The sequence below is a fragment of the Solanum lycopersicum genome, chromosome 9 (genome assembly GCF_036512215.1).
Source record: "Solanum lycopersicum chromosome 9, SLM_r2.1".
NCBI lineage: Eukaryota > Viridiplantae > Streptophyta > Magnoliopsida > Solanales > Solanaceae > Solanum > Solanum lycopersicum.
The window spans coordinates 43,967,423-44,039,511 of NC_090808.1; the positions used below are offsets into that span (position 1 = coordinate 43,967,423).

At 34.0% G+C, this 72,089-nt stretch overlaps 2 protein-coding genes and 1 long non-coding RNA gene across 4 annotated transcripts; 2 read left to right on the forward strand and 1 right to left on the reverse strand.

Annotated features, from left to right (window-relative positions):
* The first annotated feature begins 8,882 nt into the window (after positions 1 to 8,882).
* Positions 8,883 to 9,892, forward strand: LOC138338523 (uncharacterized). The gene is made up of 3 exons (XM_069289492.1): positions 8,883 to 9,155; positions 9,349 to 9,480; positions 9,575 to 9,892. The coding sequence occupies exons 1-3, from the start codon at positions 8,883 to 8,885 to the stop codon at positions 9,890 to 9,892; spliced, it is 723 nt and encodes a 240-aa protein (XP_069145593.1).
* Positions 9,893 to 26,275: 16,383 nt separating this feature from the next.
* On the forward strand, positions 26,276 to 34,856 carry LOC101257507 (fimbrin-2). The gene is made up of 14 exons (XM_004246982.5): positions 26,276 to 26,629; positions 26,709 to 26,879; positions 27,556 to 27,797; positions 27,886 to 28,057; positions 28,653 to 28,691; positions 28,903 to 28,971; positions 29,066 to 29,182; positions 29,978 to 30,189; positions 30,761 to 30,916; positions 31,133 to 31,332; positions 31,419 to 31,576; positions 32,187 to 32,283; positions 34,004 to 34,095; positions 34,353 to 34,856. Exons 1-14 carry the CDS (start codon positions 26,543 to 26,545, stop codon positions 34,533 to 34,535), a joined length of 1,995 nt encoding a protein of 664 aa, XP_004247030.1. The 5' UTR covers positions 26,276 to 26,542; the 3' UTR covers positions 34,536 to 34,856.
* LOC104649210 (uncharacterized) lies at positions 31,883 to 34,515 on the reverse strand. Of its 2 annotated transcripts, XR_011211534.1 has the most exons (3): positions 34,376 to 34,515; positions 32,506 to 32,617; positions 31,883 to 32,020 (listed from the first exon to the last, which is right to left on the reverse strand). It is a non-coding gene; the product is annotated as an uncharacterized lncRNA (long non-coding RNA). The 2 variants fall into 2 exon arrangements; XR_743171.4 differs by lacking the exon at positions 31,883 to 32,020 and having other exon boundaries at positions 32,317 to 32,617.
* Positions 34,857 to 72,089: the final 37,233 nt, after the last annotated feature.

The window sequence follows — 72,089 nt, forward strand, 5'->3', positions numbered from 1 at the left end:
TGTTGAGAAGGACAGACTTTACATCTGTCTCATGCAATTATAGATCCAAACTATCAATAATAGTCAAAATTAGACAAGGGTGATTAAAAATAATAAGTGAGAAAGTCTCGTCATATGTAAAAAAAATGATTAAAAAATCTATTATATACATTTCTTAGGAGAAAAGGATAAAATCATCCTTTTATGTTTGAGTTAAGAATCGAAATAGTCCTTATCTTTTAATATGGAGTATTAATAGTTTTTCATGTTTCAAGAATTGGTACACTTTTGATATTGTTCAAAACATATGTTTATTTTTTAATAGAGCCTTTCTTTTGCACATGAGAAAGCATATACATGATAATTTTGTTTTCACCATTGCAAATCAAATTTATCCGTCTTCTTCGATAACTCTGTATTCGCTTGGTGGAAATAAGATTTTTCCCTTCTTCTCCGTAGTATTCATCCCTTATTTTACAACTTTGGTTTTCCTATTATACAAATAAATAGGGGTATACAAAATTAAACCGCAAATCGAGAGAAAAAATTCGACTAGTGGTTTGGTTTGACTTGGTTTGGTATTGGAAAAAAAATCGACTATAGTTGGGTTAGTTTGGTTTCAACTAAAAAAAACCAATCCGACATTTTATATATATATATATATATATATAATTTTTTTATACGTAAAAATACTTACTTTGATATAATTTTTAAATATCTCTTATACTTTTCATAGTTTTTATCTTTTCATATACTTATTTCATATTTGGAAGTTAGAATTCTTAATGATCTAATGAAAATTATAGTCCATACTTGTTGGTAATTATAATAAAGTTTAAATAAAAATCAAATTAATACTAATGCAAAAAGAAATCAATTCAACACTAAGAATGACAATAATATTGAATATTTATTTTTTTGTTTTACATAGATTTAGACAATTAAAATATATGATCTAATTTTACTTTCTTTTAATATTTAGTCATGTAATTAATACCTTTAGCATAATTTAGTACTTTAAATTATGATCAATTTCATTATGACTTATTAATTTGTAATATTTGTTTTATGCGATTTTATTATTTATTTTTTTGTTGGATATTAGTATCATTAATTATATCATATTTTGTGTTATTTTCTTGAGAAATAACTTAGTTGCATTTTGGTAGAAGTAAAAAAGTATTTGAAGTACAAGTAAATTATATGTTTATATAACACTTTACCCAAAAAATCCAAAAATTCAAAAAAAAATCCAAAGTTGAAAAACTCGAGTTTTATTGGTTTGGTTTGATTTGTGAATTCAAAAATCCAACACAAATAGTTTGGTTTGATATTTGAAAAACCCGAACCAACCCAGTCATGTACACCACTACAAACAAAAATCACAATTTGAATATTTGAAGTAGATTTTCAGCAACTTAAAAGAAATTTCCTCCGAGAATCACTATAAATATACATATAGTTTTTTTAAGGGATAATTGTATGTAATAGCAAACTATTAATTCAAATTAAATGTTATAAATATACTTTGATTTAATTGTACCCTATAGCAAAGTATAACTATTTTCGCCACTCTCCTTGGTGGGATCTCGCTCGCCACTCTCTTTTAGTGGCAGTCTCGCTCGCCTCTCTCGCTCTTTGTACAAACACAAATGTATAAAATGTGTTTGTGTTTGTATAAAGCGAGAGAAAATTGTATAAATACATATATTTTCGTTCCTATCTCTCCCTTCTCCCAGATCTCGTTCGTCACTCTCCCTAATCTCGCTCGCCACCCTCGCCTCTCTCTCTTATACAAACAGAAACAAAATGTATAAATTGTATTTCTGTTTGTATAAAGAGAGAGAAAATTGTATATACACATACAAACACATATATTATCGTCCGATACACTTATAATTATACAATAAATACACTCCCCTACCCAGATTCTTTTGTCTTTCTCTCTTTCTCGTTTTATACAAATTTAAATTGGATATAATTTCTCTCTTTCTCGTTTTATACAATTCGATCAATTGTATATTCCTTGCCAAGTCTCTTTTGTCTTTCTCTCTTTCTCATTTTATATAAATTCAAATTGTATATAATCGTCTTATATACTCATGATTAAACAATACAAATATTTCCCTCCCCAAGTCTCTTTTACCTTTTTCTCTTTCTCGTTTTATACAAATTCAAATTGTATATCCTTTCTCTTTCTCGTTTTATACAATTCGCTTCAATTGTATATGTATAGCGAATTATATATATATATATATATATATATATATATGTTTGTTATGAAGCGCGATTATGCAAACTTTGCTATAACATACAAATATAAATTTTGTGTTTACTATATGTAAAAGTTGCCCTTTTTTAAGTATTTACAAAAACAAGTGAGCAAATGAGAGTATTATTTTACAAAAGTTCATCCTACAGATACTGTTCACCTCTAGATATATAATCTTTATTAGTTGTAATCAACCTTAGTTGAATTAACTAGACTTGTCATAGTAGGATACTTATTTTTGAATTTTGCCGAGGATAACAAGTCTTTTCATCCTAGATTGTCACTCTCCTTTTTCCTGTACTTTTCTTCTCTCATTCTTCTTCTCTAGTAAGTTAATTAAAAGCTTAGTCGATTCTTGGAAGAAACTACTTGTTATTGTTGCGCAATAACAACATAGTTATTTTCAAGAATTGACTAAGATTTTAATGGAATTCAGAAATATCTAGGGTTTGAGTCAAGAAGAAAGGGAAGAGAAAACAGAAGTCTGATTTGTTAAGCAGTTCAAAAGGACAAAACAAATTGAATTTTTTTTAGTGGGGGTGGGGGGACTTTTTCACGTGTAAAAAAAGGTTGGTCTAAAAAATAGACAAATGTTCGGAAGAATACTAAAAGTTTATCAATCTCATGAAATAGGGAGGACTATTAGTGTTTCATGTTAAAACAGAAGGACTATTTTGATTCTTAACTCAAATATAAAGGAAGATTTTGATCATTTTCTCTATTTCTTAGCAACAAGTCTAGCCTTGCATTTCTCAAATAGTGTCACAAGCCATGTGCGTAACTTTGAGATCAACTAGTTCTTATACTTGAATGATTCTTTTAGAATCCATTTATTTTTTTATTTTGTTTCTTTTATTCATTTTAACTTTTAAAGGACATAAAAGAGATTATGAAAATTGTTGATTCATTAATTTCATCTTGTAGGGTAACTATATCTTGGATCAACTATGCTTGAACTAGAACTATTATCTCACTATTTAATACAAGTTAGCAAAAGGAGAACTAATCGATAACTAATCGCTGATGTGACAAATTCTGTCCAGAAGTTAGTTAGAACAGTTAGCACTGTTAGATGGTTAAATTATGTTATTACTTTAGCTGTTGATTTTAACTGTTTTAGCAATCTCTAAGAGCCTGTAAAATGATTATTTTAGATCATTGACATTCATTGATTGATTGATAATAAGATTATTTTCTTCTCTCCATAATTTTCTTTTAAGCTGAATTCTCGGGTTTGATTCCTGAACTAGTTGTTCATGTTCCTCGAGATTACTCTTGGGATTTGTTTCTTCTATGTAATTCTCTGTAATTGTATCAGTCACTTGAAACAAGATTTGTCTCTTACTTTTAGAACAAGAAGATTATTTTCACTACCGTTAATAGTAAGTGTTGAAAAAGAAGCAAACTGATGATTGGAACATGTCAAAGGAACAGGTCCAACTCAGTTGACTGACTTGTCTACAACAAGTATTGATAAAGACGGAAGCTGAGGATTGGAACATGTCAAAGGAACATGTCCAATGAAGCTGACCGGCGAGTTATAACACTGCTAAAGAATTAGAGTCCACTAGGATTAGACTACCTATGTTAATTAGGATTATATTTCGTCTAGATTTATTTTAGACATAATTTTACATGGTATCAGATCTTAAATATCTTTGCTCTCTGAGTATTGATTAAAAAAACAAAAATAATAAATAAATAAAACTTAAAAAACAAAAATAATAAATAAATAAAACCCAAAAACACACGTTGCAATGACCCCTTCTACCAAAAACCATGTCAACCTCCTTACTTCACCAAATAATTGTCGGTTGCTTCATTAAATCTAAGCCAGCAAAACTACCTCATAAAAAGGATACACATATCCCAATTGATTCATATCACAAAGAATGAACCAACTAAAAATAGTTGTTCCACTGGACAAACTGTTGGGAAAGTTGTAGCGGCTAAGGAGGATGCAAAAGATAGTAACACCATTGATAATTTGAAGGAGAAAGATGTGTTACTAAGGAATGGATCTCAAGCACCTTGACCAAAGAAATCATGCAACTAATTGTTGGCTACTCAACTGCCAAGGAGATGTGGGAATACTATAAAAAAAACTTATTTTTTAAAAAAAAAAGAGCAACTAATTTTGCTAGAAGCTTAAGTAAGGCACCATATCCCACCCTTAATAAATTTTTTAATGCTCTCAAGGCTTTGATATAAGGGAAGAGGAAGAAAAAAAATGTCATAACATGGTGTTATCTGCCTAAAAAGGCAGGGGAAGAGGAAAAGACAACATCAACATACTGACGCATTGACAAAACAAGTTTTTGTTGGGTATTCAAAGTTTTTTTTGTTGGATATTTGCAAAAAAAAATACAACATTAATATACCGAAGCATTGATAAAAACAAGTTTTTTTGCTGGGAATTTAAAGTTTTTTCTAGCTGGATACTCAAAGCAAGCTAGAAGTAACCGTTCCTCTTCTTACTAACTTGAGAGGAAGTGTTGAAAAAGAAGGAAACTGATGATTCGAACATGTCAAAGAAACAGGTACAACGCAATTGACTGACTTGTCTACAACAAGTGTTGATAAAAAAGGAAGCTGAGGATTGAAACATGTCGAAGGAATATGTCCAACGAAGCTGACTGGCGAGTTACAACACTGCTGAAGAATTAGAGTACACTAGAATTAGACTACCTATGTTAATTAGGATTCTAGTTCGTCTAGAATTATTTTTATGATAAGATTATATTACAACTAGTATTAGATTATTTATAGTTGAATTATTATTATTATAGTAGTAATAGATATTGTAGTAGGACTCTAAGTATAGTTAACTTAGGACTCTACAATTCTCTCCTATATAAGGAGTGTGTTGTTAACATTGTTGTTTATCAATAACATCATTATTGATCAATAAATTAATACTACGAATATTGATCAACATATCAATATTGATCAATACTATTAATACATCAATTATCAATACAATCTTTGATTTCTCTAAGTCCTAGAAGTGAGATTTCTACATGAATTTCTAAGTAAGATCACGTTTATTTGCATTTGATTATGAAAGTGAATCACAATGAGAAAGTAATTTGTCATCTCTTACAATTCTCCCTCTCAAATGAAGAAATCACATTTCTATAGGTCCTTAATGGCCACAAATATATAGTTGGTTTATTTTCCCGTCTTATTATGGTCATACAAAATCTTCAAGGCAGTGATGAATAGAAATATATGGATGGTAGATTTTTTTGAGTTTTGAAAGTTTTTTTTCAAAAAGGCCTTGTTATCTGATATAAACTTAGTACAACATTTTATCCTCAAATTGATGATCAAACCGAGTTCCTCAAATTGATGGGCAAACCGAGCATACTAGTTAGATGTTGAAAGATATGTTAAGAGCTTGTGTGATTGACTTCAAGGTTAATTGGGATGATTGAGTTTAATCATAACATAGTAACCATTAGAAAATTGACATGTCTCTGTTTCAGGCTCTTTATGGTAGAAGATACAGATCACCTATTGATTGGTTTGAAGTTGGTGAGCTCACTTTGATAGCTACAAAGCTAGTGCATGAGACAACGGAAAAGGTTCGACTTATTCGAGAAATATTTAAAACGACTCAAGTAAGAGAAAAACTAATATTGATGTTAGAAAAAGACAGCTTGAATTCGATGTTGATGACTAAGGTTACTTGAAAATATCACTCATGAAGGTTGTGATGAGGTTTGGATAAAAAAGAAATCTTAGTCCCCGATATATGAGCATATATCGATTTTTGAGGTGTATTGATAAGGTAGCTTATGAGTTGGATTTTCCTTCTGATTTTGTATTGATGCATTCAGTGTTCTATGTATCGTTGTTGAAGAAGTGTGTTGGTGATCCTATTTCCATTGTGCCTTTGAAAAGTGTTGGTATTAAGGAGAGTATTTCTTATGAAGAGGTTCCAATTAAAATTTTGAATTGTCAAATTCAGAAATTGAGAATAACAAAGTTGCATAGTGAAAGCTCTTTGGAGGAATCATTTAGTTGAGAGTGCTACTTGAGAGGTCAAAGTCAATGCGATGTCCCATTATCCTCATATATTTCCCTCCGCTCCTATTCAAGGTTTAGGTATTAAGTTCCTCATGGTCCATTCTTTTAGATTCATGAGTTTTGGTCATTTAGTCGTACTTTTTATATGCATACATTGTTTCATGAAAGTTGTTTCAAAATATGTTTTAGCTTGAGGTGATTATTCCTGGATTATGTGCATTTTTGCATAAATTGTATTCATATTGGGTTGTTTGAATTGTGTCTACTTTATTCATGCTTGCATCAGTCCTATTCGAGGACGAACGTTTTTAAGGGGAAGATATTGTGACATCTCAAAAATTTAAAGTTGAGTTTGGAAAGAAAAATTGTTTTTTGGCACCAGTGTAGTGGTCTACGAGTCCCTCTACGTAACTAGAAGGTTCACCAACTTGACGTAAATAGTGCATTTTTGCAAGGTAACTTACAGGAGAAACAAGTATTCATAGCTCAATAAAAGGGCTACGTTAACTATGATTTTGCAATCATATATGTCGTCTAAAAATGCTATTTATGACCTAAACACAAGTTCCACATGCCTAGTATAAGGCTGTCAAGTCTCATTTGATAATATCGAATTTGCTAAGTCTGAACCAAATGCTCTCTTTTTATCTTCAGATCTGAGGCGGTTACTATTGGTGTATGTTGAAAATATTTTCATTACTTGGAATCACCAAAATCTTGTCAAAGACATGCCATCAACTTATTAGCTGACAGGTTCTCCCTAAATAATTTTGGTGAACTTCGTCATTTTTTACGATCAAAGTTAATCATGGTCCCAATGAGATTTTTTATCACTATCCTAACACATTCTTAAGATTCTCTCCGATGTGGATATGTCAACACATGTGTGCTCAAGTCACCACTTAGAGCAGGTGATGGTTCACCTCCTGTCGAAACAACTCTGTATCGATACACTCTAGGTAATATAAAATACTTATTATTTACGCATTCTAATATTGTATTTACAATAAACAAATTATCTTAGTCTACACAATCCTCAAGTTTGGAGCACTGAAAGGCAGTAAAAAGACTTTTTTGATAGCTCAATCCATCAACAACATCTCATTTGCAAAATTTTTTGTCATTCTGATAGGAATTTGTATATGTATGCCGATGCTGATTAGGTGGGCGATTCGTGTAATAAAATCATATAATTTTCTGAGGACCAAATCTTATCTAATGGTCCTCTAGGAAGAAACAATCAATTGCTCGATCTTCTATTCAAACATAATACAAATCAATAGACAAAACACACTCTAAGATTACTTGGGTCCACAACCTGTTGAATGAACTATGATACCAAGTCTCACAAACGCTAAACATTTTTTATGATAACATTGGTGTTTCGTATCTCAGAAAAAACCTAGTCTTCTACACTATGATGAAGCACATTGCAATGCACTTTTATTATCTCCGCAACAATGTACAATCAGGCAGAGTGATTGTCAAATATCTTTCCTACGTGGATCAAGTTGCAAACACTCTCACTAAGTCGTTGTCCAATCCTCCCTTTTTTTTATGTTTATCCAAGTTAGATGTTGTTCCACCACACCTAACTTGAGGGAGTGTGTTAGGATATTATTGTAATTATCATGAGTAAATTTAGCTATCAATAGTTATCAGTTTGTTAGAAGTATATTTAGTTTAACTATTTGAATCTAAGCTTATTTATAAGTTGCCAAGAGTAGTTCCTTAGAATCAATAAGTTATTAAAGTATTTCTGTATAATTAATTAAGTTAGTTACAATTACTTGTATTTAAGTTGATGTTATGATTGAATAAAGCTCATCCAAATTTGCTTTAATTCTCAATTTCTTTACTCCAACTCACCTCTATTTTACTCTTCATTCTCTATATTTAGAGAGTAAACTAGAGATGAGCTCTCCAACCACACTTCAATTCACTTTCTATTCTCCATTTTATAAAGGGATAGTGGAGAGTATAATGAATAGTAGAGAGCAAAATAGAAAGTGGCTGAAAAGATCATTCTTTATTTTAATTAAAATATAGAGAATAAATAGTGAAATAGAGATGAGTTGAAGATGATCTTAAGCATAGCAAGCAAATGGCATCGTGCTCCCTTTTTTTACATTTTTTAAAATCATATTTGTATTTGAAACTCATTAAGTAGGCATTTGGACATGCAATTTTATATCGCGATATGAAATCATAAGATGAAATAAATGTTCAGAAATGCAATTTCAAATTGATTTTATCTCACGATTTCATATCATAAGATGAAATTCTAATTTCTCCAAAAAAAATGTTTGTTATAAAGTATTTGTATTATAGTGAATGTCTATCATGTTGAGTCCTTTTAGGATATGGTTAAGAGTTTTACTTGGAGACCAAGTTAGATTTCCCCTATAAATAGAGGGCTCATCTTCATTGTAAAATCATTCATCAAGAGAAATAGTAAGTCTTATCTTCTCTCTAGTTTTTTCTTCTTATTCTATAGTTTCATAACACGTTTTCAGCAGGAGACCCTACTTTCTCAAAAAGTGAAGGTTAGGTTTGAAGAATTAATAAGGTATTATTTATTCTTTTATTTTTAATTTTAATGGTCAATCTTATGAAACTAGAGTTCGTTGCCCTTCAAAGTTTGGACAGGAACTACCTCTCATGGGTGTTGGATGCTGAAATCCACCTTGATACAATGGGTAATGGAGACTCCATTAAAGAAGAAAATAAAGCATCAAAGCAAAAATGTGCACGAGCAATGATATTCTTGAATCATCATCTTGACGAGATTCTAAAAATTGAATATCTAACAGTTAAGGATCCACTTGTTTTGTGGAAAAACCTAAAAGAAAGATATGACCACTTGAAGATGGTCATACATCCAAAAAAAGGCACGATATGATTGGATGCATCTAAGGCTACAAGACTTTAAGTCTATACATGAGTATAAATCTGTCATGTTCAGAATCACTTCTCAGTTGAAATTATGTGGAGAAACGGTTAGTGAGATTGATATGATGGAAAAAACATTCTCTACTTTTCATGCCTCGAATGTGCTCTTGCAGCAACAATATCGAGAGAAAGGTTTCAAAAAGTATTCTGAACTAATTTCTCATCTTCTTGTGGCTGGGCAAAATAATGATTTATTATTGAAAAATCATGAAAATCGTCCTACTGGATCTGAACCACTTCCTGATGTGAATGAGGCGTACACCCACCATGCTACGCGTGGAAAAGGCCGCGACCCTAATCGTGGTAGTGATCGTGGATGTGGTCGTTATTATGGTCCAGAACATAATTTTTTTTCCTGGTGTTAATCATTCATCAAATAAAAAGAAAAAAAGAAAGGATGAGAAACGTGAAGCAACTAGGAAAGGTTGTTTTCGATGTGGTGGAAGAGGTCATTATGCACGTGATTGTCGTACTCCCAAACACTTGGTTGAGAATTATCAAGAATCTCTAAAGAAGAAAGAGAAAAATTTTGAGGCAAATTTGGTCTTTGAAAATCAAGTTGACATCACGCACTTTGATGTAGCAGATTTCTTCGCACATCCTGAAGGAAAGATAGATCACTTAATTGGTGATGGTTTTGTGAACATGGAAGAGTGATTTTTTTGTAGTAGTTATTAATAAATTTCATGTAATGATAGTTGTTTGCATGAGTATTAGTATTTTAAATTAGTTTAGTCATATTTTTATAGTTCATTAGTTTGTTCCATCTTAATTAAATAATATACATTTTTTATTGATTTATTTATATGATTCTAATAAGATAGTGTTAGTCAAATACTATAATTTATCATGTGTTTGTATTATATTAGGTCTTTAACTTGATTTAATGTTAAAAAATATACAGTTTGTTATTAACTAAGATTTATCATGTGTTTGTATTATATTAGGTCTTTAACTTGATCTAGTGTTAAGAATATGCAGTATGTTATTAACTAAGATTAAATAATAATTTTTATTTTATTTTTTTCTAACAACTCGTTTTTACTTAGAGTAAGCAATAAATTTAGATATTTTATGATTCTAGTAGATGCTTCTTCTAAATGGTCTCATGTGCTCCTATTGTCATCTCGTAACTTGACTTTTGCAAAATTATTGGCACAACTAATAAGGTTAAGGACACACTTTTCTGATAATCAGATTAAGTTCATTCGTCTTGATAATGTTGTAGAGTTTTCATCCAAATCTTTTAATGATTATTGTTTAGCAATTGGGATAAGAAGAGTTGAACACTCTGTTGCTCATGTTCATACTCAAAATGGTCTCTCTGAGTCATTAATTAAACGTCTGCAATTAATAACAAGACCATTACTTATGAAAACTAGGTTGCCCACTTCTGTGTGGGGACATGCAATATTGCATGCTGCAACACTTATTCGTCTCAGACCGACAAGTTATCATAAGTTTTCTCCATTGCAATTGGTTATGGGTCAACAACCTAATATATCTCATCTAAAAATATTCGCATGTGTTATACAAGTGCCTGTGACACCACCAAACCGCACTAAGACGGACCCTCAAAGAAGTTATGAATATATGTTGGGTTTGAGTCACCCTCCATTATTCGCTATCTTGAACCATGACTGGAGACATGTTTGCTGCTCGATTTGCAGAATGTTGATTTCATGAGACAGGTTTCCCAAAATTAGGGGGGAGAATAGTTAAATAAAACGAGAAATTTTGTGGAAAAATTTATCATTATCTCATCTTGATCCAAATTCTTCTATTTGTGAGCAAGAAGTACAAAAGATTATTCATCTGCAGAAAATTACAAATCAAATGTCAAACGCATTTACAGATTTGAAAAGGATTATTAAATCACATATTCCTGCAGAGAATGTCCCAATTCGAATTGATATCCCTATAGGACCATTCACTAGTTTTATAGTTAATGAGTCAAAAGCACGCCTAAAGCATGGTAGACTATTGGATTCTAAAAACCATAATCCTAGAAAAAGAAATCTTAAATTTCAAGATGACACTATGAAAGAATCTCATATGGAAGTTCAAAATTGAGTAATGCTGATATTCATGATACAATCAATGAACTTGAAACTCAAGCAAATAATGAACTATCCATAAATTTAAGAGATGTTGAAACTAATTGATCAGAAATAGTGGTTGATTATGTCTTTGCATATAATGCTGCAACAAATATCATGCAAGATAGTGAGGATCTTGAATCTCAATTTGTTATAGAATGTCGACAAAGAAATGATTGATCAAAATGGAAAGAAGTAATTAATTCAATCAGAGTTGAATTCACTTGCCAAGCGTGAAGTTTTTGAACCTATAGTTCAAACACCTAATGGTATTAAACCTGTTGGTTATAAATGGACTTTTGTGCGAAAAAAGAAATGAGAAAAATAAAATACAAAGGTATAAAGCACTCCTTGTGGCACACAAATTTTTTCAAAGGTCTGACGTCGATTATGAAGAGACATACTCATCTGTTATGAATGCAATAACATTGTTGTGTTATCTCATTAGTTTCACACTCCATGAGCAACCTAAAATGCATTTGATGGATGTAATTACAACCTACCTTTATGGATCACTTGATACTGAGATATACATGAAATTTCTAAAGGATTTGCGATGCCTAAATAATGTAATTTAAAATCTCGAGAAATGTATTCAATTAAATTGCAAAGATCATTATATGGTTTCAAGCAATTTGGACGCATGTGGTATAACCGTCTTAGTGAGTATTTAATTAAGAAATATTATATAAATGATGCAATTTGTCCATGTGTCTTTATAAAGAAAACAATATAGAAATTTGTTGTACTTGAAGTTTATGTTGATGACATAAATCTTATTGGAACTCCAATAGATCTTCAAAAGTCAATTGATTATTTAAAGAACGAATTTGAGAAGAAAGATCTAGGAAGGACAAAATTATGTCTTGGTTTGCGAATTGAGCATTTGACAAATGATATTTTTGTTCATCAATCTGCCTACACAGAAAAATTATTGAAAAGATTTTGTATGGATGAAGCGTATCCATTAAGTACTTGATGGTTGTTTGTTCACTTGATATGAATAAGGATCCATTCCGACCTCAAGAAAAGGATGAGGAAATTCTTGGTTCTGAAGTACCATTTCTTCGTGCAATTGGTACACTAATGTATCTTGCTAATATTACAAGGCCTAATATAGTTTTTGCTGTTAATTTTTTAGCAAGGTATAGTTCTGCTCTTTTAGGAGACATTGGAATGGGATCAAACACATTTTGCGATACCTTAAAGGGACAACTGATATGAACTTATTTTATTCTAATAATTGTAGCCCCAATATTATTGAATTATGCTGATGTGGGATATTTATCTGATTCACACCTAGCTCGATCGCAAACAGACTACATGTTTAAATGTGGGGGGGACTGCCATATCTTGGAGATTTACAAAACAGTCCATCATAGCCACTTCACCTAATCATGCTGAGATAATAGTTATTCATGAATCAAGTAGAGCATGTGTGTGGTTAAGATCTATGATGCATCTCATTCGAGAGAAATGTGGTTTGAAGTGTGATAAAACACCTACCACTTTATATATGAAGATAATGCAGCATGCATAACACAACTAAGGGAGGATTCATAAAAGGAGATAGAACAAGACACATTTTACCAAAGTTTTTCTATACACATGAACTTCAAAAGAATGGTGATATAAATGTGGAACAAATTCGTTCAAATGACAATGTGGTTGATCTATTCACCAAGTCTCTACCAACTGCAACTTTCAAGAAGATGGTGCACAATCTTGGAATGTGAAGACTCAAGTCTCTGGATTGATGTTCTCATTAGCGGGAGTTGATATACGTTGTACTCTTTTTCCCTTACGAGGTTTTTTCCCACTAGATTTTCCTTGTAAGGTTTTTAATGAGGCACCCTAGATGTGTATTAATAGATATGTGTACTATTTTCCTTTACTAGAGTTTTTCTTTTCTTAAAGTTTATTTTAGTAAGGTTTTTGACAAGGCACATCATTTATGAATTAGACATTCAGGGAGAGTGTTATAAAGTATTTGTATTATAGTGAATGTCTATCATGTGGAATCCTTTTAGGATATAGTTAAAGGCCCTACATGGGGACCAAGTTAGATTTTCCCTATAAATATAGGGTTCATCTTCATTGTAAAGTCACTCATCAAGAGAAATAATAAGTCCTCTCTTCTCTCTAGTTTCTTCTTCTTATTCTGTAGTTTCATAACATTTTGAGAATTTTAAATACAAAATTGACATACAAGTTTATATTTTGCAACCCCCACCCCCTCCCACATTTATACCTTAACCATTTATTTCATATGTAAATAAAATTTAAAATCCATATTATTACTTTTAAAACCATTCATATCTCATATAAGAATTATTCTCACCAACAATATTTGTATTACTTTAAATCAGTTTCTACTTTACCATTTATATTCACCAACACAACTAAAAAAGGGCAAAAAGAGACCTAGAAAAGGAAACATAAAAAATAGGTCTATAATAAGAGACCTAATGAGGTCGTTATTTGTATCAATAATTTTTTAATTTTTTTCTAAGTTGGAGAGACCTCATGAGGTCGATTTCATGAATTTATTTTTTGCTATAAGTGACTTATTTTAATTCTTTAATTTTTTAGTCTGATTCCCATAAAATTAGAGACCTCGTGAGGTCTCTACTTGTTAAACTAAAAACAATAATTTAGTTTAAATAATATTTCTTTTATCAGTCAAATTTATTAAATAAAGAATTAAAATATAAGAGATCTCGTGAGTCTCTTAAAACAAAAATATGAAAATCCTAGTCAAATTTTTCTCTCTCTTACTCCTCTCTCTCTCATCGTCCTCTCTCACGGGCAAAGAAATAGACACGACTCCTTTAACCGACCGGCACCGCTAATTGCGCTGCTCCGACAGGTGCCACCCACAACCTATGCTCCGACCGGCTAACCTTCTATGTCATCTTCTCTGAACGGGAAAGTCGCCCCCATCTGTAGTCGTGCTTCAGCAGTTGGAGGTCGCACTGCCTCCATCTCTGCCGATGCTGCCTCCATCACAACCGCACATCAGTGAGTCGTGCAGCAGCATCAGTGGGTCAGCGCCTCCCCATCCCTTTGACTCCGGGTGAACTTTTAGAACAAAATAGTTGGTTTTCGTAATTCTAAGTGTTTAAAATAATTAAAAAGTAGTAAGTAGAATGAATGTTACCCTGTATTATTGCATCATCCATAGCTATGACATCATCAAAAGCTGCAAGAATGTCATACGTAGCACATGTATTTTCGTCAGCTAACCATTATTGGTATTTAGTAGTCAATTTTAAAGTAAAAAATTGAGAATCATAAAATCGATTAAGTAGTCATCATTTGTTGGCTTCATTTGCCTAAAGATAAGTATAGAAGTACTTAATTGACTAGCTAGAAGGATTTGACACTTCTTGTATGTACATCTCCCCTTGATTTTATTGATTCTTGATTAATAAGTTTGATAACTTATAGTCAACTACTTAATTAACATCCTCTACTTTCTCACTCAATGTGAATTAGTAGGTTGGCGAGAATCCATACTTGAGTTGAACTATTGATGTTAGTGAATCAAATTGAACTACTTTGAAAGTAAAATACAAATGACTTAAGGGTATGACTTCATGCCCTACTTGAGCTTCTTGTATGTAACATGTGTGTAAACAAGTTCAAACTCTATTTTTCTAGTGTTAACTTCTTTTCCTCTTTTCTTTCTAGGCCACTAAGGAAGCTCAACATCTAAAAAACTTGATACAAGATTATACTTCTTTAATCAAAGTAGGAGATAAGGTATGGTAATTATAAATTTCTAAAGATAAAGTACAATTGTTTTCTAATATGTGTTGTACCCATCTAATATTGATACTTAGCTTTAAATATGTGTTGACACTTAGCTTTAAATTTAGAAATAATTATTTGTTAAGCTTAAGTACCAACACTAGTTGATTTTATTGATGACAATTGAAAATCATTTTTTGTCCATCTAGTGTTGACACTTAGATTTAAATTTAGAAATAATATTTTTGTTAAGTATAAGTACCAACACTAGTTGATCCTATTGATGACAAATTTGTGACTATCGTGTTAGTATTAAGGTAAAACTAAACTAATTAAACTTAGAAAGTTGTTAAGTTGTTTAATAAGTTAAACTTGTTACTATAGTATTAGAAATTAAGTTAAAACTAAACTTATTAGACTTAGAAAGTTGTTAAGTTGGTTAATAAGTTACATTGGTGACTATACAGTTGGAATTAAGTAAAAACTAAACTAATTAGACTTAGAAATTTGTTAAGCTGGTTAATAAGTTAAATTTGTGACTATAGTGTTAGAATTAAGTTAAAACTAAACTAAGTAGACTTAGAAATTTGTTAAGTTGGTTAATAAGTTATACTTGTTACTATAGTAGTAGAATTAAGGTAAAACTAAACTAATTAAACTTAGAAAGTTGGTAAGTTGTTTAATAAGTTAAATTTGTGACTATAGTGTTAGAATTATGTTAAAAACTAAACTAATTAGACTTAATAATTTGTTAAGTTGGTTAATAAGTTAAATTTGTAACTATAGTGTTAGAATTAAGTTAAAACTAGACTAATTGAACTTAGAAATTTGTTAAGTTGGTTAATAAGTTAAATTTATGACTATAATGTTAGAATTAAGTTAAAACTAAACTAATTAGACATAGAAATTTGTTAAGTTGGTCAATAAGTTAAACTTGTTACTATAGTATTAGAATTATGTTAAAACTAATCTTATTAGACTTAGAAATTTGCTAAGTAGGTCAATAAGTAAAAATCATTTGCACAAGGCCTCGTTATCCAATCCCTATTTGTATTTCTACAATTTATTTTTCAGTAAATTATTATATAATCTAGTGCTTGACAAATTTAATTTTGTGATTCTTATGTAGATGGATCGTAGTTTGATGTATAATATGACTAATTTTGGTCGAATGGGGCTAAGACCTGAATTTGTAAGAGGTGTCACTGGTTTTTTGGAGTATGCAAAGACAGTAGATCCTTTTCAATGTAGTGGTATTATTAAGTGTCCAATAAATGTCAATGTTTGAATTATGAAAAATCAGATATTATTGAGCTTCATATCTATCGAAATGGATTTAAAAAAGAATACGATGTGTAGACTAGTCATGGAGAAATTGATAATAACTTTCATTTATTTCAACATTATGTTCATGGTGCAAGTAGTAGCACTGTGAGTTCTAATGCACAAAATTATAGAATGGATGACATGGTTCAAGATGCTTTTGGTGTACATTATGATTTTGATTTTGCTAATCAAGGTGAAAAAGCTCCTAATGCTACGCAAGAAAGCTATGCATGAGGCTAAAATTTCTGCAAACTTTCACAAGAAAGCTACGCATTCTCTTGCTAGTTTGTTTAATAAAGCTCGTAGAGATAGAAGGAAACCTAGATGGGTTCTATCGGCGGATTGGACAAAATTACTTGTGCATTTGAAATATGATCCGAGATTTAAGCAGATGAGTGAGATCGATAAAAAGGCAAGATCATCTACTAAGGGTTGTTCCTTACACACAAGTAGGGGTCAGAGTCAAGGAAGTGTGAGGAGAAATTTGGTGTGTATCATTTTTCTTTATGTTTTTATATATTTTATCTATTAATATTTAATTACTCTTGATTATATCTTTATTATTTTTATATGTAGGAAAAGGAACTAGGAAGACCGATAACTCAGGCTGAGGCATTTAAGGCAACACATATTAGAAAGAAGAAAAATCTGGAAGATCCATACATGTGGGTTGAACCGCGAGCTGAAATGACCTATGTAAGCTTCTAATTTAAAAAAATAATTACTTATTTTTCTAAATTTATATTCTCATATAGTAACATTCAATTTAGAATCGATATCTTCAAGCTTTGGAGGATTTACAACAAACTCTGCCGGAAGAAAATCGAGATATGCCACTTATTCAAGAACATTCTGAGAGAGTTTGATTAGACTTGACTGTTGAGCCGAGTAGATATGGGTATGCATATGAAATGCCGCAGAAAACCTTTCATGAATTTTCTTTTGAGTTTGAAGGCCTAAATAGTTCATATCATAATGAATCGATGAAGAAAAATTTGGCTATGGAGCAAAAGATTGTTTAGCTATCTAGCCAAGCCGAAGAATCACGAGCTAGGGAAAGGCGATTGGAATTACAGTTTGCGAGTCTTAAAGCTCAATTCGATGCATTACTTGCTTCAAGAGGGATTCACCCTTGTTTCGGTGATGTCACTTTCCCTCCTCGACCTCCTCAATCTCAACCTACTCAATATTCAGCGTATGATCAACAAAGAAATATGACACATGAGTCTAGTAGTGATGAAGACAATGATGATTATGTGGCAAACACATTACCACATTAGTGAAGTTTAGACTTGTGATAGATAATCTTGGTTAACTTATGAATAATTTTGTTAACATTATAATTTTGTGATGGAAATTATTTGTTTTGTGAATACATGATAAAATTGCAATATATTATATAACTTATTGATATCATGGTTTTTGTTTAATATAGAATTATCTTGAAGGTGAGTTGCAATTGAGTTGATAAGAAGATATTTAGTAAATGTATTGGTTCAATTGATTTTTTTGGAAGCTCTTTGAGCTTGATTTGGGTACTGAATGACAGGCGAGGAGAAGCCGCAGAAATATTAATTAGCTGCTAGTTTTTTTCCAGAAAAAGAGACCTCATGAGATCTCTTTTTTGCATTAACTTTTCCAGAAATTTCATGGTAGATACCTCATGAGGTCTCTATTTAAAATTTTATATTTTATAAATGCAGAAAAGAGTCCTTAAATAATAATTATTGTTGAATAAAAATTATTTTTTAAATAGTGAATAAATAAAATAAACATTTAAAGTATTAAATTATCAAGTAAAGTAAGGTGAGGTGAAAGATGACAAGTTTAGCTGAGTGTCATGTGACGGTAATTATATGTGCCAACACATTTTGGCGGAGTTCACAAAATTTAAAAAGTGACCGTTAATGAAAGGACCCACTTTGCCACACTATTCTCGTTCCTTGTTGACTATCATACAATATCAAATATACATTCTTTCTTTATTTTTTGTCATTTATATATTTAAATATAATTAATTATTTTTTTAAATTTTATTTTAAAAATATAATGAAGTTACTTATGAAATTCATTATTAATTTTGATATTAAAAAGTAAATAAGTTTAATAAATTATATTTGATTTTACTAAATTATTTATATTTATCTCCTTTGAAAATCTAATAGAAATAATAGTATTCCAATATGTTATTAAAATAATAAGAGTAAAATTAAAAATCAATGAGTAATCGTTTCTTCATTATCCTTTGGGATAACTCAATTGGTTTAGAGTGTGACATCCATATGGATAACCTGAGATTGATCCATCTCAATGTCTTTTGAATCGAGTCTGTCACAGAGAATTTGCCAAGTCTGGTTTACCATTCATATCTTTTGAGTCCAGCTTGTCGAATAGAGCTTGCCTAGTGCGGTTTACCCCTCAATGTCTTTTGAGTCAAAGTTGTTCACAGTTTGGACAAAAATCGATCCAAATAAAAAAAATTGAACCAAATCGATAAAAGAAAATCAATTATATTTTAATTTGATTTGGTTTGGTTTGATTTAGATTTTTGAAAACTTATAGTACATGATTTGGTAATTATTTTATTTGAAAAACTAAAGAAATTACTTAACCGAACCGTTAAGTTATATACATGTATTTTATTAATGTACATACTTAATATATTGTTTTTTAAAACAATTTTAAAGATCTTGTAAATATTTTTGTTATATTTTCTTTATAATTTACTTATTGAAATAAAAAATGCCAGATGAAAATATTTATGTTAATGATTTCATGTATAGGAGTGTCTATCTTTGTGAGACTGAAAATGTTATTGTCTCTTCCTTTTAGGTCAATATAGTGAATTTTAAAGTTTTATTGATAGTAAATTTAGTGATTGAAAGTTCAGTAGTTTAAGTCATTTAAACTATTTTTATTTTTGAATGGATTTTTATTACTTTTTTCACATTTTGATGAATTGTTTTTTTTATTTTTTTGTATGGTTAATAACCGAATAATCGAACCAAATCAAATGGAAATAGATAACCATCAAATCGATAAATGTATATTATATTTGATTTGGTTTTTATAATTTTAAAACCAATTAAGTTGATTTTGATTTTAATTTTGACTAATAATCGATTCAAACCGACTCGTGAACACCCCTGTCGCATAAATCTTTGTCTAGAAACAAGATCTTTTCTTTATTTACTGAAATGAATAAATATACAAATGTTAAGAAACTATATGGAATTAGAAGAAGAAGAAGAAAGTAGGGAGAAGAGAAAAGACTTCTTATTTCTCTCGAAGTATATTTAGGATTCATAGATCTTTCACAAATATTATTTACAATGAAAGAAAATCCTTTATTTATAGGGAAAACCTTACTTGGTCCCCAAGTAGGAATCCTAACCATATCCTACAAAGACTCCACATAACTAGACATTGACTATAATACCAATTGTTTATAACACTCCCCCTTGAATGTCAGTAGATTATGTGCCTCGTTAAAATCTTACTAGATAAAATCCAGTGGGAAAAAAATCTAGTGAAGGAAAAAGAGTACACATATCTAACAATATGCATTGTGGATACTTCATTAAAAACCTTACAAGGAAAACCCAGTGGGACAAAACCTTGTGAGGAAAAAAGAGTACATCGCGTATTAACTCCCCCTTATGAGAACATCAATTCAGAGACTAGAATCTTCGTTTTCCAAGCTTGTGCACCATCTTCTTGAAAGTTATAGTTGGTAGAGACTTGGTGAATAAATCAACAATAATATTACTTGAAAAGACCTCTTGCATGTTGATATCACCATTCTTGGGAGCTTATGAGTGTAGAAAAACCATGATGAAATATGTTTTCTTCTATCTGCTTTTATAAATCTTCCCTTCAGGGTCAAAGATTTCAGCAAGTTTCTTACTTCAACTTCTTTAAGCAAATAATGTATTGCCAACAGTTTCAATTCCAGTCATCAACTTGCATAATATGCTCTATGCATTTTGAATCTATTTAATCCTTATGAGGATGATAAACAAGTTTTCCAAAAACTTGTATATGCTTTAGATTTTGAACCCATTGGATATTTTCTTTTCAATTTTGTCAAGTAACAACATTCAATATTAGATGTATGACATCTTCTAGTGCCTTGATTGCAACTCAAATAAGTTTTACGCTTACCAAGATGCATCATTCCACTTTTCACTTGATAATTATTTCTATACAAGCATGCTTTAATAGATGTAGAATTCATATCCTCATAATATTTTACAATATTGCGTGCTATTGTATTAAAGATATCGTCAACGATATATCATTTTGCATTGCTTCACAATACGACAAACTTATTGAGAACTCATCACTTCATTATTTCTAGGTAGCTATCCCTCTCATAAGGTTTTATAAAGTGTTATGTTGTAAGATCTTAAAGAGCACATTGTATCCTTATTATGATCATTTAGATTCTTTGATCCTTCCCCTTTTTTCAAGGATTATTTTATTTAGAATTGATTATTCTATCATGCTTCATGCATGTCATAGACTTTATCCTCAAGGGACATTCAATAGATGTATTTACAACTCTTGTGTTGCTTCCAATCCCCCCCCCCCCCTTATGTTAGACAAACTAATATATATCTCAATCTTTTGGAGAATCTATCTTTGTGCATCATTGTATATTCATTGATTATATACTACATTCCAAAATAATCAGATAAAAAATATTTGATCCTTGATCATAAATCAACAGAAAGAAAATCTGATCATAATTTGTTGGTTTGATGCATACAATTACTTTTGTATGCGGTATCATATTTCAGATCAACACATGGAGCTTTATTTTCATAAGCAATGATTTCACTATCTCAGACATTTAATATCACAATATCTATTATCAAGATAAATTATCTTGTTTACATATTCTGAAATTGTGCTCTTAACTCAATTATTTTTGCACAACTATTTTGTGAATGTCAAACTACATGTTGACAACAATCGCACATGTGATTATCTTATAGATGCATCCTTTTATCTAGTCACATGATAGGTGAATGGACCCATATTCACCTTTTATACTTTTCAGAATTTATAGATTTAATATCAACATTAGTTGATCCAATAAACTTATCATGAGAACAAACAACAAAAGAATTCTTGAAGAATCTTCTAATTTTTCAATGTATGTCTATGCATATCTTTGGGATGATCAAATTATTCATGCCAACTAATAAAATTATTAGTACTCGTAAAATCCAAGTTTACTACGTCATGTACCTTTTGTTAGGATCGGAAATATGCAGGTGTAAATGCGGAAACTAGCAATGCAACCCTCAAAAGATCATGAGTAAGAATACAACGAGAAATATACCAAAAGACACAAAGATTTAACGTGGTTCGGTCAATCGACCTACGTCCACAAAGGACATGAGCAATTCACTATAAATATGAGAGTACAAAATACAGAGGGAAACAACCTCAACCAAATTCACTCGGAATTCATGGGAGGTTCAGACAAGTGATAACGTATCAAGCTTGTGACCCACAAATGCTCCCTCTAACCAAAACTCTCAAAGACCTTAAGACTAAATTGTGAATGCTAATTAAGTTTGAAGGAACATTCATCTATTTATAGAGTCCTAAACCTTTTCCTACAAGAAAAGGATAAGTCAATCCAAAACCTTTTCTTAAAAGTGAAACCTATTTATGGTAAGAAATTTAGGGCAAATAAAACCTAAGAAATCTCTCCCTTGGCCTGAATTTCTAACAAAATAAATTTGTCAACCTTCTTTACTTAATCTTCAACAACTTGCTTATCCTCTCCATAATCTCCTTTGCAAAATTTATGTCTCAACAAAGAGAACATCTCTGAAACAATTTTTCCAACAAAATCTTCATTACTAACAAAAAGGTTGCGGCTACAACTACACTCTTCAAGATGAACACCTCTTTCTAACCTGGTTCAATCATCGATTATCGAACCACTGAACCTTACTTCTTCATTGTATCTGGCTCTGATACCACTTGTTAGGATCGGAAATAAGCAGGTGTAAATGCGAAAACTAGCAATGCAACCTCAAAAGACCATGAGTAAGAAGACAACGAGAAATATACCAAAAGACACAAAGATTTAACGTGGTTCGGTTAATCAACCTACGTCCACAAAGAAGATGAGCAATTCACTATAAATATGAGAGTACAAAATACAGAGGGAAACAACCTCAACCGAATTCAGTCGGAATAAATGGGAGGTTCACACAAGTGATAACGTATCAAGCTTGTGACCCACAAATGCTCCCTCTAACCAAAACTCTCAAAGCCCTTAAGACTACGTTGTGAATGCTAATTAAGTTAGAAGGAACATTCATCTATTTATAGAGTTCTAAACATTTTCCTACAAGAAAAAGATTAGTCAATCCAAAACTTTTTCTTAAAAGGAAAACTTATTTATGGTAAGAAATTTAGGGCAAATAAAACGTAACAAATCTCCCCCTTGGCCTGAATTTCTAACAAAATAAATTTGTCCACCTTCTTTACTTAATCTTCAACAACTTGCTTCTCCTCTCCATAATCTCCTTTGCAAAATTTATGTCTCAACACCGAGAACATTTGTGAAACAATTTCTCCAACAAAATCTTTGTTACTACCAAAAAGGTTGCGACTACAACTACACTCTTCAAGATGAACACATTTTTCTAACCTGGTTCAATCATCGATTATCGAACCACTGAACCTTACTTCATCATTGTATCTGGCTCTGATACCACTTTTTAGGATCGAAAATAAGCAGGTGTAAATGCGGAAGCTAGCAATGAAAACCTCAAAAGACCATGAGTAAGAAGACAACGAGAAATATACCAAAAGACACAAAGATTTAACGTGGTTCGATCAATCGACCTACGTCCACAAAGGAGATGAGCAATTCACTATAAATATGAGAGTACAAAATACAGAGGGAAACAACCTCAACCAAATTCACTCGGAATACATGGGAGGTTCACACAAGTGATAATGTATCAAGCTTGTGACCCACACATGCTCCCTCTAACCAAAACTCTCAAATCCCTTAAGACTACGTTGTGAATGCTAATTATGTTAGAAGGAACATTCATCTATTTATAGAGTCCTAAACCTTTTCCTACAAGAAAAGGATTAGTCAATCCAAAACCTTTTCTTAAAAGGAAAACCTATTTATGGTAAGAAATTTAGGAAAAATAAAACCTAACAAATCTTCCCCTTGACCTGAATTTCTGACAAAATAAATTTGTCCATCTTCTTTACTTAATCTTCAACAACTTGCTTCTTCTCTCCATAATCTCCTTTGCAAAATTTATGTCTCAACATAGAGAACGTCTCTGAAACAATTTATCCAACAAAATCTTTGTTACTACCAAAAAGGTTGCGTCTACAACTACACTCTTCAAGATGAACACATCTTTCTAACCTGGTTCAATCATCGATTATCGAACCACTGAACCTTACTTCATCATTGTATCTGGCTCTGATACCACTTTTTAGGACCGAAAATAAGCAGGTGTAAATGCGGAAGCTAGCAATGAAAACCTCAAAAGACCATGAGTAAGAAGACAACGAGAAATATACCAAAAGACACAAAGATTTAACGTGGTTCGGTCAATCGACCTACGTCCACAAAGGAGATGAGCAATTCACTATAAATATGAGAGTACAAAATACAGAGGAAAACAACCTCAACCAAATTCACTCGGAATACATGGGAGGTTTACACAAGTGATAATGTATCAAGCTTGTGACCCACACATGCTCCCTCTAACCAAAACTCTCAAATCCCTTAAGACTACATTGTGAATGCTAATTAAGTTAGAAGGAACATTCATTTATTTATAGAGTCCTAAACCTTTTCCTACAAGAAAAGGATTAGTCAATCCAAAACCTTTTTTTAAAAGGAAAACCTATTTATGGTAAGAAATTTAGGGCAAATAAAACCTAACACCTCTTACTTTAGTAAATTTCTGATTTACTATTATATGACTAAATTTCAATTTTATTACTCCAAGAGTAATTTTCAGATTTATTTCTTCTCAATTACTTTACCCTTTAGGTGAGTCGTGATCCCATAATAGAATGAACTAATCTGAAGAAAATTGTGCATGTAAACATATTATTTGTGCCAACATTTTTGCAAACATCAAGTTGCGAGATAATAATAGACACAAATGAGACCATATAGAAGAAACATTTGTTTGGACCATTAAATATCTAAACAATCCACTTGGTGGATGACTAGGTCCACAAATATCTGTATACATTTCTATAACGCAGAAAATTTAATCTCAACTTTCATTTATGGTGGTCTCACAATTAGCTTGTCTTGCTAACAAGTAGTACAAGAAAATTTACCATTTAAAAGAATTTTTTATTTTTTCCGTGAAAGTCCATTTTAATTTTTCATAATTCGTCTAAACATTATGATTTCCCACACAATCGTGTCAAACTAAGAAAGTATTGAAATTAGTAAACTTCTTATTTACCATTGATGTACCTCAATTGCATTAATTCTTGTCCAATACAAGCCCAAAGATAAAACATGAAACTTTTATATAATACATGTCTTCTTAGAAACATTCTTGATGATACCACATCATTGACCAAGGTCGCAATCTTTCTCATGCCTAGCATGGTGACTTACACCTCATTCCCTTTAGAGAATTGATCTATATTTTTAGGATTTATCAAAAGTTCTCATTCTTCATGAATGAAACATAAATATGTTAGCATATCAAATAATGATAGCTTTAGTACCTCATTTCATATCTATGTGCATTATTCAATCACGTGTCTTCTTTCAGACATATTATGCACTACAACCATATTCACTTTACGTAATGGAGCAAATTCAGTAAATTTCATGACTTCTCATAAAAAACACATTAATTTTTCTTTAGTCATTGTTATATTATCAATATGGTGCATTGAGACTCACATTCAATGTCTTATCCATATAAAAGTGTCTTAGGTCATAAATCGACGGGTCTTGAACCCAATATCTTATCATCATATTGCATCAGGAGTTTAATCAATGTCTTACCCTCTTTGTGCAATTAGACATAAATCCATCGTCTTATTCTTTTGGTGCGATAAAACTTAAATCTATCGTCTTACCCACAATGAGACTCAACCTCAAGCCTTAAAAACAATTTAATTTTATCACTTTTGATGATCATTAATATGATCGTACATTATAATTACACACATAATTGGGATTATTGATTTTTTATAATCAACATTGGTAGTTAATAAATATAGCTTAATAGATGACAAACCTCATATAAAGGTTGAAAACATATCTTTCACTAAATTGTGCTTATTTAATTATTAAAATAAATTAAAGAATTCTCTTCCCAGTTGGTTAAAATTAAATGTATATATAGTCGACAAGTCTCTTTAAATACTTACTTTAGATTGTATCTCCACATCTGTTACATAAATAATTATAACATAAAGAGAAATCATACCTTGAAGATATAAGAACCTTATTGCATAACTTATGCAAGATCTCTTTTGCACTTTTCCGTCCTCTTCATCATTTTTCAAGAATAGAACAATCGATAACATGTTATGAAACTATATGAAATTAGAAGAAGAAAAAAGTACGGAGAAGAGAAAAAACTTCTTATTTCTCTTGAAGTATATATATGATTTATAGATCTTTCACAAATCTTATTTACAATGAAAGAAAACCCTTTATTTATAGGGAAACCTTGGTCCCCAAGTAGGATTCCTAACCATATCCTACAAGGACTTCACATAATTAGACATTCACTATAATACAAATTATTTATAACAACAAATATTTTTTTTGATTAAATGGATAAAATAAAATAAAATAGAATGAGTATCAATTGAACAAAGTAGAGGGTTTAATTATTAAGTAGAGGGGCATGTTTGAATTAAATAAAGATTAGTAGTAGGAGATGAGAAAAAGGGCGAATAGGATGATAATTTGAATTTTAAAGGAACAGCTTTGAAAAGATACTGACAGCTCGTCTCCGTCCCAGTGTACTCTAGTGTTAAGCTGCTGCTGCTGCTTCTTCTTCTTCTTCTTCTTCATTCCTATATCTCTTCCTCTGCATTTCCATTTCCATTTCTCTCTCTAATTTTCAATTGAAGAATGGCTGGATATGTTGGTGTATTGGTATCAGATCCGTGGCTGCAAAATCAGTTTACCCAGGTTGAGCTTCGAAGTTTAAAATCTCACGTATGTTTTCTCTAACTATTCTCTTTCATAATCAAATTCTGTATGTTCGAAATCACTTCCGACTTCATTTTCTTTGCAGTTCGACGCGATGAAGAGAGAGAAGGGGTGTATGACCCTTGCAGACTTGCCTTCACAAATGGCGAAACTGAAACAAGTCGGAGAGAATCTTACAGAGAAAGAAAGAGAGTCGTTTATCAGAGATTCCTATAAATGTTTGGATGTAGACGTTGATTTCGAGATATTTCTTCGGGTATGCCGCCGCTCATGTTGATGGAAACTTTAGTTTTTATCTTTTCGTTTCAAAGTATGAATTACTTGAAATAGCTGTTGGATCATCCGTCACCTGATTTGAAATCAATTTTTTAAAGCGTATTTATTGTAGATTAAACTTATAAAATCACAAAGTTCATATCTCGTATTTGTATACATCTTTTGTCCTTTATAATTGCGTTTAGGGAAGAAGCTAGTTTGGACTTGATTACAAGTATTTAAGTATACAGGAAACAATCAATTTGGGAAACTAAAAGAAAAGATAATAGATGCATACATTGATAAAATCTCTCTAATATCAGTCAATGTGATACTGATTTTGTTGTTTTATTTGTTCTGCCCAATCTTCAGAAAGAAACTTTAGATTTTGATGCCTTTCCATGCACAAATAAGCATGTATCAGTTCAAAACAATACTACTGCTTTCTTTTGAATATAAGTTTGAAAGTTTCTCTAAATTTGTAACTACAAAGAAAGGAAACTTTGGGTAAGGAAACTGACATCTTTTACATCTCTGCTTATTAGTTAAAGAGTTACAACTATAGATTCACACAGACATTTAATTTGAAGTGTTCCACTTTGTTTAAGAACATAAGTCATCAATAATCAGTAGTGGATATATCTACAGAATGCAATAATTTGTTAACTTTGTGACAGGTCTATTTGAAACTCCAAGCACATGCTGCAGCAAGAATGGGAAATAATGTCAAGAACTCATCAGCTTTCCTAAAGTCTCCAACTTCTACATTACTTCATACAATTAGTGAATCTGAGAAGGCATCATATGTTGCCCATATTAACAACTATCTCGTGGGAGATGAATTTTTGAAAAAATTCCTTCCTATTGATCCTTCTACAAATGATCTCTTTGAGATTTCCAAGGATGGAGTTCTTATATGGTCAGCATCAGTCTCGCTTCTTGTACACATGTCTCAAGAGCTTGTAAATCCATAGTCTGATTGTCAATTAAATTGCCCTTTGTTGCAGTAAGCTTATCAATGTGGCTGTGCCTGGAACAATTGATGAACGAGCAATAAATATGAAAAGAATGCTTAATCCATGGGAAAGGAATGAAAATCATACTTTGTGCCTAAACTCTGCAAAGGCTATTGGATGTACTGTGGTCAATATTGGGACACAAGACTTTATTGAAGGAAGGGTATGTGTCTCCTTATGAATTTCTGCTCATATATTTTGACTATGTTTCCTTTCGAGTTCCCTGGAAAGCATATTTCTCATCAGATGGAGTAGTGTTCTTTATCCTGGTCTTTGAGCAGAGTTAGTGTGATATCAATTGTTAGTTTTATGTTAGTCTAAATAGATTAATCGTTAGCATTATTCTAACAAAGCACTCAATAATTAGTTCGGTCTTTCCTTTCTCTTATCATTTGGTACGGCTGACAAGCTTAAAAGTTTTGTTACAATGGAGAAGTTCATTCTGCTCTGGACTCTATTGTATTCAAAGGCATTCAATTACCAATGTCCTTTCCCTTGCTGCCTTTGCAGCATCTGGTTCTCTGGTCTGTGGCTGGATGATGATGACTTTGATCAAAGGCTTGAGAAAAATCTTGTCAAGATGTTATTGAATTATGTGTTGCATGTTTACTGTTTTTTACTACGTAATATTTACCCCAACTCTAGACATGAAGAGTGTTTTTTCATGTGGTTTTTGTGATTGACATTCTTTGATTACCTTGGCCTATTGGAGTAACAATTACACTGCACTAATACTTTGTTGTGTGATTTTTCTCCAGAGGCATCTTGTTCTTGGAGTAATATCTCAAATTATTAAGGTGAGGGCTCTGAATGTATACTTTATTGAATACTTAATATGATTTTCGAATTTGCAGTTTTGGAGCAACTTTTTATAGGACTAGATTACCTTACCAATAACAGCCGGCATTAAGTTACAAAATGTTGTCACCATATATTTTATATATTAAGACACAAAACTGTAGTCTTATATTTCCCAAGGAGATTGATTTTTTAATCACGCTATTTCAGATTCAACTATTGGCAGACCTCAATCTAAAGAAAACACCTCAATTGGTGGAGTTAGTTGATGATAGCAAGGTATAGTGGACATTATCTCGTAAAATGATTTGTTCATGTGACTATCTTCCAAAAAGCTTGTGTTATGTGCTTCAGCTCACTTTTATTATCTCAGGATGTAGAAGAGTTGATGAACCTTCCTCCAGAAAAGATCTTGCTTAGATGGATGAATTTTCAATTGAAGAAAGCTGGATACAACAAAATTGTGACAAACTTCTCTTCTGACATAAAGGTAGATGGTTATGAATTGGACTTGTGTACCAATTGAGCATGAAAACAAATTTTCTTTAGATTTATTTTATATATCTGCAGCTTTGATTTAGTCCCTCCAAAGAAGATAGGTTTCCCTCAAATGGTGGTAGAGGCTCTATTGCTGGTGACTCTATTTTCTCTTCCCTAATTTTGATCAACATGAACAATAGAGTAATGGTTCTAGACATATTTTAACAACTACTCCTTCCACTGCTTCAATTTATGTGGCGTAGTTTTACTGACATAAAGATTTATACAGAAACAAGACTTTTGGAACTTGTGGTTTAGACATGCCATGAGAGTTCTGTGGCTTATAAAAGCATAACGCCGTTAAGGTAAAATGGAGAGATTAAAGTTAAATTGTTTCATGTAAAAAAGAGGACTCTGGAACTGACTATAGTGCCACATAAAATGTAACAGCGAGAGTATATGTAATTTCTTGGTCTATACATTGAAACTACCACCAATAGAGTCTGTTCCAGTTTTTTTCATTTTTCTTCTCCCAATGCTCCAGGGTGATAAATAAGTCTGGCATAGAAATATGGTATATAAGAATCAATTTGAGCAAACAACATATCCTTAGTACCCTGTGTCCTATGATAAGTGAGATGATCTGTACAAACTGTTAAATTTTATTTAAAAGGAACTGAATTCAGACTTTCTTGTCCCATACCCAATAATAAATCAAAACAGCTTTCAGTTTTAATCTCTTCTATATGGTTTCTCATTTTGTAGACATAATGCTAATTCTTAAGTTATCTAATTGCTAACGTAGGATGGAGAAGCTTATGCTCGCCTCCTAAATGTTCTAGCCCCAGAGTACACCACTCCTTCCATGCTCACTGTAAGAGACCCTTCAGAAAGAGCAAAATTGGTTCTGGAACATGCAGATAGGATGGGCTGCAAAAGATACTTAACAGCAAAAGATATTGTGGAAGGTTCTCCAAATCTTAACCTTGCATTTGTGGCACATATCTTTCAGCATAGGTGAGAATAAATTAAATGTCTTTTTTCACTCTAATTGTGAGCTTACTAATTGTTAGCTGTGTTTTTCTTTTTGGCTTTTACACCTACCTAGAAGAAGACAGCTTTAGCTGGTTCTTCTAAGTTCTTGAAGAACTTTAGTTGCAAGCCACATTTGCTTGGATTCTACCTTGGTACTTCTAAAAGCTACATGTTTTTATGCATTGCAGTGTCCTTCTATTTGCTTCTTGGATAATTACATGTCACTAGCTCACAGTATATGCCAGCAAAGAGATTTGAATAGAGAGAGTTGATTCTTGTACAGTTGTCGGTTGACCTGAAAGTAATTACAGGTTTTACCATAATCTAAAACACTTCTAAGACCTACTGCAGTTGTCATTATTACCACTCGTTAGGTAGTTGTTCTGTAACACACTAATCCATTCACCAATTTTGCTGTATAATGCTGATATGCTATAGTATTGGAGTAATGGGAAAACTTGTATTTTACACTGGGGCTTGCATTCTGTCAACTTTCTTGTATTTGATTATTTTGTTTCAATCTATAAACTGATCATTAATCTCTCATCTACAGGAATGGGCTCTCAACTGAAGCAAAGCAGATACCGTCTGTTGAGACATCACCAGATGAAGCTCAGATGTCCAAAGAAGAAAGATCATTTCGCTTTTGGATCAATAGTCTTGGAAACTCATCATACATAGACAATGTTTTCGAAGATCTTCGAGATGGGTTAGTGTTTCCTTGGTACCTAGTATAGAAATTTTCCCCATGGTAGTATACTAATACCCTGGAATTAGTTCAGTTTCTTTTTGATCCATTGCAAATAAAGAACTTCAATTTTGCTCGTAATCTTATTTGGCTTTTACAGAAGTTCTTTCATTAACATTTTTGTGAAGAGCACTTTCTGGCTATGTTTCATTCAGCGTGTATGTTTGCCTTTTGCAGATGGATGCTTTTGGAGACACTTGACAAGATCTCCCCAGGAATTGTTAATTGGAAAATTGCCACTAAACCTCCAATTAAGATGCCTTTCAGAAAAGTAGAAAATTGCAACCAAGTAGTCAAGATTGGCAAACAATTGAAATTTTCCCTAGTAAATATTGCTGGAAATGACATTGTTCAGGGGAACAAGAAGTTAATATTGGGTAACTTTCTGTTTTATTTCCCCACTGAATTAGAAATCAAAAGGCTTAAAATTATTATGGAAACCGCTTATTTCTTTGTGTTTCAGCTTACTTGTGGCAGTTAATGAGATGTAACATGCTTCAGCTCTTAAAGAATTTGAGATTTCACTCCCATGGGAAGGAAATTACTGATGCCCACATTTTGGAGTGGGCTAACAGCAAAGTTAGGAACTCAGGAAGCCAGAGTCATATGACAAGTTTCAAGGTATCTTCTCCACGCACACACATATATATTACTAGAACCACAGTAGTTTTGGGGTATCGTCTCCTGTGATCTCAATATCACAAAATCAGATTAAAAAAATGTAGTAGACAAACCTGTAAGGGGCTATTTCCATAAATCATGAATTTGCATAGAAGTCATTAAACATTGTCTCTTTCCACTACAATCAAGCTAGGTAAAGATCAGTTCCTCGTACAGCTAAAAAGTTTATACTGGTCTAAGCATCATTTTCAACAAGCTATGCAAGTGTTACTGTACCCATGGAACTAAATATGGGAACCAAGCTTTGAAGAAACAAATAAGTTCCATAGTAAATTGTTTATTCATTTTCCTTGCGATATCAGCTTTTGATGAGTCCAGATGCTTTATTTGCATTACTGTTGGCCTGAGGCGTATTTAGAAATTAGAATGTTGCAATCACATATTCTGCATCAGAGTAAATGTCCCATGTTGGAAATATATATATAGTCATTGGAAAAGGTATGAGTTGAATAAGGTGCTACACAATGTCCAGTTCATGTATTTAATTTTACTACTATTTTACTTGTTTTACTATGATGAAAATAGGTGTGGACTTTGTTTTTATTTACAGGATAAGAGTTTGTCAACTGGAATCTTTTTCCTGGAACTACTAAGTTCTGTTCATCCTCGAGCTGTTAACTGGAGTCTTGTAACAAAAGGGGAAACTGGTAATTTTCTTTTAGACTTGAACAGGTTCCTGCTTCCAGTAATTCAAGTCAATATACTTGCTTGGTGGTGCACAAAATAAATTGGTTCCTGATATTTTCACGCATAATATTTATAGTTTGGCATCACGATAACAATTTATCATCAAATGGATAACAACATCAACATACCCAGTGGAATCCACAATTGGGGTCTGTGGAGGGTAAAGTATACGCAGGCCTTACCATTACCTCGTAGAGGTAGAGATACCGTTTTCAAAAGACCCTCGGCTCAAGTGTAGCAAATCCAAGTATAGAGAGTAAGAAAACAGCGAGAAAAATGGAAGCAGTGCAAATCCTGCAAGAAAAGGACAAGAAAAACAAATAGTGTGACAATCAAAACTAACTAAACAACCAACTACAATACTACAACTAGTATGGCGACAAACACCTAAACCCTCGTAAAGCAAGACAATACTCCATTGCCTACTAACTTCGACCCTAAAATATGCTCTGCACACCCTACTATCTAAAGTCATGTCCTCGGTGACCTAGAGTTGAGTCATATCTTGTCTAATCAACTCTCCCTAAGACTTCTTTGGTCTACCTTTACCTCTCCTCTTATCCATTGTAACCAACCACTCGCACCTCCTCACTAGGGCGTCTCCACATCTCCTCTTCACATGTCCAAACCATCTCAATCTCGCTTTACTCACCTTGTCCACCGCAGAGGCCACTCCCACCATATCCCGAATATGCTCATTTTTAATCTTATCGCTCCTTGTATGCCCACACATCCACCTCAACATCCCTATTTCCACGACATGTATCTTTTGAACATGGGGGTTCTTGATTGAAACACTCCACCCCATACAATAAAGTCGGTCTAACCACCACTTTATGAAACTTATCTTTAAGTTTCGATCGTACTTTTTTATCACATAGACTTCAGATGCAAGCCTCCATTTCATGCAGGCTGCCCCAATATGGTATGTGATATCCTCATCAATATCCCCACTTTCTTGGATTATGGACCCTAGGTACTTGAAACTATCTTTCTTGGGGGATAGAGTGTCAATCCTCACTTCCACACTTGCCTCTTGCATTGAATCACCAAATTTGCACCCCAAATACTCTGTTTTGGTCCTGCTTAACCTGAACCAAAGTCTCTAAATATTATCTAATGTAGTTCGATGTAAATGTTGAGGGATGTCCGACTGAATTATATGGTGATTTTTGAAATAATTATCAGATCTCCTTTCACTTTTGCTTAACACACTACATATCAAGTGTAGCTTTTTTCCGAACAATAACTTCAGAAATATCTTAGTTAAATGACTGGAATACTTTTTCCTAAGTCACAGAGGTGCCGAGGTTTAAAAACATCACATTCCCAATAGCCTATCCTTTATGAACTGAACCCTAAGTATAACAGCTATATGTCTGTTGATGAATATAGCACAACCTTTTGTCTGCTTTTGCCTTACTATAGAATCTGTTTTGTGGCTCTAAAACAGACTGAACAGTTAAAGTAACTGAATCTTATCTTTCAATCAATTTCTTTGCATTTGGACTGCTGAATGTTATAGTTTCCTTCCTCTTCTCCTACTGTGAGGGGGCTAAGATCACACCTCTGAGAAACTTCGTAACCTGTACCTTTTGGTGCTTGTTTGTTTTCACAGTTCATGTAGTATGTATGCTTGAGGATGACTCTCTGATTCATTTAAAATTTTGAATGATGCAGAGGAACAGAAGAAGATGAATGCAACCTACATAATCAGTATTGCCAGGAAGCTTGGATGTTCAATATTTTTGCTGCCTGAAGATATAATTGAGGTAACTGTTCATTTTTATGCAGTTGTCTTTTGGTTATTTTTCTTTTACTTCTGTTAATTGCCGCTAAGACATTCTAATAATTGATGCATCCTCCTAAACAGAGGTTTCATATCTAATGATGCCTGATTATTTACTTTTTGGAAAAATAATCCCCTCTTTTAGGTTTGGAAGCCCATGGATTTAGCCAATGTATTGGGCACAACTCACAAGTCTCCTCTAGTATGCTGCAAAACTAATATAATGGTGTGTTTAATTAGGTAAACCAAAAGATGATCCTTACGCTGACAGCAAGTATAATGTATTGGCACTTGAAACAACCGACAGAGGACCAAAGTCTTGCATCTTCAGATTGTGATAGTAGCTCTGTGGACACAGCCTCAACCTCAACGTTGGACGATACAGCTTCTGAGTCTTCAGCGGATGATATCAGTAACAGATAACTGGGTGATTTTTCCAGATATATCATGTGCTGAATTTTTTAGTTGAAATTTCAAAAGATTTATAGATTGTTATCACTTTGTAGAAATTATATCATGCTGAAAGCCTTTTCCCGAAAACAAACACGTAATGTAGATATAGTAAGAAAGTCGTAATGAATTGGATATAGAAGGCACTGTAACGTGTGCCTCTGGTTGTATCATATCCATAGTGTCTTTTACGTTTTGTCATTACCTCCCTATGTAAGTTCCGCTTAGAGTTTAGGATCGAATCAATCATTTGGAACTAGAGTAATTAAAAACATTGATTTCATTTTTTTAAAATTGTATGTAGTTTATATTTACTTTAATTTATCTTTGATTAATTATTTACGTAGTTGGAATCATTCTTCAAGACGTGTGAAGGAAAGTTTTATATATTAAGTTGATAAACTTCTTCTCAAGCCATGTTTATGTTCTAAGGACCCGTTTGGTAGGAGGTATTAATCAAATGAGTCCATGAATTAAAATTTAGTCCAACAAAAACATTGTCTGATTACTTACTTTATTTAACCTAATTATGGTTTAGTTGTACCTCATATAAAACACTCATTCGAAATCAGACCAAACCAACAGATTTTGCAAAAGTTGCAGGTGCTGCAATCCACGGTTGCCACTCACGGACCTTAGGGTGACCCACAAACCATCCTGGTGGCTCACATGCAGCCCTCCCAATATCCATCCTTTAAATTTGATTGACGAATTGATAGGTAGGATCATGGATCAGTCCGTAGGTCGAGACCTTCAAGACCCCAGAATCCATCCTATGAAGTCGATCCACAGACTTACAGGACGAGTTGTGAATCAGTTGATGAATTGTCGATCAGTCCGTAGGTCGAGACCCTTGAAACCCCCAAAATCAATCCTCTGAAGTCGATCGACGGAAGATAGGACTAATTGTGGATCAGTTGACGGATCATCGATCATTCTGTAGGTTGAGACCCTCAGGACCCCCCCAAAACCTATCCTTTGAAGTCGATCGATAAACTGACATGACAGATCCACCATTGATCAGTCTGTAGGTGGCTTCAACATATTTTACGTTAGGGGTCTGTTGGTCATTTTTTATACGTTGGACCTCTAAACTATGTTGGTTAAACCCTAAACTACGTGGTTTTGGTTAGTTTTAGCCCAATAAACTAATTAGAATTTACTCTAATGAATTATTTACCAAAAAATTCATCAAACTTAGAACCAGGGAGTAGAACGAGTCGACCAAAGCTTTCCGAAATGCAATATGGTTTTCATCACTTTTAGCCCCGAAATTGAAAGATTTCTCTGTGGAATTCATCACCAGGTATGTGAGATTTCATTAGTGGGTTCTTTTCACCCATTAATTCCCTAGATTTCAGTCAAATTCTTGATTCATGTAATATCATCTAGACCTAGGGTTTCTTGAATGTTAGAAATTGTTGGGTTTTAGCTATTAGAATGATCCAAAATCAGATTGTCATGAAATTATTATCGTATTGTGTAGAAATTTTTTCATAAATTCAGAACCCTAGCTATGTAGTTCTTTTAGTTCATGAACTACACATGTTAGGTGTCAGTTATATCAAATAATATTTCATTATTCGTGTATTGATATTGCATTCTCAGTTTGCATGTAAGTACTTTGAGTTATCCAGTATTATAGAAATTCAGTCATAAATTGTTAATTAAATAATCAATTGGGAGTAGCTTGATACCGAGTGGACTAGGGTTTAGCATACCCAAACAGTCCCAAAACTACATGCCCCTATAGGTTAAGTCCCCTCTTCATTACATTTTAGTGATCACGCTAGTACGGTATATTGGATCCTCTCAGTAATGCGTATACATAGGACTCTACATTTAGCTCATGCGGTTTTATATCGGTTAGTAGTAGCTCGTTTACAGTCAGATTCTGTTGCATTGACCATGTTATCAATTACAGTCAGATTTTAGTCTCAACATATTATTAACTTGGTCATTGCATTCAGTTAGTTCATGTTTAGTATTCTCAGTATAGTATTAGGATTATCTCATATCCTTGATCAGTTATATGCTTTGGTTCAATTATGTTTATTGAATGACACGTCTCCAGAACACTTAACATCTCAACCTCAGGGACAGAACAACGAATAATCCCATTGGCACAACTCTGATATAAGTAAGGCTTATCCCAAAAGAACTTTTTCATATTATGCATGAACTTTTTCCTTTGGTGGAATGTCAAATCTGATGGAACTAGATCACTTGCCAGTAGTTCGCAAAGTTTGCGAACCATGGGATCATATCCTGAAATGAAGCCAATACATGTTCATCTGAGAATGCATCATCAATTTCAACCTTTTCTCCCGATTCTCGCATAGCTTCATCCTCCAATCTAGACAAGTGGTCGGCTACTTGATTCTCAGTCCCCTTTCTATATTTAACCTCTAAATTACTCTTGCATCAACAATACCCATCTGATCAACCTTCACTTCGCATCCTTCTTCGCCATGAAGTACCTCAAAACAGAATGGTCAGTATGCTCTATGACCCTCGTTCCAAGAAAATAGGAGCAAAATTTCTTGAATGCAAACACTATTGCAAGAAGTTCCTATTCAGTTACCGTGTAGTTCTTTTGGTCTTCATTCAGGGGTATACTCGCATAGTAGATGGGGTGAAGGATTTTATCTCTTATATGTCCCAATACAACACCAAGTGCAACCCCAATCGCATCACACATCAACTCAAATGGATCACACCAATCTGGTGAAATAATAGAGGCGCGGAAAACCAACTTCTCTTTCAACTCTCTAAATTCTTTCAAACAGGATTCATCAAAATAGAACTTACATTCCTTCTCAAGAAGTTTGCACAAAGGATGTGCACATACCAAGAGTTCCAAGAGTTCCCCTTCGGAATGCCAACTTAGTGCAATGAGTATATGGCGTCCCATACCACCACCTACCCTAAGTAGTACACTCTTTAAGAAGGCCTTGCATTAAGACTCCCCTTTCGGAAGGTCCACTTAGTGCATTGGATATATAGAGTCTCATTCCACTACCTACCCTAAGAAGCAAGTTAATTTACGAGATGTAGTTTATTGAATTCATATAAGTCTCCTGAAGACTCCCCTTTCACAATGCCTACCTAGTGCAATGGATAAATAGCATCCCATTCCACTAGCTACTCGAAGTAGTACACTCTTTTAGAAGACTTGGCACTTTCATTACTTTTGTGGGAATTAGCTTAACAGACATAGACCATGAGATATAGACATGAAATCCCGACATTAACCCCTATCAGATAAGGGATCCTCACTTGCCTAGAGTAAGGTCATTCTCTTAGATTTTACATGGTTTACCCAATAGCTACACGTATGCTGGTGCATATTTAAGGGATAATGAGGTTGCTACTAAGTAACTCATTCTCTACTAACGAGGAGTAATCATCTCAAGAGGTATATTAATATATAACATCTCAACTCATGAAGTTTAACCAACCCTTTTTCATCCTCTCGGTGCAAGGCATAACTCCACACGGATTCTAAATATTATATACTATAGGTTATGGATAACTAGTGAACACCACATGTCAACTCACGAAGGGCATTCATCCTCCGACCTATCTTAGAAAGCTCTTAGGATGTAATGAGGTTGTTACTAAACACTTCATCTCAACTGACAAAGAGTGTTCACCCCAAAAACTCCCCTTTTGACTTAACTTAGCTTCATTCATTCATTCATTCAAGTGTGAGTGTGTGTACACATGTGAACACACCTTGCACATAAGCATCATTTTATTACATTAAACTTCTAAACATGCTTAGACCTTCATGCATCACATCACATACTTTACATGCTTCGCATAATCATATAAGTCATTTAGACATAATCCTTAGCATACTTCTCATACAAGCTTCATAAAACAAATTAACAAGAATAACTTAATTTAAGCATACTCTCTAGCATACTTAACATAATAGCTTCATAAGGCACATTTAACAAGAATAACATCATAATCATCTTACTTCACATAACAAGCCTTCATGGCCTCATTCATAATAAATAAGTAACTTCACATTTATACAATTCAAGTAAACACCGCAACCAAGAAGGTAGACCATACCACTCTAGAATATTTCAAAATTAAAGTTAAACAACATAACCACCTTACCCTTTAGTCCAATCTTCCATTACCTATAAAATTTTACTCAACAATTCATCATAAATTAGCCGTTAGGTCAGTATCTAAGCAACAACATCAACTCAAAGAAACCAAAGCTTAATAAGTACAAATTCATGCTCATTTAACCCATTCCTTATGCCAAAACTTGACATAAAACTTTAACATGTTTTTATTGAAGTTTTAGCATTAAAATAAATAGCAAACATTATAAAAATCATATTTGAATCATTTAAAAATTTTTCATGCAAGACCCATATTTAGAGTTGAATATAGATGAAACTAGGGTTGAAGAATTCTTTTTGAAATCTACTGGAAAGGGATCCTTGAATGGAAGAGAGTTCAAGGATTACTACCATACCTCACATTGAAGAATCCCCAATATTTTTTTGATGAGTAAACTTCCACCAACATACCTTCTAACCCTTCTAGAGTTATAGGTTCAATGGTGACTTGAGAGAATCTTTTAAGAGGGAGGGGTTTTGGGTTTTAGGAAATGAAGTCTAAAATTAGGTCCTGGTTTGAAAAAATTTAATATATATAAATAACCCTAAAAATGACTTCTTAGGTTCATAAAAGACTTGGGGTGAATTTGCCACACACCTCAAGTCATTACAGGAAAATACAGTTTTTGGCAGGCTTGAACGACTGTTTGCAACCAACGGACCGTCTATCCATCAATGGTCCGTTGTTGGGGTTTCGTGGGTGTACACATAGATCCATTTAGAGCCTATAAAACCTACCTTGCAGGTAAAATCGATGGGTCAAGTCAACGAGCTGTTGGTTGGACCACTGGCCATCGTTTGCCCTCGTTTGTGGACACTGCCAAGGCAGTTTTGGGACTTTCTCTAGGACCCTTGTGGGTCCTAGGTGGGGTAGTACCCGGACGGTAAACCTTTAAAAATAGTTTTCTAGGCCACAGGAATATCCTACACCATTTTCAAATAAAACAAACACGTAAAATTCACTCGAACACAACGAGACACACAAGCGCTTTCTAAGGCACACTTTGTGAATGTCATGGACGTTCTCGGACGTTTAAACTCCAAACTTAACCCAAATTCACACACTGCCTAAGAATATAAATATAACTCATTTTAAATTAAATTTAACTCAATAAACATTCACAAAAATCTAGTTAACCTTTGTTCATTTTAGGGTGTTACATGGAGGTAGTTGGGGTCATGCATGTGGTAGGTATGGGTATAAACCATGCCGGGAAGTATCGTGATGGCCAATCAGGTTGCTTCAATTTCAGTCAAGAGGGTCAGGTGGAAATCTGGGCAATTGAGCCAGTGTTTATCAGTTGCTCCACAACATAGGACTACATCTAGAGGAGCCACTTTTGATACTGGCAGAGAGGCATACCTCCTCTATGCAATCACTACCTGCCAAGAGCAAGAGAACTCGCAAGATGTTGTCTCGGGTATAGTGAAAGTCTTTAATTTTGATGTTTATTGTTTGTTAGACCTATGAGCAAGTTTATCTTTTGTAACTCCTTGTGTTGCAAATCATATTGAGATTATTCCTGAGAAACTTTGTAAACCTTTGTTTGTTTCTACCCCTATTGGAGAATCAATTCTAGTAGAAAGAGTCTATCATAATTGTTCCATATCTTACCTAGTGGAGTTAGACATGGTATATTTTGGTGTCATTTTAGGTATGGACTAGCTTCATGCTTGTTATGAATCATTAAATTATAGAACTCAAGTTGTCAAGTTTAAGATTCCCAATGAGTCGGTCATATAGTGCATTAGTAGTTTAGCAGTGCGTAAGAGTCATTTCATTTCGTACCTTAAGGAAAGAAAATTAGTTTCAAAGGGATGTATCTATCACTTAGTTTGAGTTAATGATTCAAGTGTTAAGCTACCTTCCCTTCAATTAGTTCCTATAGTAAAAGAGGTCCTACATTTTTTTCTTCATGATCAACCCGGAGTCACTCCTGAGAGAAACAAATTTCGACATAAACATCATTCCGAATACTCGTCCTATCTCTATTCCTCCATATAGAATGACACCAGTAGAGTTAAAAGAGTTGAAAAAACAGCTGAAAGTTGTTTTAAATAAAGGTTTTATTCGATCAAGTGTCTCACTTTGGGGCGCTCTGATCTAGTTTGTGAGAAAGAAAGATGGTTCCCTTTGGATGTGTATAGACTACCAGAAATTTAATAAGGTTGCCATCAAGAATAAGTATATTCTCCCAAGGATAGATTATCTTTTCGACCAACTTCAGTGTTCTTCCTGATTCCCAAAAATTGATCTCATATAAGGCTACTATTAGTTGAAAGTTAGGGAATGTGATATTTCAAAGACAACTTTTAGAACAAGATATGGGAATTATGAGTTTTTGGTCATGTCTTTAGGTTTGACCAATGCGCCTGCAACATTCATGGATTTTATCAATAGAGTCTTCTAACCTATTTTGATATGTATGTTATCGTCTTCATTGATGACATACTAATCTATTCAAGGAATGAAGAAGATCATGCTAGTCACCTCAGGATAGTTCTTCAGACTTTGAAAGACAAGGAGTTATATGCAAAGTTCTCCAAGTGTGTATCTTGTCTTATTTCTAGCATTTTTGCGCCAAATTGTTTCTGGTGATGGGATTAGAGTTGGTACCCAAAAGATAGAAGTAGTTCAGAGTATGCCAAGACCCTCATCTCCAACATATGTAAAGAGTTTCTTGGGTTTGGCCGACTATTATAGAAGGTTTATTGAGGGGTGTTCGTCAATCTCATCTCTCTTGACTAAGTTGACTTAGATGACACTTAAATTTCAATGGTTTGAAGATTGTGAGAAAAGCTTCCTGGAATTGAAAAAGAGATTGATTATTGCCCAGTTTTGACCATACAAAAGGGTACTCTATCACATACGAGGAGAACCCCCTAAAAGTAACATTGCATTCTTGACCTCTCGGAGGTTTTATACAAGCCCATAATTATCATTCATCGCATTATCGTAGGTAAATTTAGCGGAAAATTTAAAACTTTCTTAGCTGATTATATGCTAGAACATTACTTCATATACATATATATACATATATATATATATATATATATATATAAAGTATCATTATACATAGTTAAAGACTCTAGTCCCCTTTGTCATCCTTGATTCAACATCATTAGAGTGCTATAGGGACACGTCCCTTATCACATAATAACATATGTGCATCTAAAAAAATTATAGTAAAGACATGACACAGGAGTCCTTGGAATGTAGAATTCCTTTCATTGATCTTGGGAATCATCTATCAAGCTCTTCACCATTTAGGACATCCTTTAAGCATCAATAACCCACACATTGTGTATAAGGTAGATAAGAATGGAGTAAGTAAAAGAATTCACTAAGTATGACAACCACGCAAAAAACATGCATTTGAAATGGACATTTTCTTGAAAATCATCCTTCATGCCTTTTCGAGTAAATTTTCATAAAACCTTTATACAATAGCATTTATATAATTTACATACTTCATAAAGAAATATTAAAGGGACAAACATCATATAAAATCACATATAGAATTTAAAGCACATTTAAAGTCACTTTATAGTGAGCTCGTTTCTTTTTACAGTAAGCATTTTTCTTTAACATTGAACATCTTTCTTTTAACTTCTTAATCTCCCAAGTAAACCTCTAGTGATTCTTGGTGCAATGCATCACCTTAAGACCACAAGGAATCATTCATACAACTTATGTAAGAGAACACATATCCTCATAAAAGTATAATGCATGAAACACACTTAGGCCAAGACAAAAGAACATTACATTAAACTCTTATCATTATGAATATATACTTATTTTTCTTCATATAGGACCTGATGAAACCTTACTCATAATCCCAACCTAAATATACTAGTGCAATATACATGTAAAGACCCATAACCTCACACATGCTTAGTAGACATATCATGAGACCACAACACTTCACATATCCTTTATGTACCAAATACAATACTATAGGCAACAAACATACACTTCAGTATACGGCCTTAGTCACGTAGTCATATTAGAACTTCATGTCATACATATCATCACATAATGTAAACACTAACACAATGTCATGAAACAAAACCATAAACATACAAACATGCATTAGAACACCTTCCTAGGACTTCTCTCAAGTGCCACTTGTTCAATGCATTGGTGAAGTCCCATACCCCCACCTACACAAAGCAACCACCCTTAAGTTATCTTAGTTAGGGTCCTTACTTTACTTCTATTTTCCATTTTACTTTAGGGAAAATATACACTTTACCGTAAATAATACCATTTAAGCCAAACATGGAATTTGGTGTCATCCCCTCACACCACAAGAGTGTGTCTCACTTGCCAAGGTAACACATCAGTATCATGCTAGCATATTAGGTGATATCACTTGCTAGATCCTATGGGGAAACATAGTTAAGGAACTTGGAGGCATTATGGAAATATCAATCTAACACCCTTTTGGGTCATGAGGTTATCCACGTCATAAGGATTATGGTGACCTACCTTCGTCCAACGGGAAGGGACACCCTTGACTTCAAGTTCACTCGGTGCTAAGGTAAGTTCTCTTTAGTAAAAGTCTTTAATGCATTATATTATAAAATATAGGATTTAGGAGATTCACTTTCCATAGGCTTAGATCATAGGTGATAGATGATAAGTCCTTTCATCAACCTATATCCTGTGAGAAAACCTTTCACATGGACATAGCATATCTAAGCATCTATCTAGTTTAGGATACTCTTGACTTTCTCAGTAGCAAAAGCGCTTCTCTTTGCCCCTTAACCTTAAGTAGAAGGACAAGAAAGAGATTATTGGTTTTCTTGCTCCTGCTTCCTCATTCCATTCCTGCAAATCTTCTGACCGTTCAGGAAGTTACAAGAATAACATACGCCCGATATTTTTTGCTATTATCAATGCAAACTCCTTTTAAGAGCCCCTCTATTGTCTAGATAATCATACATGTTTGTGTGTACATACATGTGAGCAAACCTTTCATGTAACACCTTTAGACCACACATGTTATACTTTACTTCATTCATGCATAAGTGTACAAGTGTAACTGTATGAGACATGCTTTCATATAAAAGCATTTAGGCACCAGGTATAATCATACTTCATCATACAACATACTTCAAACTATAGCATATAAGAAATGTTCATAACATACTCATGCATTCATATCCATGTACATAAGACACCAAACCTAGGAACTATCCTAGCAAGGTACACATGTGCAATGCATAGACAAGGTCCCATACCCTTGCCCATACTAGTACACGTATCAAGTCATCCTAGTTAAGTAAACACATATCATACTTTCACAAACATAAACTTAACATGCATAGTAATAGACAATAGTGAATATGAGCACAACCTTTCATTAGAACTATGATCCTATACTACTAGTAAGCATGCATAATGTGTTAGTGTGTGGGTACATAGGTCAACATGATCACGTAATGGCTATCAACAACATATTGATGAAGCCACCATATTAATACCACATTTCACTTTCAAGGATACAACACACGATACAATTTAGTACAGGAGTCAAGCTAATTTCATTATACACTTTAAGACTCCTAACATTATCTATTCACACATTTATATAGGGGGTAGATGGTTAGGGTTCATCAATATTTAACATTTCATTAATGGCATAACCTACACATTATCTTAACATAGATATATACATGAAAATACAATAGCCTTACAACCTAGATCACAACTAGAATAGGAAAGTAGGCATAAGCTTCATATAGTGTGATCATCGTAACCACACACTCATGTATTCATCAATTTGCCTTCAAGTCCATATTCAACACATATATAATGCCAATAAAACAAACACCGCCACCATATGTGAACTATACCACACAATGACATACAAGGCTTCATCATTTAACAATACTATAGAAAAATAGAGAAGTAGAAGAGTATAGCAATTCTTACCAATCCTTTAGCCTTTGGTAATCATTGACCATTACTATTGTTTCATAAATAATTTGAATATAAGGCAGTAGATAAAGTACAATAATTATAAAAAAAAAACATGTACAAGTCTCTACAAGACCATACTACAATCTAATACAATAGGTCACATATATACAAGAAAGTAGAGAGTTATTGATCTTCAACAATCTTCCCTAGTCTTTTTCAGCACTCATATTTTATCAATGATATGCTTTTATGACAGTAGCTAAAGATATATAACATCATAGCTTAATCATGCCTCATCCATCGTAAGTTATAGATCACAATACATACGTTACCCTACCAAGCCTATACGCTATAAGAACCTAAATCAATCTTTACCAATTCAATGGTTATCTATTCATATTAGATTAATTATACCTAATTATCATAACATTATACATATAGGCAGTAGCTAAGGACAATTCACCATAATCGAGTCACCTGACAACCAACCTAAAGTGAAGATCACAAGATACCACTTGATAGACTAGAAGAACCTAGATCAATTCAAACCAAGACTTCTTTGATTTGATCATACAAGATTTATATCCACAATTTAACCATGGTATTATCGTAAGGCAGTAGATACAAGCATCCTATCATAATTGAATTCTAATTTCATACATTATAAAACCAATGTTAGAGTGAATACATGGAGATCTAAGCTAGGCATGTTCAAATATTCATACATTGATCCACATGGATCCATCATCATCAATTCATAATCAACACACCTAAATAACATTAGGCATAAGTAATTCAACATAATAGAATCACAATTCAACTAATAACAAGTCATCATCACAATGCCCATGCAAGGCTAAATCTAGTTTGGGAAGAGACATGTGTTTTCAAAATGCAATTGAATTTTTTTTCACATTAAAAAGAATACATTATCATCAATTCATCACGATTAAGATAATTTTTTTAAGGAAGAACCCATGGCTAGATTAAAGATAGAAAGTTTGATCATGAAATCTCTGTGAAAACTTTGAGATTAACTATCCAAATGAAAGGTTACTTAGAGATGAATGATCACCATACCTTTATTAGATTAAGAATCCACTCAAATTTTGTGAAGAAATCAATGAAGAAATTCAACCCTAGATTCAATCTTACCTTTATTTAACAAATCTTGAATTTTCTTGAATGGAGTCTTCTACTTTGATTTTTTCTTGTGTTTTATCCTTGGGTTTGAGAGAGATGAGAATGATGAATTTAAAGATGGAATTAGTACTAATTAGGGATTAAAAACATGTGAAATCCATTTTATTTAGGTTTTCCTAGTGGAAAAGAAGGGCAAAATTACCTTAATTACTATGTTCCCGCGGCCAAAACGGAACTACACTATACTATTCACTAAAATGGTCATAACTTTTTACTCGAAAATTAGATTGATGAAAAATTGGTGGCATTGGAAAGAGGATTCAATTACCTTCAACATTATAGGTAATGTCTCACGTAGTTTTTTATATTGTAAGAGATATGGTCGTTTCAAGGAAAACATTTCGAACGTCATGGACATTATTGAACGTTTGATCTGCAAACTTCATGAAACTTGACACACTGGCTATAAACACTAGTATAACTCATATAAGTACCTCATAAGCTCATGAAACACACATAAACATATATAAGGAACACATGTGACTTAGTCATCGAACATCTTAGTCATCCCTTGCCGTTTGACTTCCAAATTACCTAAACATACTTTAAAGCACTGTATTAATATGTTAACAAGCTTATAGGCACAAGTGAGGCTGTAGACACCCTAACTCATTTTAGGGTCTTACAATATCCCCCACTTGGAAACATTCATCATCGAATGACAGTTAGAACACTTTAATCACAACCAGACTTTTAATGAGTTATAATGTAGTTCACATCACTTATAACACCATCATATAGAATTTGATGCACCAAAATTACAAGGAACACACTTTATTTATTTAAGAGCTCATCATGTAAGGTCACACATAGGCATATTCCAATCAATACTCAAAAGCAATTGAAGCACTCATATTTCAATGCACATAGATTCAAATTAATTAGCTTGAGAATGGATTCTTATTAGTTAGACCTAGTGCTATGAGAGTCATATTCAACCATACCATGCTTAGTTGTGTCCATGGAGGAATGCCGTTCTCCTCAACACACTTACATGTTTCATGATTTCACACCCAAGAAAATGCAAAAAGGTGATCTTTACTCTAACATAAGAATTTCTCAATTCTTAACGAAGGCACGCTCATGTTTTTCCCCAGTAAAGTCTAAATGATAGGTCACACCAAGCACATCACCACAAAGAGAAAGCGTTTTCACAAAATGTCAATTTCTAACATAGCAATAACCTTCACAGTAAGCACCATTTAATGTCAATTTCTAACATAGTAATAGCCTTCACAGTAAGCATCATTTAGAGAAGTCTAACAATTCATAGGCACACACAAGGACAATATCTAAACATGCCTTCACTTTTTAAAAGTTTACCTATAATCATAATTTCCAAACCATACAAGTCATATATTTTTCAAGATATGCAGCATATTTCATTTTAGGGAGGTTCAATTTCTCTTTATAAGTCTAAACCTTACATATCAAAAGTAACTTCAAACATGTTTCTTACCTTATCTCAGGATGCACAACTAGCATATCAAGATGCACAATAAACATGAGAAACCATAAAGTTCATCCAAAATTTCCTTTCAAGTATTTAGAATCTTCAAAATAATATTAAGAATGTGTCAATCAAGACATGCCAAACATGTGAAGGTCATGCAATTCACATTTGAGACAAGACTTCTATCATGAACAAGCTTACTAAAAATTTATTAGATTCAAGTTCAAGTAAGAATAGAAGGATATGATGGAAATATCTACAACCTTACTACTCACACCACCATCCCCCACTTAGGGTAAACACATTTAAGAGAAACTTAACCCAACCTTAAGAGGATCTTAACTTAACAACCTTCATTTTCATCTCTAAGTGATTACCACTTTAAAAAATCACAGTAAGTCAACCAAGACATTCTAAACCTCATCATCTATCCAAATTATCCCTCAATTTTCAAGTTAGGTCATACTTATTCAACCACATAGGGTTTCTATACCATACAATAGACACCAAGGTCATACAACATTAGGGGAAACAGTTGAGAAGACTTCACCATAGGGAGTTTTTCTTTTTGTTCAACCTTACTGTAAGGTGACTTCTAGGTCAATCAAACCCATATCATCATAATACAAGGACAACATACTACCTTCACACCTAGGATCATGTCTACACAAAGGACTTCGATCCATAATAAAAACAATCATGAAGGTTCACACATACAAACAAAGGCAACATTTGAAACATCATACATTATTCTTGGGAAACATACATCTTTTCCATTTAACATATTCCTAGAATTCTTTAACCATATCATAACATATAATTCGCAACATAACATTCTAATTCACAAAAGTCTTTCATGTATCCAGAAGGGACATCATATTAACATATCATTGAAAAATTCACCTTCACACATAGTCCTGAAACCATAAAACAAAGATAAGAATCCAAAATCACCTTTTATCCTTCAAGTATAAAGATACAATCTCATCCAAGCAATCACATCTATAAGACCACCGGACAAGAAAACATAAGAGAGAGAGATGTTATAAAGTTAAGTACTATGGCACGATATGAGAATGATGAAGTAGAGAAACTCTATCGTCCTATAACCTCTAGCTCATAGATGTGTTGCGATTCACACCGCTGATTGAGACTCTACTTGACATGGAAATATGAGAGTTTTATAACCTAAAACCACTTTCATAAACCTCATGCTCTTATACTACATTTTTCACATCCGAGGAGCACCCCCTAGAAGTAACACGGCGTACTTTACCACTCATAGGTCTTATACAAGCCCATATTTATCATTCATTGCATTATCATAGGTAAATTTAGCAGAAAATTTAAAATTTTATCAGCACATGATATGCTAGAAAATTACTACATATATATATATATATATATATATATATATATATATATATATAAATTATCAATCTACATATTTAAAGATACTACTCCCCTTTTCCATCTTAGAATCAACATCATAGGAGTACTTTTGGGACACGTCCCTATAACATAATACATAAGTGCAATATTAAAAAACTTTACAATAAATACATGACATAGGAATCCTTGGACTTTAGGATTCCTTTCCTTGATCTTGGGAATTATCTATGAAGTTCCTCACCATTTAGGACATCCTTTAAGCATCCATAACCTATACTTTGTGTACAAAGTAGAGAAGAATGGAGTAAGTAAAAGAATTCACTAAGTATGACAACCATGCAAAAAACATGCATTTGAAAGGGATATTTTCTTGAAAATCATACTTCATGCCTTTTTGAGTAAATATTCATAAAAAACTTTATAAAATAGCATTTATATCATTTACATACTTCATATAGACATATTAAAGGGACAAACACCATATAAAATCACATATAGAATTTAAAGCACATTTGAGGTCACTTTATAGTGAGCTCCTTCTTTTTACAGTAAGCATTTTTGTTTAACAGCGAAAATCTTTCTTTTAACTTATTAATCTCCCAAGTAACCCTGTATTGATACTTGGTGCAATGCATCGCCTTGAGGGCACAAGGAATCATTCATACAACTTATATAATACAACACAAACCCTCGTAGAAGTATAATACATCAAAGACACACTTAGGACAAGGCATAAAACATGACAACAAAGTATTTTCATTATGTATATATACTTATTTTGCTTCATATAGGACCTTATGAAACCTTACTCATAATCCCAATCTAAATCTACTAGTGCAATGTACATGTGAAGCCCTATAACCTCACACATACTTAGTGGAACTATCACGAGAACACATAACTTAACATATCCTTCATGTACCAAATACAATACTATAGGCAACGAACATACACTTCAATATAGGGCCTTAGTCACATAGTCATATTAGAACTTCATGCCATACATATCATCTCATCATGTAAACAGTAGCACAATGCAACAGAACCATAAACATAGACAAATGCATTATAACACCTTCCTAGGACTTCTCTCAAGTGTCACTTGTGCAATGCATTGGTGAAGTCCATACACCCACATACACTAAGAAACTACCCTTAAGTTATCCTAGTTAGGGTCCATACTTTACTTCAACTGTCCATTTTACTTTAGATAAAATATAACCTTAGCCGACAATAAGACAATGTAAGTCAAACATGGAATTTGGTGTCATCCCCTCACACAAAAATAGGGTGTCTTACTTTCCAAGGTAAGACATGAGCATCATGCTAGCATATTAGGTAATATCAGTTGCTAGATCCTATGGGGAAACATAGTTATGGAACTTCGAGGTATCATGGAAATATCACTCTGGCACCCTTTTTGTGTCATGAGGCTATCTACCTCATGAGTATTATGGTGACCTACCTTCCTCCAATACGAAGGGACACACCTCACTTTAAGTTCACTTTGTGCTAAGCTAAGTTCCCTTGATTAAAAGTCTTTATTACATTACTTTATAAAAAATAGGCTTTAGGATATTCACTCCCCATATGCCTAGCTCATAGGTTATAGATGAGAAATCCTTTAATCAACTTCCTCATGTTAGAAAACCTTTCACATAAACATAGCATATGTAAACATATATGTGCTTTATAGAAAAATATTATTTTATAAGAATTTTCAAATTCTTAGAGTAGCCAATTAATTTTGAAGAAAAATTAAGAAAAACCTTGCTTCCAAAAGATTTAAACAGATAAAATCATTAAGAAACTATTAAATGTGTTCGGAGATTCATATTAACGTCTTAGGAAGGTTTTGAAATCACCTAAGACGTTTCGCTTAATTACGGCTATCCGACAACTAATTCAATTTGGCTAAAAATTTAACATTGATGAAAATTTGTTTAGAAAGATAGAGAATTAAAATACAAACTCATTTATCTAAGTGAGTTATTTGCAAAATTTATCGATTTTTTAAGTCGATAAAGCATTTAAGGCGCTTGAGAGGAACTTGAAGATTTCGAACCTTAAACTAATGAAAAATAAAACAAATAAGCAAATAAAGCAAGTAATGAGAAGAGGGAGAGATATTTGGGTCCAAATTCGAGTTTTCTGTTCGCCTTGACTGAAATATGGACCCACCTGTTTTTGGGGTTTGACCAATTTGACTTTTTGGGTTTACAACCCCTGTTTCTTTCATACATATCCTAGTCTAAGCAAATAATAAAGACTAAATAAAGACAAAAGAATATAAAAGTGACAAAGGCTTATGCCCAAAATAAATACAATACGATAAAAAAATTGGGTTGATTGTCCCAATCTCTTCAACTCTTTTGACTTTCTTTGAATTCTTCTAACTCCAAGATCTGCACACCGATCTTTGGTTTGGTTTAAAAAGAGGAGTTTGAGCCTTTACGGCTCTCACTTCAAATACGAGGATAAAGGGGGGGGGGGTCCAGGAGGACTTAGATGGATGTCTACATGCGACCAAAATAATTGATACGGAGTTAGATCCTCAAAATAAAAAAGTTATCACGCCTTCTCTTGTAACAATATACTGAAATAAATTCAATCAAATTGAGGATGGAAGTCTGAATAAAAAGGGATAGACGCATAAGAAAATAGTATGGACTAAATTCATGCCAAATGAACATTCTTACTTTTGTGTCACATAAATGCCCACAAATAACTTCTAATGATGTAAGCAAGTAACCGAATGCCTTACTGTGCTATGATATCTATAGATGATTAGCATTGTAGCAAAAACAAAATAATAATAAAAATAAAAATAAAAATAAAATCCAACAACTTTAGGAACAAACTATTTTAAGCAAGTGAGAAAATATGCATATACATACATACATATATATATATACATAATGTTTTAATCTTTCCAAGTTTAGACAGTGAATAATCATATTATTCACTGTCTAAACTTGGCAAGATTAAAACATTATCATGGGGGCCATGTCAAGAAATACAAAATGAACATCAAGACTTGGTAGTGACAATAAATTCAAGTTCAAGGCAACTTATCAAAATAATATTGGCATACTCTTATTATAACTAAACGAAATAACCTTATTGCAGGTGAAAATTTAATAAGGCTTAACAGGAAAAACATCTATCATATAGTTAACCATACTAACCAACAGTGAGGACTCCAAACAATTATCAAATTTGGCCTTGGCTCAAAGAAACGAGCATATATGTGTATATTTTTTATTCATATTACACACACACACACACACACACATATATCTATATCTATATCTATATCTATATCTATATCTATATATATATATATATATATATATATAGATATGTATGTGTGTGTGTGTGTGTGTGTATCACATGTGTTTTACTGCTTTAGATTGAGTTGAGTATTCATGAGTTGAGCAGAGCCAAGGTAATGTTCCTTTTTACTCTTTTCAAGCTTAAGTTGTTGTTTTAGAATTCAAACTCACATAATTGTACATTCAATGTACTGATGCAAGTCGACCTGCATTGTATCATGTTGAAGACAAAGATAAAAAGGATCAACATCCGATGAACCATTGATCTAATGAGCAACTTTGAGTCAGTTTTTGAGCCTTCCTTCTTTCCGAACGACATCTTTATCATCCAGTTATTGTTTTTTTGTTTTCAATTTTTTGGGTTATTGGGGGTCCTATTCCAACATCCTCTTTATTTTACAGCTTCATAGATAGTTTGTATGGTTCTTTTAGTTTGTATGGTTCTTTAGTATTCTCATTTTAGTTGTAAAAGATTAATATTTGAGTTTCCATTTTGGCAAAGTGATTTCCCTTTTAGTTATTTCTTGACTTAATTCTCTTGTGTTTAAGTCTTCCACTAAGTAGGAAAGTCAGACCAAGGGTCCACTCGAGGCTAACAATGGTCTTCGGGTGCCACCTACAACTAGATTGTAGGCTGGGCGCGTGAAAATATTTGTATTAGAGAACAGAGTTCAAGAGACCTAGGGAATCTATAAATTCATATATGTAGATTCCTTTTTCTCTATATGAAGTGTGCCACATCTGTAATTGGAAGGCTGCAACATCTAGGAATTCCTTTATTTTGTTCACACTCTTTTCATGCATTACATTTTATATCTAAAATGTTTCTCTCTAATTTGTGCTTGAGTGTGTTTTGAATAACCTTGCCTCCATGAAGAGCAACAAAATGTCATCCAACTAGGAGGGATGTAGAGAAACTAGAGTTGCCCAATGCACCTAAAGTGCAGCCTCAACAGGAAGTTACTAACAGTGAATTCTGCGAGGCTATTAAGTTTTTATGCTAAGTGGGGACTACCCAAATAGGGCAACAATAAGGAGCTTGGCCGAAAGAGGATAACACTTCAAGGATTCGTGAGTTCTTAAGGATGAACCCTCCAAGTTTCACAAGTTCAAGCACTACTAGGATCTGGAGAATTTCATTGAGGAACTTAATAAGGTGTTTGATGTCATGCATGTTGTTCACACTTAGTGGGTTTAGCTAGTTATATATCAACTCTAAGGTTTTGATAGGACATGGTTTATTCGTGGAAGTAGGGTGTTGGGCATGTTTTAGACAAGCTTTCTTGCGGTGTTTATTTCCCCTAGAATTGAAAGAGCATAAGGTTAGAGAATATCTTACACTTAGACAGGTTTCTGTCTGTGTGCATGAGTATGGGTTGAATTTCACCCAACTATCTTGACATACTCCAAAAATGGTTAAGTATATAAGGAGTAGAATGAGTCTATTTGTTTGTGGCTTGGGTCGTTCATTGAGAAAAGAGAGTAGAGCAGCAATGCTGGTAGGGGAAATGGACATATTAACATTGATGGTTAATGTGGAGCAGGTTGAGGAAGATAATTTGAGAAATAGATAAGAATACATAAATTATAAAGCCAAGATAGTGAGTGAATAAAGGAAGCAGAAGGGTAATGCAAATCATTCGTTCTTTATGAAGCAAATGTGACCTGCTATAAGATCCCAAAAATGACTTAGGTGAAGATAGAGACTAAAATGTTTGTCATAATAGTAAAAGGTACTAAAATTGTTTATAATGTGGTATAGAGGCATTGTCTAAGAGTTTAGGTGCATTGGAAGTCAAACGTCAAGGAACAACTAAGATGTTCGACGACTAAGTCACCTATGTGCATCACATGTGGTTTTTTTGTTTATGTGTTATTAATGAGATTATATGGTCCTTAAATGATTTAATATGGTGTATATAGTCAGTGTGTCAAGTTTTACAAAGTTTGGAGGTTAAACATCCAAGAACGTCCATGACGTTCGAAAGGTTTGCCTTAAAACAACCTTGTGTGTTTAGTGAGGTTTCATCGAGTTTTACATGTTTGTTTTGTATGAAATTAATGTGATAGGTCCTAAAATTGTATACGACCATGTTTGGATTGGAACATTTGGGAAAACATCCCCAATGACCATCCAAGGGTCCTTGAGGAAGGATCCAAGTTGGTGACTCAGACTGTCCAAGACAGCCCAACCAACGGATAGCAATCGACGCCCAGTGGGTTACTCGACACCCCGTTGGTGGTGTATCGTCGGTTGGGACTTAGGAATGGAAGAGGATTGACCAAAGGTGATTCTCTGAACGAAAATAAGGGATTATAGGATGATCCGTTTGTGGACAAACGGTGCGTCACCTGCCAACCGTCGATTACAGTGCCTCTGCACGCAGCTTCACTGTTTAGTTGAGGGGTGAAGTTGTAAATTCACCCCACGTATAAATAAGAATATTTAAGGTTTATTAAGGGTCTTTTGGGTAATTTAAATATGTTTATAAGCCTAAAACACTTAGAAGATTTCATTCTTCAAAATTAAAACCCAAATTTCCTTAAATATTTCCTAGAACTCCATCGGAGCCAAAACTCAAAGAAAGGCTTGGATTGGATAACTAATTGGAGATGCTTCATCAACTTTAAGAATTAGCTTCATTTATGTATGGTTTTTTATCCTTGAAACTGTACTTATCGAGGAGCCTAAATTCAAAGATGTTTTTTAAAGTTTACAAAGATGAATTATCGAGTTTCATGATCTATGCATGGGTTCTTGCATTAATGGTTTTTAAGCATTAAATATTGATTGAATTGTTATTAATTTGATGATTTTAACTCAATTAACATATGAACCCATGTAATTGATGAACCCTAGTTTTTGACTACTTTTTGGGTTACTTAATATTAACTTAATGTTTTTGAATTATGGTGTAGTTTTCTATGGGTTATCTAATGATGTAAACATTTTATTCAATTGATGGGTTGGTTTTATTAGATTGATAAATCTATGTTGAATAAAACTATTTTCATTGAGTATTATTATTTATGCATTAACTTGATGTTCATGGCCATGGGTAAGGGCCTAAAGGGATTGAATTAGCTGGCTTAGAAATGTATTGAAGTGTTGACGATGTAGTGGTGGTATACTTACCTAATTACCTTTATTTTATGTTAATTAGACTTCAATTATTTTGTGATTGGTGTGGTCCAATTATGGTGGTAGTGTCATGTGCTTTACTTGCAATTGATGTGTATGATGATTATGTCCTTGTCGGCAACTACTTGAAGTATTATGATGATTTATGTAGTTTATTATGTGAATTTTTATAATATCTACCGACATGATAAGTAATGTGTTAGCATATCTGTTCTTCTATTGGTGATATTTAGGTTATCATGTAGACTACGGCTATGTGCTTATATGTGCACATGGGATGTGTTTAAATTCTACCATTGCCAAGTAGAACACCCTAATCGGAGAAGGATAGAACTCCGGATTCCATGCTTTGCTATCATGATCTATGCCGATTATTTCCTATTATAATCATATGGGATACCTACTAGCATTAGAGAAGTTCTATGAGGTTTAGGTGGAGGTATAGGACGCTTTCTAGACATTGCACAATAGGCTTTGAATGTGTTAGTTAGAGTCCCAAATCACGTCCAAGACCATTATTGGAATGTCCTTTATGTGATGAATGTCTCCTGGATGAACTAATGAATATAATGACTTAAGTTATAAAGAAAGCAGGTTAAATGAATAAGTACCTATCTAGAGTAGTTAAGGGTTGTCTAGTTAATGTGTGAAGGGGGCATAAGAATGGTCAATTTGTATCTTACCTAGATAAATATTAAGAATGACTCTAGTTAGGTAAGATGTCGGTTATGTGGACATGATCTAAACTAAGATAGTCTTAAGGATTATTTAGGTAGTCTTGAAGAGGTCAACCATAGACGTTATCTTCTTGATTTACTTAAGTATGTCTTTTGATAGACTTTTGTAAGGGATTTCCATATTATCTATATGTTGTTATGATTATGTGAGAATGATTTTATTATACGTAGTCTATAAGATCTCTTAAGTGTGTGTGTAAGGGATTGTATAGGCGGTCTCTTCACAACTCAGTCAAGTTAGACTTAGAATCACCTTTGGTAGGAGGATCTCACATTCATGTGTATGATTATTTGTAAGTGTATATGTATCTCATATAAGTAGTCTTGATGATCATTTATGCATGCGTAGAAAGGGTGTATGGGCGGTCTCTCTTTGTGTTGCTTAAGTGAGTCTTAGGATAACTTTTAGTGGGGAATATATGGTTAAAGGTTCTTAAGATGAAGTGAAGAGGTTTCACTGTAACAACGATTTACTTCCCTGTACGGTGAATTAATCTCACTGTAAGGTTGCTCTTGAAAATGTGAATAATAGCTTAAATGCTATCTTATGTGTTTCTAAGTTAATAAATTTTATTCTTATGATTATATTATGATATTTAAATGAAAAGATGAATATTTCAAATAAAATTTTGTTTTCATGATTTTATGCATAATGTCATACTTAGTACAAGTGTTTGTACTAATTCATATTTGTTTATCTCTAAAGGTGTAGGTGAAAGGTGAGAAGGATCGTGAAGGAGAGCTTGGATTCTAGAGTCATTCAAGCAAAGTTGAAATATGTCCTCAATTAACTCGAAGGCATATATAAATGTCTTTTATGTTTACTTTTCAAAGTATTGTAATAGAATAAGTATTTCTATAATTTGAACTTTGGGCCATGTCCCAAAGTATTCTCATGTCTAAGTTTGATGAGATTGAGACTAATATTTCCTATGATTTGTTAGGAAAAAAGATTTTAAAGACTATGAATTCTTCTGTGTAAAGTTTTAATTCCACTCTATTTTTCATTATGTATATGCGATGAACGATACATAAGGACTTGTATAAGACCTCTGAGAGAAAGAGTATGCCAGTTGCACTCTGAGAGTGCAATTTTCTAGGGTGTGGTCTCGGGATGTGACAAGCTTTATATCAGAGCATTGGTTATGAAAGTAGTGTTACGAATCAAAAGTCTCATCAAGTCACGTCTAGTAGAGTCTTGACCATCGGTGTTAGTTGTGACAGATCAATTGGGCGAGAGTCTATAGGACGATAGAGTTTCCCTTTTTTTTCTACTCCTATGTCGTGTCGTAGAGTAAAAGTTATGAGTACTCTTTTCTTATGCTTTTGCTGATGTTCTTGAAAAGTTAATACGACGAGGACATCAGCTAGGAGAGTTGAGGAGAATGATGTGCATGAGGAGATTCCTCCTAAAGTTGAGCAAGTTCCTCAAGGTTCTCAAGGTTACCAATTGCCAATGGGAGGTCAAGGTAATGATGTTTCGGTGGTTCCCTCGGATTTGAGTAATAGTGATATTAGAGAGGCTTTGCTTGCTTTAGCCCGAGCCGTAGCTACTCAAGTAAATTCGATTATGGTGCCTAGGGTGAATGTTGTGGAGAGAACTATGATGTCTAGGTTAAGAGACTTTATGAGGATGAATCCTCCTATCCTTCTTGGCTCAAATGTGGGAGAGGATCCCCAAGAGTTCCTAAATGAAGTGTACACGGTGTTGAGTGCTATGGGAGTTACATCTTGTGAGAAGGCAAAGTTAGCTTCGTATAAATTGAGTGAGAGGAGAGATGTTAAGGTAGAGGAGTATATCAATTTCAACCAAGACAATATGGGCGTTGAAAAATGCTCTTTTTGAAGTTCTTAATGTTCTCTAGATATTCCCCATCCCTTGTGTTTAATCTGACAGATGATATAAGTAGATTCCTGACGGGTGTCGCCAATCTAGTGAGGGAGGAATGCCGTACAGTGATGCTACATAATGATATGACCATAGCTAGACTCATGATGTATGCTCAATCAATTAAAGAGTCTAAACTTAAGAGGATGTCTAGACAACTAAAAAGGAGTGGTTCTATTGACTAAGATCAATATAGTTATATGAAAAGGTCTTAAACTCAAGAATAATGTAGGAGTGCTTTCGTGAAATTGGAGACAAGCGGTGGATCTCAAAATGGAAAACCTACATGTGTCACTTGTGGAAATAGGCACTATGGGGAATGCCTAAAGGGTACCGGAGTTGCTTTGTTGTGATAAAGTAGGACACAAAGTGAGAGATTGTCCTATTATTTCTTCTTGAGGAAGAGAGGGTAAACAAGTTGTTCCTAATGTTCCAAAAGATGATTCTCCAAATAAGAGGCATTTCTATGCACTATGGACTAAAGGATCACAGCCGTATGAGGATGAGGAATGATAGTAAGTTCTTCTATTTCTTAGTGGTATGAGGTCCTTATAAGTGGAGGATTATGGTGAGTAAAATATTTTTGATTGATTGTTTCATCTTTTCTATTCAACTCAAGCTTCAGAGTAGAAAGTCATAGAAGTATGTTGCTTGTGCATTGTGTTTAGGGGGTGTTGTTGAAATTGAATTTTATTGATTCCTTGCATTGTGTATTTTATAAAGTTATGATTATGTTGTAGGATGTGTTTATGTGATTTAATCTTTCATATTAGCATGTTTCCATCATGAATTATTTAAAAGTTGGATTTTTGGAAAAAATTGCAAAAATCACTGTAATGTATGCCTGCTCACTGTTAAATATTTCAAAATTTGACTAATTCATTCTTTGTTACGTAATTGTTGTAATGTGGTTAGAACTGATGTATATGAGTATTATATTGAACATAAATGATTTTTTACAATTTGGAATGAAGGATGTGAGTTTTGTAACATGATGAGTCATTGAATGTTTTCTAGTTTCTTGTTGTGTAGTGATTCTTTAGGTAATGTGAAATTGATGTTTTCTTAGGTGTTTTAATTGTATGAGATGTTATATGTTATGGTCATGATTTGCTAATTTAATCACTATTCTTGGAGGAGAGTGGCAAGTGTCATTCAAGGACGAATGTTGTCCAAGTGGGGGAGAATGTAAGGTTGATGTACCGTGGTTTCACGGTATTATTAGTACTTTTTCCTTAAGTTTAGTGTGTCCAAAAGCCTTTTTGTGCTAATTTTTATATAAGTTTCTTTTTATTTTGCACGAAATCTGTCCAAAGCTGAATTCGGAGGTTTTGAGCGAAGAAATGCAGAAGAGACCACCTACGGAGCTTATGACGGCCTGTTGTGCTTGTGACGGTCCATAGGAGCGTAGTGCAGCTGCTGAAGGAAGATGGGGATGTTTGAACAAGTGTGGGGTTACGAATCTTGTGACGGTCCGTCGTGTCTATGACGGTCCGTCCTGCAGGTTCATCATGAAGTTCAGGGAAGTAATCCCAGTACCCATATTCCGAGAGTTGAAGTGTTTTGGAAGAAAGGCCCTCGACGGACCGTTGTGCCTATGACGGTCTGTCATACTTGCCGTCGAGGGTAATAAAGAAGAGCAACAGAATAAATTGTATAAGTGTGGGACGACGGAGTCCATGACGGTCCCTCGTGACCATGACAATCCGTCGAGAGGTCCGTCGACCCAACCGCGTTTTGGTTGATTTCCAGCAAATAGAGTCCTTGTTTAATTAGGTTTTTATTTTTAATAAATAGTTCGAAAAATCTCGTTTTTGAGGTTAGACTCTTGATTGTTAGACATCATACTATTAGACTTTGTGTATTTGTGTGAGATTCTTGATAATTATTAGACTTTTGATTATCATTGATTGTTGGTGATTTTTGGTGATTAATCAAGCAAAGTTTTGGATTTTACTCTTTCTCATTGAAGTAAGTACATGAATTCTTATTTAATATATTTGAATATTGTGATTATGACTATGGGTAACTAAACCCCACAACTAGAGTTGTGGGAACCATAGGCAAATAATGAGATAAAACCTAACTAAAATAACAATTCTCGAATGGTGTCTTGCATGTATTAATAATTCTTTCGCTTAGAAGTGTTTTTAACGGATGGCCAATGTTAGAACTCGCCTTAATGCTACTTGCCGGACAAATGAGGTAGATAATAGGAAAAGAATTATCAACATAGATTTAGTATATACTATCTAAGAGGCTAGTATTGATTGGTACGATGTAATAACTTAGTCAAATATAGAATACGATGCTTAATATGAGGTAAAGATAAGGGTTAGGAAAGCAACACATGTAGCCGGACCAAGGTGCGGAGTGAGATTTTCTAGATGCAGGACCAAGGATTTAGAAATGCATAACTTATCACTTTGCATGCAAGATATTAGGAAAGAATTGTTATAGTTAGAATTATCAAGTTATGAACCTCACTAGTTGGGTTATTTACTTGACATGACTGCTTTACTTCTTATTTGAGAAGTAAGTTTGAGGGTATCAAATTTTGGCGCCGCTGCCGGGGAACATAGCTTCTAGATTAACTTGAACTTATTACTATAGTTTAGTTGATATTTTCTTGATTTTACTTTGTTTTATTGTTTTTGATTTTTTTAGAACTATCCTCCTTGTATGCCAAATACACGGAGAGGAAGAGAACCCTTGTTTCCCTACGATCACGAGTTAGAGCGTACACTGTGCAATATGAATCGAAACTTGGGAATAAATGATGATTATCCGAACTAAAACATCCCAGCTCCGGTTGATGTTCATGGTCAGATGTTACCCGATGCTCCGGGTGAACACCAACAGAGGGGACAAAATCTCGTTCCACGACCCCAGGCATACTACAGAGGCGATGGTAACATAGCAGAATCGGATGGGCCACTGGTTTTGCCTTCTCTACCCACAAGCCACACTTTTGTGGTAACTAGTAGCCTGATGCAAATGCTCACTGCCAGAGGTTTGTTTTCAGGGCTACCCTCTGAGGATCCACATGCCCATAAAGCTAAGGTAAGGCAGTGTGTAAAAGCTGTGTAGGGAGGCCATATTTGGATTTAGATGTAATAGGTCTCAGAGTGTTTCCTCTCTCACTGATGGGAGAGTCTGCTATATTGTTCATTGAGCTCCCATACAACTCAATCTTCACTTGGAACAAACTAAGGAATGTCTTCTTAGCACGCTACTATCCGGTCTCCAAGTAACTAAACCACAAAGACAGAGTGAATAACTTTGTGGCACTACCAGGAGAGTCAGTTAGTAGTTCTTGGGATAGATTCGCCTCGTTCTTGAGAAGTGTCCCAAATCACCGTATAGATGATGAGTCACTAAAGTAATACTTCTATTGGGGACAGGATGATAACAATAAAGCGGTGTTTGACACTATAGCAGGTGGATCTTATGGGGAGTGTCCTTATGCTGAGATCGCTTAAAAATTAGAGAAAATCTCCCGGAATGACAAAGCTTGGAGTACTAGAAAGTTTGATACAGGGAGAAACACCTTCGTAGTGCAGTCCACTCACAACCCAGCCACAGATGAGATTCGTGAAGAAATGGCTCAGATGAGAACCGAGCTTGGGTTGGTACTAAAACATGTCACTGGGGGTGCAGAAAAGATAAATGCAGTCAACTACTTGGCTAAACCACCACCTCCTAATGATGAATGCTATTATGCGGAGGATACTTATGCAATTAGGAGGCTGCAACATCTAGGAATTCCTTCACTTTGTTTAAACTCTTTTCATGCTTTACAGTTTATCTCTAAAAAGTTTCTCTCTTATTTGTTCTTGAGCGTTTTTCAGATAAACAAGCCTCCATGAAGAGCAACAAGAGGTCGTACAACTTGGAGGAATGTAGAGGAACTAGAGTTACCCAAAGAACATGGAGTGCAGCCTCAAGGGGATGTTAATAATGCTGAATTCTGTGAGGCTATTAGGATGTTAGGCCAAGCGGGGACTAACCAAGTCGGGCAACAATGGGAGCTCGACCAGAAGAGGGCAACACTTTGAAGTATTGTGAGTTCCCGAGGATGAATCCTCCAAGTTTTACTTGTTCAAGCACTACTAGGATCTGGAGAATTTCATTCAGGAAGTTATGAAGGTGTTTGATGTCATGAATGGTGTTGACAAGGAGAGGTTTGAACTAGCTGCATATAAACTCAATGGTGTTACTAAGATTTGTTTTGATCAGCGGAAGGGGGGGTAGAGATAGGGATGCACCACACTTGAGTAGGGCCTATTTTGAAGAAGATTTCTTAGGGCATTTATTTCCCTGAGAATTGAAAGAGACTAAGGCAAGAGAATATATTAAACTTAAGTAGGTTTCTTATAGTGTTCATGAGAATGAGGTGAAGTTCACCCAACTATGTTGATATGCTACAGAAATTGTAAGGGTATGAGGAGTAGAATGAGTCTATCTGTTGTTGTCTTGGGTCGTTCATTTAGAAAAGAGGGTAGAGCAGTAATACTGATAAGTGAAATAGACATATCAAGGTTGATGTTTTATGTGGAATAGGTTGAGGAAGAGAAGTTGAAGGATAGAGAAGAATTCAGAAATTAGAAAGCGAAGATAGTAAGTAAATATGGGCTGGTAATGCGAATTGTTCGTCCTTTAAGAAGCAAAAAGGACTTGACTATCATCTTCTAGTGCACATGCACCAAGAAACAAAGGTGAGCATCACACCCATAATTTGTACAACTTCAGAGTTAGACCAACACATTCTTATGTTAGTATGACAGAATGATGTATTTGGGCTCCTGTATGTGCTAGGTGTGGTAGGCACCACTCAGGTATGTGTTATCATGGGAAGACAGGTTTCTACAAGTGCGGTCAATAAAGTCAATTCATGAAACACTGTCCTATGAATAAGCAGGGTGGTGGAAATCCCTGCAATAGAGAAGAATCTTCAGAAGTTGCTCCACAAGAAAGGGCTTCACCTAAAGGATATACTTCCGGTATTAGAGCGGGAGAAAATCACCTCTATCCAATCAAGAGTCTCCAATAACAAGAGAATCACCACATGTTGTCACGGGTATGATAAAAGTCTTACTTGTGATTTTATGCTTTGATAGACCCTGGAGAAAGTTTATTTTTTTAACCCCTTATATTGAGAATAAGTTTTATATACTCCCTGAGAAACTTTGTGAACTCTTCTTTGTTTCTACACCTATTGTTGATTCTGTTATGTCATAAAGAATTTAACAAGATTGTCGTGTTTCCATCAATAACAATAACACCGTGGCTGATTTAGTTGAGTTAGACAAGGTAGATTTCGATATCATTCTACGTATGGATTTAGTTCAAGTTGTCAAATTTTAAATATATATAGAGCCAGTTATAAAGTGGAGTAATAGTTCATCAATGCCTAAGGGTCGTTTCATTTTGTACCATAAAGAGAAAAAAGTTAATTTCAAGGGGTTGTATCTATAACTTAATCTGAATTAATGAATTAAGTGCTGACGTACCTCAGATTCAGTAAGTTCCTATAGTAAAAGAGTGTCCAGAAAAGTTTCCTGATAATGTACCCAGAGTCCCTCCCGAGAAAGAGATAGACCTCATCATAGATATTATTCCAATACTCGTCCTATCTCTATGCCGCTATATAGTATGTAACCGGTAGAGTTGAAAAATATGTTACATAAGGGTTTCATTCCACCAAGTTTCTCACCTTGGGGTGCTCTGATCTTGTTTGAAAGAAAGAAAGAATGTTCCCTAAGGATGTACATAGATGACCGCAAATTGAACAATGTTACCGTCAAGAACAAATATCCTCTTCCAAGGATTGATGATCTTTTAGACCATCTTCATTATGCTTCATGATTCTCAAAAATTGATCTCAGAACAGGCTACCATCATTTCAATGATAAGGAATGTGATAATCTAGAGATAACATTCAGAACCAGATATGGGCATTATGAGTTTTTGGTCATGTCCTTTCGTTGGTGCATGCAATATTCATGGATCTTATGAATAGGAACTTTTGACCTTATTTAAATATGTTTGTTATCATCATTATTGATGACATACTGATATATTTAAGGAATGTAGGGGATCATGCAAGTCATGTTTGGATAGTTCTTCAAACATTGAAAGATAAGGAGTTATATGCCAAGTTCTCTAAGTGTGAAGTTTGGCTTAAGTATGTGGCATTCTTAGGTCATATAGTTTCCGGTGATTGAGTTAGAGTTGATAACCAAAAGATAAAATTAGTTCAAAATTGTCCTAGATCGACATCTCTAACTAATAATAAGAGTTTCTTCAGTTTGGTGGGCTACTATAGAAGGTTTTTTAATGGGTTTTTCTGTATTTCATCTCCTTTGACCAAGTTGACACAGAAGACAATTAAGTTTTAATATTTTGAAACTTGTGAGGAAAGCTTTCACGAAATGAAAAAGAAGTTGACTGTTACCCCAAGCCATGACTTAGAGTTTATTGTTGTAGTTTTTACTTGTAAATATGACATTCATGTTGATACATTCACAAATCACAAGGGTCTAAAATATATGTTAACTTAGAAACAGCTTGATCTACGAGAAAAGAGATTATTAGAATTGTTAAAGGATTATGACATGAGCATTTATTACCACCCAGATAACGTTAATGTTGTTGCTAATGCCTTGAGAATGTTGTCTATAGGTAGTACTGTAACACCTTGAAAATCCAAGACTCATTCTAAATCCTAACATGGGTGTCATAAAGTCTAAACACTATTTCTAAGTCCATTTGTAATGAATATAGGTCATTTAGGAAGTTTAAGAGCCAAAACATCCAAAATGTCTGGGAAGTTGGTTCCAAGGGATGTAAGAGTGCCTTGACATTTTAACTAACTTTTAGTAGTCATTAATTAAAAAAAATTGGTTGAAAGGTATCTAATGGGAGTTTGAGTTTTTCCATGGTTGAAACGTCTGGGTACAACTCCCCAACGACCAACCAAGGTCCCTTGAAGAGGACCACTGTAGTTTGATTCAACATTGCTTGGCAGTGTGCATCGACGGGACAAAAGATGGACCGAGTGTGGATCAATAGGGCGCCGATTCCACCATTGTTCAACACTTAGGTTTGTGGAGAAGTTCCCTTCATATCCACAGTCTCAGGACTCTTCGACGGAGTGTAGAGGTGCAGGCTACATTCCGTGTGTGGATCGACGGGACGTCGATGCCACCGTCGTCCCACACTTAGAAAAAATGAATAAAGGTTCCGCATGCACCAGTCTCTGACCGAACTTACAGATTTGCAGCACAGACCGTCGATGGACAAATGGTCCGTCAATCGAGGTCTCATCATAGGGTCTGCAAATTCCTGCATGTTTTAAATTATGTTCATTTAATTAAGTAGTTTAGGGGTAATTGGGGATTAACGTAAGACTAATTAAGTTGATTTAGTCCCACTACAAATACCCTCATTAACCTAAAGACAACTCTCAAAATAAACTCTCTTCCTTCTCTCTTATTTCTCTCTCTACATGAACTCACCATTGAAGACTAGCAAGAACTAGGGTTTGGGGGCTGGAAATGGATGAATTTACCATCAAATTGTTGAAAAATCATTAAGGTATGGGTTCTATTCACCATTAAGATCCTTTCCTCAAAGGGTTACTTCAAAATAGTTTTCAAAAAGTTGAGTTTTCCTGTGGGATTCATCCCATTATGATATTGAAGTTATGAATTGTGTTTTTAATGAAGGTTTATATTGAGTAGATTAACATGTAAATCAACTTGTTTATGGTAATTGTTGATGGTTTGGTCTAAATTGAAGAATATGATCCTCTATCCCTAACCATAGGTAGTGATATTGACCAATATTGTATTGTGATAATTCTATTGAGTTGGTTGTTGATTTGATTACTATCTTATTGTTCTATTATGATTAAATTAAGATGAATTATAGGACTATCATGCTAGTTCTTGAGATGTGATTTAGGTTATGATTTATAATGTGAAATTTAGCTTATGTACCTTGTCTAAGTTGTGATCTAAAGATGAATTGTGTTATAGAGATGCAATTAGTCTTGTTATTATATTGGTTATCATTGTGTGATGATGTCACTCTCCAAGTTGGGTTGAGTTGTGGGTTGGTGGTAAGACCTTGATGATAGACTATGAGGAAAACACGATAAATCTTAGAATGTCCATATTTACTTCTAATTGTGATTAATTGTTGCTAAGTCATGATATTACATTTGGAGTATGCCTTATACTAGGATTATACGGTGCTATGATGTTGAATTGAAATGTCTTGACTATGTTGTGAGGTTTCTTAATGTGTATGTGTTATAAGGATGGTAAAAACTTTCAATGTGCCTTAATATGTTATGAAATGCTAAAGTGTTAACCTCACTTATATGAATTGTGATGAAAAGACCTATACTCATACAATTCTTATTGAGCTATTATGATGATGATTATGCAAGGGGTAGACCCTATGGCCTAAAGTAAGTTATGATTGATAATTAAAGTCTTAAAGATATTTCAAAAAAGGACTCTAGATTAGCACCGAGTGAACTAGATAGAGAAGTGTCCCTTCCCACATAGGGAAGGCGGGATCACTACATTACTCTTTAGATTGGAGACTATAATGCATGGCACATAAAAAGGGTCTAAACTAAATCTCCTAGTTCTTGAACTACGTTGGTCCCATAGGAATAATAGCTAATGGATCAACGTTGTTGCTATGTTTATTTTTTGGTACTACCTTGGCAAGTAGTCTGCCTTCTTTCATGTTAGGGTTTTACTACACCTTATTCCATATTAGCTCATGTGGTTTATGTCGGTTAGGAAAAGATGTTCCCAAAATGTAAAACTAATGAAAGGACTTGAACTCTAACTTGGATAACCTAAGGGATCTATCTTAGTCTAGGTAGGGGTATGGGACTTTACCTAGACATTGTACTAGCTATCCTTGACGGGAGTCTTATGAGGAGGTTCTTATATATGTTGATGTTATGATAATATATAATATGTATGTATGTTGACCATGGCACATTGTTGATACTATATGTTTATTAGACCATTTATGAATATGCCTTGGATTATAATGATAATATATGATAAAAAGCAAGTCTAAATGCCATCATATGTAAATTTAGACATTGGTCATGTATTCTTGTTGAGGATACTTGATTGAGTAAGGTTATGTGGCTTTGCTTGGTCATTGCACTTATTGACTTGATAAGGAATTGTGATTAGTTGTCTTGGTTATTATTACATGTTAACTCTTATTCATTCTTGTGATACTATTCCTTGATGTTAGAGGTGTAGTAAATCATAGTTTCAAGTGTGTTGGGATAAGTATTTCTTGTATGATAGCAAGCATGTTGGTTGATTGATATGAGTTACTTGACCTTGCATTAAGTCCCTGAAGGGGTAAAATGGCATGTTTTAATAAAAAGTCCCCTTTAAGATGTTTTGCTTGTGTATGTGCATAAATCTCACACTTAGTACATGTGAGTACTAACTCCATTTTCTTCCCTTTTCCCCAAACATTTTAGGTTCCGATTGTTGAAGATTTTTGGGAGGCGTCATTGTTGAAGGCTTTGATTCTTCCTCTAATCCAAGTAGGGTAGGTCCTCAACTCTCGAGGCCAATGCCATCTTCTAGCTTTGGATTTTATTATGATCTTATTGACACTATCATTCCTTTCATTTTTATTTGAATATTGTACTTTTGTACGACCTATACATGGTCTTGTTGAATTGATGCAACGGCTATGCCCATATTGTTATATTCGTTTAGATGGTATCAGACAAGACAATCATTGGGACTATTTCTATATTCTTATATATGTATGTGCAATAAAAGTAGAAGGCTATGTAACCTTTATATATGAAGGGTCTATGTATACTCGATATGAATATATGTTATGTGTATGTAGAGGTTTATGTAAACTTCCAAATAGTGATAATGAAAGTTTTAAATTTTTCCGCATTTTTCAACCTATGAATGTAATGACATGAAACTAAGAGGCTAGTATTAGTGCTTCAAATGGATGACATTACTTGTTACATCTAGGGGGTAAACCCGGATATGATAAACTTGGCATCAGAGAATGACGTTAAATATCGTTGAGTTATGTCTCTCTCTCTACAACGTCTATGTAGGTTTGTATTCATAATTGTGAAGCGCACCACACTTATGAGTAGGAACCTATATGATGTTTAGGAATCTCTCTTTTTTCTTGGAAATCTTATATCGTGCCAATAGAGTATACTTATGGTGTGCTTTTGCATCTAATCCTATAGTTGTGCTTATATAAAGCATGAACACTCAAAGGAATGTGACTCGAAGACTTGAGGAGGAAGTTGCCTAATGTGAGAGCTCCTCCCCATGATTAGCAAGTTCCTCCACTTGAAGAGATTTCTAATGTTGATCAAGCCCCGGCTAATCCTCCACCTATGACAGAGGCATAGATGTGGACTATTCTTTCTCAAATGGTCCAAGCCATGACTACTCAAGCACAAGCTATGACGGTTCAAACCCAAGCTATGGCGGCCCAAGACAACCAGGATATTGCTCCCCGTCTTCATCAACAAGTTATAGTTATGGCTTCCCGTCTAAGGGACTTCTCTCGAATTAATCCTCCTACGTTCTATGGGTCTAAGGTTGATGAAGACCGTGCATAATTCATTGATAATGTATACAAGATACTATATGTGATGGTTGTGTCTTCAAGTGATAAGGTTGAGTTGTCCACATATCAACTCAAGGATGTGGCTCAAACTTGATATGTGCAATGGAGGGATAATATGACTTTGATGGGTGGTCCAGTGACTTGGGATATCTTTAAGGCAGCTTTTATAGATCGATTCTTCCCTAGTGATATGTGGTAGGAGAAAGTGATGGAGTTCATCAATCTTTGCCAATGAGGGAAGAGTTTCCATGAGTACTCTTTGGAATTCATTAAGTTGTGTAAATATGGTCCTTCTTTGGTATCCGATCCTAGAGACCAAATGAGTCATTTTGTGATTGGGGTGTTGGAAGACTTACAAGAGGAGTGCCAATCGGTTATGCTATATGACAACATGAACATTTCCCGTCTTATGGTTTATGCAATAACGGTTGAAGAGGCAAGGGCTAAGCGAAAAAGTAGCGATGCTAAGAAGGCAAGGTAATTTGATGGAGGTTCTTCAAAGAATAGGCTTGAGATTCAAGGCAAGCCGAAATTGAAGAAGCAGGTTTCTAATCAAGCCCCCTCAAAATTCCAAAGAGCTAGTGGTGATAGGGTGTCTAACCTAAAATTCAAGAAGGGAAAGGTTACTAATACACCAAATTAGAAGACAACTTGTGGAAAGTGTGGTAAAAAGCACTATGGTGATTGCCTTAAGGGGACATATAATTGCTTTAGCTGTGGCAAGAGTGGTCAAAAGATGAGAGATTGTCCAAACTTGAAGAGTCAACACAAGGGTAGTGGCCAAGCTCAAGCAAGTGGTTTTAATGATGCTCCCAAGAAGAACCGTTTCTATGATCTCCGCTCTAGGGATGAGTAAGAGACCTCCCCCAATGTGGTGACCGGTATGTTGAAAGTTTTCTCTCTTGATGGATATGCCTTACTTGATCCCCATGCTACTTTATCATTTTTTAGACCTCTAATAGCCAATAAGTTTGCAATGTTACCTGATATTTTGCATGAACCTTTTTTAGTGTCTACTCCGGTGGGTGAGTCGTTTGTTGCAAAAAGGGTGTATATAAGTTTTCCTATAATGTTGCCCAATATACTTTCTTATGTTGATCTAGTAGAACTAGATATGCTTGATTTTGATTTATATTGGGTATGGATTGGTTGCATGCATGTTTTGCATCCATTGATTGTAAAAAAAGAGTGGTGAGGTTTAAATTCCCAAATGAGCCTGTTGTTGGGTTTAAGGGGGGATACTCTATTCCTAAAGGTCGTATTATTTCTTGTCTAAAAGCATGCAAAATGATCTCAAAAGGTTGTCTTTATAATATAGTAAGAGTCCAAGATCAAGACTCCAAAGTTCCTCCCAATGAGTCGGCCCGTAGTTAGTGAGTTTCTGGAGATCTTCCTTAATGACCTTCCCGGTATTCCTCCCGAAAGAGAAATTGACTTTGGCATTGATTTTCTACCGAATACAAATCCCATTCCAATTTCTCCATATCGGATGTCTCCGGGTTTAATTGAAGGAGTTTAAGGCTCAACTCAAGGATTTGCTTGACAAAGGCATTATAAGTCCTAGTATATCTCCATGGGGTGCAATGGTTTTTTTTAATCAAAAGGAAGGATGGGTCTTTGAGAATATGTATTGATTACGTAAACTCAACCAAGTTTCCATTAAGAATAAGTACTCTCTCCCTCTTATTGATGACTTATTTGACCAACTACAAGGGGCGGGTTACTTTTCAAAGACTTGAGGTCGGGGTATCATCAACTTAGGGTGAGATGGGAGGATATACCAAAGATGACCTTTCAAACTAGGTATGGGCATTATGAGTTCTTGGTCATGCCTTTTGGTCTCACTAATGCTCCGGCGGCATTTGTGGACCTAATGAATAGAGTATTTCAAAATTATCTAGCTTCGTTTGTCATTGTCTCATTGATGATATCTTGGTATATTAGTAGAATGAGGATGATCTTATGGGTCATTTAAGGGTTGTATTGCAAACCCTTAAAGAACATCAATTGTATGCCAACTATAGTAAGTGTTAGTTTTGGTTGAGGTCAGTGACTTTTCTTGGACACATCATTTCTAGTGAGGGAGTTGAGGTACACCAAAGGAAAATGGAAGCATGAAAAATTGGCCTAGACCATTGACTCCGAGTGACATTAGGAGTTTCTTGGGTATAGGGGGTTACTATTGGAGGTTTGTGGATGGTTTCACGTCTATTGCGTCTCCTTTGACTACTATGACCCAAAAGAGTAAAAAGTTTGAGTAGTCAGAGGCATGTGAGAAGAGCTTCTAATTATTAAAAGATAGGCTTACTTCCGCTTCGGTGTTGACCTTACCGGAGGGTACAAAGGGTTTTGTGATATATTGTGACGCATCTCGAGTGGGTTTGGGGTGTGTGCTTATGCAATACGGGAAGGTGATAGATTATGCCTCTATGCAACTAATGGTACATGAGAGAAATCACCCCACTCATGACCATGAACTAGTGGCCATGGTATTTGCTTTGAAAATTTGGAGGCATTACTTGTATGGGGTTCATGTTGATATTTTTACTAATCATAAGAGTCTCCAATATGTTTTTACCCAAAAGAAGTTGAATCTATAACAAAGAAGTTGGTTTGAGTTGTTGAAAGATTATGGTATAAGTGTCCTTTATCACCCTACAAGGCTAATGTAGTTGTGCATGCCTTAAGTTGAATAACTATGGGTAGTGTATCCCATCTTGACGAATCCAAAAAGGACCTAGCAAGGGAAGTACATAGGTTTTCTAGGTTGGGTGTGATGGTAGAGACTTCTCCGGATTGGGGTGATATGGTTCATCATAATTCCAAGTCATATTTAGTGGTTGAGGTGAAGTCCAAACAACACCTTGATTTAGACTTAATGGAGTTGAAAGAATCGGTTCTCGGCAAGTTGAATGAACCATTCTTCTTAGGGGGGATGGTGTATTAAGGTAACAAGGGAGATTATGTCTTCCTGATGTAGATAGGTTGAGGGATCGGATCTTAGAAGAAGCACATGACTCAATTCCTCCAAGGTCTACAAAAATGTACCATGACCTAAGGGTGATATATAGGTGGGAAGTTCTAAAAAGGGACATAAAGGAGTATGTCGCTAAGTGTCAAATTTCCCAACAAGAAAAGGCTGAACACCTAAAGTCGGGTGGCTTACTACAAGATATCCAAATTCTACTTGGAAGTGGGAAGACATCAATATGGACTTTGTATTAGGTTTACCTCAGACCGAAAAGTCCTATGATTCCATACGGGTGGTTGTGGATTGATTAACTAAATCAGCTCGCTTTATTCCAGTCAAGTCTTCATATTTCGCGGAGGATTATGCAAGAATATTCCTAGTTGAGATTGTGTGCTGCCATGTCATTCCATTATCCATCATATCGGATCGGGGCACACAACTCACATCTAGATTTTGAAGGTCATTCCAAAAAGGGTTAGGTACTATGGTGAAGTTGAGCTCCGCTTTTCATCCCCAAATGGATGGTCAAGTGAAGCATACGATACAAACCCTTAAAGATATGCTTAAAGAATGAACTATTGATTTTAAAGGGAGTTGTGATAGGCATTTACCTTTAGTAGAGTTTTCCTACAACAATAGTTTTTATTCATCAATT

Coding starts and splice junctions, on each gene's coding strand:
- LOC138338523 (XM_069289492.1), top strand. CDS start 8,883: ATGGTCAATCTTATGAAACTAGAGTTCGTTGCCCTTCAAAGTTTGGAC. Junction 9,156..9,348: donor GATATGACCACTTGAAGATG/GTCATACATCCA, acceptor GTGCTCTTGCAG/CAACAATATCGAGAGAAAGG. Junction 9,481..9,574: donor GATCTGAACCACTTCCTGAT/GTGAATGAGGCG, acceptor ATTATGGTCCAG/AACATAATTTTTTTTCCTGG.
- LOC101257507 (XM_004246982.5), top strand. CDS start 26,543: ATGGCTGGATATGTTGGTGTATTGGTATCAGATCCGTGGCTGCAAAAT. Junction 26,880..27,555: donor ATTTCGAGATATTTCTTCGG/GTATGCCGCCGC, acceptor ACTTTGTGACAG/GTCTATTTGAAACTCCAAGC. Junction 28,058..28,652: donor AAGACTTTATTGAAGGAAGG/GTATGTGTCTCC, acceptor ATTTTTCTCCAG/AGGCATCTTGTTCTTGGAGT.